The sequence below is a fragment of the Cyprinodon variegatus genome, unplaced genomic scaffold (genome assembly GCF_000732505.1).
Source record: "Cyprinodon variegatus isolate N-32 unplaced genomic scaffold, C_variegatus-1.0 Scaffold404, whole genome shotgun sequence".
Classification (NCBI taxonomy): Eukaryota; Metazoa; Chordata; class Actinopteri; order Cyprinodontiformes; family Cyprinodontidae; genus Cyprinodon; species Cyprinodon variegatus.
Window position 1 is genome coordinate 348,312 of NW_015150857.1, and position 63,140 is coordinate 411,451.

Consider the following 63,140-nt stretch of genomic DNA (forward strand, 5'->3'; position numbering starts at 1 on the left):
TAGACTAATGAAAAGGGGTCCCTATGTCCTCCAGTAGTCTAAACCTATAGAAACACAGCTATAGAGATAGCTTAGATTACCTGAGCCACTCTAACTAGAAGCTTTATCAAAAAGGAATGTTTTAAGCCTAGCCTTAAACGTTGACAGGGTGCCTGCCTCACGGACTAAACTGTAAGTTGGTTCCACAGGAGAGGAGCCTGATTACTAAAATATCCGTCTCTTATTCTCCCTTCAGGAGTTCTAGGAACCACTAGTAAACCCGCAGATTGAAAAGGAAGTGCTCTCCTAGGGACGTCTGTCCTTAACAGAAACATATAAGCAGGTTTTATATGTGAGGAGGATTTAATATTATATTCTGCAATTCAAAGGTTGAAAGTCTCCTTCTTCAACTTGACAACTTCACTCACCGCTGGTGTCCACCAGTGTGTTCGAGGGTTGCCATCGTGACATGCGCCTACAAAATTGTGGCCACAGCTCCGACTAGCAGCCTCAACAATAGAGGCACAGAACATGGTCCATTCAGACTCAATGTCCCACACCTCTCCCTCGGAACGTGTTCAAAGCTCTCCCGAAGGTGATAATTAAAGCTCTGTCTCACAGGGGACTCTGCCAGAGGTTCCAAACAGACCATCACAATACGTTTGGGCCTACCAGGTCTGATTGGTGTCCTCCCCCACCATTGGAGCCAGCTCACCACCAGGTAGTGGTTGGTTGAGAAGTCCGCACCTCTCTTTGCCTGAGTGTCTAAGACATGCGGCCGCAGGTCAGATGAAACAACAACAAAGTTGATCATTGAACTATAGCCAAGGGTGTCCTAGTGCCAAAGACCACATATGGACACCCCTATGCTTGAACATGGTGTTTGTTATGGAAAGTCCATGATGAGCACATTAGTCCAACAACGGAATACCACTGAAGTTCGGTTCAGTTGGGCCATTTCTCCCAACCACCCCCGACCCCCACCAGGTCTCACTTTCATTGCCATGTGAGCATTGAAGTCCCCAAGAAGAAAAAGGGAGTCCCCAGGAGGGGCATTCTACAGTACCCCCTGTAAGGACTCCAAAAAGGGTGGGTAATCTGAACTGCTGTTTGGAGCATAAGCACAAATAACAGTCAGAACCCTTCCCCCCACACGGATCCGGAGGGAGGCCACTCTCTCATTCACCAGGAGAAACACCAACATACAGGCACCAAGATCTGGGGCAACAAGTACTGTATACCCACCCCTGCTTGGCACCTCTCACCAGAGCAACTGTTTAATCATGATGTACTTCTTTAAAATGTATTTGATTTTGGCCATGAATAAGGCACTGTTGCGATGGGGTAACAAGTGGGTAAGGGTTTGTTTAACTATGAAATCTATTTCCTGGTCTACACTGTGAACTGTTATGTTTATGGAGGACTGATACATTTAGCCAGATTCCTAGAAAAAGAACTACCTCATCTAAAGTGGGATGGATGCTGTCTCTCTGATTCAGACCAATTTATTATCAATTATTTATCTGTGAGGAAAATCAAAGTCCAGTGTTATTTGAGACTTCTCTAGATAACATTAAATATCTAAACATGGTCAACCAATCAAACTCTTTCCATTGCCAGCTCAAATTCCATAAAAGAACTGCATTTAAGACATGCTTCCACTAAATCAGTGCAGTCAAACTACTGTCCTGTTGGGTGACCGTCCTTCAACTTTAAGAGCCTCCTTCAACACACCTGACTTGAAAACAAGCTCATTAGCAGAGATCTACAGAGCTTGAATGCAAGTATAGTTTATCCTTTTGGGTGAGGAGTAAAAGGAAAAGGAAAACATCTAACTTTGCAGGATACTGGCCCTTAAAGATTTGTGTTTTAGACTAGTGATGAAGGCACTGTTTGACAATGTATTTTGTGCATAAAATTAGTTAAAGCTGCAGTGTGTAATAATTACAGGGATATACAGTCAGAAATGTAATATATTATACATAACTATGTTATTTTATCATTATCTACGAGCTCAGCCTCTTAACCTTAATATTTGCGTTGCCTTAGAATTCGTTATTTATAATTACATAGGAGCGGGTCTCGCAGCCATGGAGGCAGACATCTTTGCGCTACGGCAGCGCAGAGCCAACAAACTAGCGATTGCGAGATCGCCCATTACGCTCGAAAGTAACTACGGCAAGTTGTTTAAGTCTACATGAAATCTATACCCTACACAGACTAATGAAATACTATCTGTAAAATTATCTATGTAAACAAACCTCATCACTTGAGAAGGTAGGTGATGCGGACGTCGTGGAAGACATTTTGTCCCGTAACGCTCGCCGTACTGTTGGGGGGGAGAAGCAGTGGGGGGGAGATGTTCATGTTGCTGCAGTCTGCAGTCTGACCGCTAGATGTCGCTAAAAGTTACACACTGTAGCTTTAAAACTTCTTGCCATGTAGACACTGAAATGTAGAACATGAACAACTGACTTAAAGAACTGCTAAAATTTTTTTATGGTGTTGTAGTTGAAATTTCTAACGCTGAGGTCAGAAACTTTGACTCCTAAGTACAAATGAAATGTGGGTTTACCTGGACATGTTTAGTCTGAGTAACTTAAAAATGAAAAATATTTTCTTATTAAATTTGTGCACAATGAAGGTTTTAGAGCTGACTTTCCAACATTTAAAAACAATAAAAAAGTAAAACGCTTACTAAACGATAATTCCATCCATCACGCTTTATCCCAGCCGGAGTCTCGAGGAGTGCTGGTGCCTATCTCCAGCTGTTTACGGATGAGAGGCGGGTTACACCAGTGCAACACAGAGATAAACACACAAACTCACACCTAAAGAGAATTTAGAGAAGCCAATTAACCAACAGTCATGTTTACCCGAAAAGAACCCGTGCATTCACAGGGAGAACATGTAAACTCCATGCAGAAAGACCCCAAAACAGGAATCGAATCCGGAACCTTTTTACTGCAAGGCAGCAGTGTTACCCACTGCCCCAATGAGCAGCCAGAGCCATATTTACCAAAGGAAAATAAAGAAAATTCAAGCTCTTTAGATGATCTCTTCTATATCTTCATAAATTATTTAATGTATAAGTCGCACACAATATCCTTTTTTAGGACAACTGCTAACATTGCTTGTATTTAAAATTTTTCAATTTTAGCACAATTAGTACTTTTGTATAATTGGTCTCAAATATATATTTTCTATCTTTTCCTATCACAGAATATTCACCTGCTCCCCTTTAATACAACAACATAAAGACTAGGAATAACACACCTTTACCTTGTTTCTAACATATCCATTACACAATACCCTGCAGAAATAATTGGTAAGAATTTCATCAAGTTTCAATACAAACTCCCTGACTAGTCAGTGTTCTCACTGATCAGGAAAATTAATAATGAAATTTCTTTATATTTGCAAATTGTTGCTGTCAGTTTTGAAGCTTTGCGTGAGACACTGGGAATGTTTCAATAAGGAATCGGGGAGCTGTTCCCAGTGATTGGCCCCTGAAGGTATCACCTTGACTGAAAAAGTGCAGTTATCCGTGCCAACTTGAACCAAATGTGAATGTTGCCTTTTCATCAAAGTCACTTGAGGTGAGACTTTACAATAAAGACATTGATAATGAGGAAGTTTTGCTGTTAGTCACTCAGGGAAGTTGAAACTCTTGAAACACAGAAATCATTGTTGCGTCAGACTGCAATAAGAGTTTAGTGATTTTATTTTGCATAAGATTATGTTTTTTTTTTTTCAGGTTACCTTTAGGGTACACTCGGATTCTATGAGACGCACAATGAGGATTCCAGATTTTTTATTTTATTTAATTTTTTTTACCATGATTCGCTTACGGTAACTAAAGTTTGCATTTTTTTCAGGCTCCAGAACTCAATACATTGTGAAACAATTTTCTCCAATAATACATTTGGAAATTGTCACTCAACCAGATGAGGTAATATTTGACTCTTCTTAAATGCAGAAGAACTCAGGCCCTGTCAGAATAAATACTAATGTTTCTTTTAACAGTACTTACAAATTCTTCTGACATATGTAAAAGGTTTTAAACATTAAATATTCCTCTTTCTTCCTGGTTTGATTAGCTGTTCCTTGGTTTCCATGATACTTTTTACTCTCCAATTTTCTCTAACAAACCTCTGATGCCTTGTAAGCTCTCACTCAGACTAGGCAGAGAAAACATCAATATAGCTAGGATACTCAGTAAAGGACTAATATTACAGTTTGGTGTTTCCCTTTTTGGACATGGGATACATACATAAGATGAGCCCTTTCTATAGTCATGGAAAAAAATTTTACACCACCATTTAACAAAATTTAACAAAAAACAAAAATATTTAAACTGGTGGAATTGTTTAACTTAGGTATTAATTTAAGAACTGATTTTGATTATCTAGAAAACCATGGAAAATGTCTTATGTTGTGTTCAGATCGGGCTCATTTTCAGCATCAAAGCACCTGATTTACATGCAAAGTCTATGGAGAACAGGTTCGAGGGTTCCAGCAGCGTGTCCGAGCATCGGGAGCGGCGCCTCAGAGCGTTCTGCCGTCCACACATTCTGATGTCCCAAATTGTCCGAGCATCCAAGCGTTCGACAGTAAATTAAACTTTTGCTGCTGGACACCGGAGTGTCAACCAATAAGAAAAGCTGAACTAGGACTTCTTTGGGGGAGATAGACACTATAGTACATGCAAGTTGTTGTTGCTTCTTCAGAGCTGCTGCATATGAAGAATAAATAAATGTCATGGGGTTAAACTCCAAAGGTTTAAAAAAAAGCTGGAAGAATAGATTTTTATGTACAAGGAACAGGGAGCCATCTCTGATTATTAAAGTATTACTGCAGTAAAACTTTTTTTTATGAACTATGGGGAAACAGTTTTTAAAATGCCCAAATTAACCAAAAGAGATCCGATCAGATCAGGTGGACTTTCTCGCTTAAAAATAATTTCAAAACAATTTTCTCAATTCATCAAAGTAAATAAAGCCAAGCTGCTCTCTAGCTTGAAGCTACAGAACAGAGCAGATTACATCCAGAGCTTTGAGGGTCAAAGCAACTTAAACACAGTTTGATCCAGCGTCTGACCCAGTGTCAAAATTTCAGCATTTAAGCGTTTTTGATGCCGAAAACGTGTCTGGTCTGAATGCAGCACTAGAGTAAATTCTTATAAGTTATTTTTTTCTGCATTCTATTTGTCCAAACAAATGTACCTGTAATTGTACATTTTAATTGAAAACTGTCTGGTCTTGGCACTGATTACTCAATACACACAACTGCTTAGCTCCGCCCAGTTCTCATTACCTACTTGTCTGATCCACCTGCATTAGTCTCTATTTAACCAGCCACCAGACCAGTAATTATGCCAGATTATTTTGAGCAGTTGGTGAGACTTATTCTACATTCCTGTATTCTGATTACCTGAGCCTGACCTGTTCTGCCTATCGACCTCTGAGCCTGCCTGTTCCCGTCTGATCTGTTTGCCTTAACTGTCTTATGACTCCTGCCGGATCTCTGCCTGTTTGTGTACCGTATCTGGAACTGTGACCAACCCATCCTGGATTCTCCCCCTCTACCTCACTGGGTCTCTGACCTCCTGGCTCTGACGCCGACATCGGCTTTGGCTTCGTCTTCTGGATTATCCTGCCTACATTCTTCTGCTCAGTTCTGATCATCTGCCTCTCCTCCAAACACCAATACATCAGCGTCTGGGACTCTCTGTGCAGCGACCTCTGCGCCGTGGTAGTAGCCGGCTGGCTGGAACCATCCTCCCCCTATGGATTTGGACTGAACTATAAGACAAGGTTAGTGACTCACATGTTTGTTATCACCTGCTTCCAGAAAGATGTGGTCAGTAACCTGCAGATACCACTGCTGAGGTTTCTGCCTTAGACGCCGACGCCACTTACTCCGTTTCATTTTTCAATAAACGTTTTAAAAAATCTGTTTATCCACCTCAAATACTGGATCCTTCTGTTCTGAGCCTGACAGAAAACAAGGTTGTTGTTTTTTTTTCGTTTTAAAAACAAAGTTTTTCTTATTGCATTATAGCATCCTTCTGTTCATTGTCTTCAGCTTATCTGAGATCAAAACGCATCTAGGTAACAAGAACAGGTGGAAACCAAACATGTCAACCTGGAGAGACTGACACACAAAGAAAAGTGGCAATTAGAGCGATTTATTTATAGACTTAAAAGTTATTTGGCACTCAGACCCCAGCAGAAGATGTAAAAGCTGTGAATGGCATGAGCTTGGATGATTATTGTGAGATTAGAATTAGAGACGTCCACTCCTGGGGTCCAGACTCTGGTGATGGAATGGAGACCAAAGGAGAAGGAACCCAGGAGGAGTTAGAGAGAATAATGGAAGAGATTGGGTGGAGGGTGCTCGAAGCTTAGTTGAAGACGAGGAAAGACCATGGATGGGGAGCTTAATGCAGAACCTTACGGGATGGTTGGCGGAAGAAGGTCTTGATAGCGATTATCTGGAGCAGAGACACTTGATAAGGTGATTGATGATGCTGTGGTGAATCTTCTAGTTTAAATTTGCATAAACTTCATCTCTTAGGAGAGCCTCTCCAACTCATTATGAGGGATTCAAATATTAGGATATCATTAAAACGGATTTTAGTCATTCTTTTCAGAGAGTAAAACAATTTTTTTATGCTAAATAGATTCAATAAACACAATACACAGTGTAAAGTATGTCTTTAGTAAAATGTATTTACAGCTAAGGAAAAACACAAACTAGTTAATCAGAAGATGACAAACTGAAATAAACTGATGGTTCTCTACTACATAGATAGCCTCAATATTCATGGATTAATCACATGCAATGGAGCCAGTAAGCATGTAGCACTGCAGAGGTGTTAAGGAAAGCCATGTTACACCTTCTAAAACACTTTTTTACTGAGATCTTGTGTGTAGTTGTGATTGTCTGCTGGAAAACTCTAAAAGCCCTTTTCCAAACGCTTTTTTTTTTGCCACAATATTACAGCAAAAACACTGTTAATACAGGCCATGGGTCTTCCTTATTTCAGCTACTAATGTTCAGGTTTAAAAAAAAAAAATTTGTTATGATCAATATCTCATGACTACCTATGAAGGTCAGCATGTAGGCAGGCTGATTATTCAATTTTTATTTTTTTCCTTTTTGAGCTTTTTTCCCTGCACCATAACAGACCACGGAGGTTTTGTTCTGTTGGCATCTTCAAGCTATGGCCTTCATCATCCACTGGAAAGGAAGAGCAACTCCGCCATGTTTGAGGCAAAATGTTTTTAGCTAGTTTGTGATGGACTGCTCTCTCCAAATCCGTGTTGACTAACTCACCCTTGTATTCTATTTACACATGCTGGTAGGTTCAAATGAGGCATCTTGACTTCATAATTACTTTTACAGTTCAAGCATTTTTCCGCGAGGGTATGAAAACCCTGTGAAATTCTATCTAAAACCAAAAGTTGTGCTTTCCTAAAAAAAAATTCAAAAAATATGTTAAAAATTGAAGCGTTTTAAAAAGAAACAGGGAAGGAACACAATGATTTTGGTGCAGCATCTAAGTCTCTTTTTTGTCCTCAAAGGGTAACACTTCATTCCATACTCTTCGTCAACATATGTCATACATTTGGTATGGATTTAGCTCTGTGCCAAGTCTCTTTTTTCCTTTAACGTTTGTGTGAAGAACCCACTACATGAAGGGCTCTCACTCTTTTATTTACATTTGACCTGAAACCTTGCGACAGAAACATGTGTTGCCCTGGATGTCAAATTGGAACCAGATTGTATGTCCTCCCAAAAGCGTTTGAACAGTTACAAGACCCCCTCTTTTTTATCAGAGACACAAACTGTGTGTGTGGTGGTATAATTGGCTGCTCAGACAGTCTACAGATGTTATTTTCTTTCAACTAGCAGAGTAATTTCAGATGCTGTTTTCCTGTCACCTTCTGAGGTTGAGAATGCAAGTTTGGAGTGTAGCGACATTTCATTTCACACACCTTTAACAACTTTTGATATTATAGCAGCTGCAAATGTAAAAATTTTAAAGCCATTTTGGTTTATGTATTTGTCAGAAATCAAAGTTTTCAGATATTTCTTCGTCATCTCCTCACTTATCCATCTGAAAAAAACTGCTTGTTCAAAAGTGGTAGAAACATGTCAGGACTGGTTCTAGACAGCATCGTCTAAAGGCTGATTTATACACAGAAACCAGGTCGTCTGCGCGTGTTGCAGGGACTGCAAATGTGTCCCCGCCCCTGCCGCAGACACTCTGCTGCACCTTTCCAAAATTCAAGGTACTGTAACTGCAGAGAGTACTGCAGACAGGAGGCCTCTGATTGGTCAAATCTACATCCGCTCTACTCTTTTCGTATTTCCTGTTTGGTACCTTGCCGGCTTGCTTTGTTGGTATGACCGCCATTGCTGAAAACGACTCGTGAAGATGGACCAGCTAGAAGAGCGAGGTGAGCAAGAACGCTGGGACCCTTTTTCCACCTGGATCCCCGCTCTTTTTCGCCCTCATGTCTCTCTGTTTTCGCACAAACTTGCCCCCACTTCTTCACCACCCCGGCCGTATCTAGACTCACAGCTACTTCGTTGTCCCTCTTGCATTGTGGCGTGGAATAACATAGTGCAGACCATGCTTCAATTTTGGCATAAATCAAAAATATCTGCAACAAGCAAATGCACAATACACTATTCAGATTTGTATTTTCTTTCTGGCTAAAAAACATCTTATATCTTCCACACAGTTTCTTATGTCCTACTTTGTGAAGCTTGAAAAATTTCAGTCTAGGCAACTGGACATAAAGTTGTCTCCTCTCACCCAAGAGGCTTCTTCCATATTAGGGTAGCTGTGGCCTAGTGGTTAGAGCAGTGTGCTTGTGCTCTGAGACAGTTGCAAGTACCTGGTTCGATCCCCAAACCCCCGCACTCTGGGTCCCTGAGCAAAGCCCTTAACCCCTGATGGCTCACTGTGGGCTCACTGCTACCCAAGGGGATGGGTTAAGATGCAGGAGTAAATTTCTCCATTGTGAGATCAATAAAGTTCAATTATTATTAATCTTCACAGATATGTCCTACTTTGTGTTAGTCAAATTATATCCCATTGTAATGTTCCAAATGTAAAACATCAAGGTGTATAAATACTTTTGCACTGGACTGAAGGAGCTCTTACAAACAAAATCTCCCTTCAACATGAACATCCTTGAGCAACATTGTTTGCAAGCTTGAGAAAGGTAAGTACCAATTATACTACATTAAACCATACACATACATTCACTTTTATATGCTCAGAATATTTGATACTCAGAAAAAAAAGTCAGGGTTTCTATTTATTCCTTCTAACTGTATGGATGTTGCGTTTATGGTCATCCATAATGTTAGTTTTTGTCCACATGTAGCATTATTCTCTGTTCTCATCTGATCAAAGCTGTTTCTTATATTGGGCTGCAAACTGCCCCCTTAAAAAGGAACTGCACCATATAAAGAAACAAAATTGGGTGTCTAATTCAATTCATGTTCAATTTAAATGTTTATGTAATTCCTTGACAAACATAAGAAAAGGTAAAAACACATATCCATAGTGTCATTATGGTGGAAAATAATGCCTTTGTTTTTTTTTTGTTTTTATTCTGTTCACTTTTCATATTGTTAATTTTTTCTTTGTGTGATGGTTTCAATTCTCATTTTCTCAACTTTTCTCCCAGCTGTACAGGATTCCAAAGCTTTTATATCACTAATTTACCCCCTGCCAAGATGCTTTAAGTTCCTAGCAAAAACAAAAAAGAAGTTGACCTTTTAAAAGGAATTTATCATACTCTCTTCTAAGGATTTGACATTCATTGCAAGACAAGTGTCCGGAGTTAGTTTAGCCATGTGACTGTTTCTTGGTTTTGGGTTTTCTCATACCCTTCTTGTCTCAGACCCTTGATAGGTTATTGTTTAAATTGCCCGATAGGTCTTTAAAGTTTGGGACATATTGTTTTTAAAACTGTACCCTGCTAATAAACTCTCCCCAACACCTCTGTGTTTCTTTGCATTAATAAGGATCTTTGATATCTAAATGTTCTACAACACACAACTACAGTCCTTAAAGGAATAGTACACCCAAAACATGATTAGCCTTCATTTTCTACTCACCCCCATGCTGAACAACACTCTGGAGTACTTTTTTGATATCTCAAATGCATCTGGAGATCTGGGAGGCTTCTTGCTGTCTGCTGACATTCAAATAATGGAGGTCTATGGCGCAAAAAACGTTTCAATATTCCTCCATACTGCTCGTCCAATGTATTCCAAGTGTCCTGAGTGGGTAGCATCCAGAATTTACTCGAAACGAAGTCATTTAGAATGTTTTTAGAGCATAAACAGTAGTGTATAGGATTTCCTGAAAGCGCGTTCACGACGCTACGGAAACCGCGGCAGACCAAACCAGATGAAAGTGCGCATTCAGCTCGGCAAAGAACTCATGCTCTTCCTCAACACTGAAGTCCTCAGACATTTTTCTTTCGTTGTTTCTTTCTTTGCACAGGTAAACAGCACATTTCTTCTTCTACGCTTGCATTATTGGCAGAGCAGACGCTGAATGCGCACTTTCATCTGGTTTGGTCTGCCGGCTTCCGTAGCGTCGTGAACGCGCAGGTGCGCGCTTTCAGGAAATCCTATACACTACTGTTTATGCTCTAAAAACATTCTAAATGACTTCGTTTCGAGTAAATTCTGGATGCTACCCACTCAGGACACTTGGAATACATTGGACGAGCAGTATGGAGGAATATTGACACGTTTTTTGTGGACTTTTATGGACCTTTCTGTCTCGGGCACCATAGACCTCCATTATTTGAATGTCAGCAGACAGCAAGAAGCCTCCCAGATCTCCAGATGCATTTGAGATATCAAAAAAGTACTCCAGAGTGTTGTTCAGCATGGGGGTGAGTAGTAAATGAAGGCTAATCATGTTTTGGGTGTACTATTCCTTTAAAGGAGTTGCTTTCTTATTTCAAAAATTAAATGGTAAATGGCCTGTACTTATATAGTGCTTTTTCAAGTCAGGAGACTTGACCAAAGCGCTTTATACTTCAGTCATTCACCCATTCACTTACACACTGATGGTGGTAAGCTCCATTGTAGCCACCGCTGCCCTGGGGCTCACTGACAGAAGCGAGGCTGCCATACACTAGCACCACCTGGCCCTCTGACTACCATCAGTAGGAAATACAGGCGAGGTGTCTTGCCCAGGGACACAACAACACTGAAAAGCAGAGCCTCTGAATGCAGGGCAAACTCCTGCATCCGACGCCACCACCGCTTCTGATTGTTGTTGTGTGTTCTGTTTACTGATGAGAGACTTCCTTGCTCTGTGTTTATTTAGGGGTAGCAATTTAAATGGTAAGAATAAAAGAAAGCTCCATGTTATGTTTTGTTTATTGAAAAGAATTCAGTTTTTTTTTTTTTTTTGTCTGAGTAATGTGTGAGTCATAACGACAAAAGAAGTCTTTCTAGAACCTGCAGATTTTGAGGGAGTGATAAATGTAGCATCATAATGGTACAAACCTGAGCTGACAGGTTTAGATGTCCAGCATCAAGAGAGAACCTCAATTTGGATTGTTTTTATGAGAACAACACAAGGACGGGTGCAATGACCGAAGTGGGAGCCAAAACGTGTACTAACATCCCTCTTGGGAGACTAAACATGTACTTTAGTGCCCCTTGTTACCCATAATGTGTGTGAAAGTTCCACCTTGGTAGCAAAAATGTGTACTAAAGTGCCCTCTTGGGAGCCAAAACACATGCTTAAGGTCCTCTTGGGAGCCAAAACACATGTTAAAGTGTCCCCTTGGTAGCCAAAATGCTTCCTAAATTGCCCTCTTGGGAGCCACAACCTGTGCTAAAGTCCCTACTTCTCTTGAAAGCCAATAAATGTGTAAAGGTTCTCCCTTGGGGGCCGAAATGCGTTCTAAAGTGTCCTCTTGGGTGACAAAACAAGTGCTAAAGTTCCCCCTACAGTAGCAAGGACACACTTGTGCCCTTTTTTTGTTTCAGCCCTTGCCTTTAAAAAAGTCAATGTATGCCACTGGCTTGTATTGAGATGCAGCTCTCATCTATGACATTAGCACATTACATATTCATCTACAATAGTTCAATGCAATACATATACATTTGAGTTTACCTGTCGTCATACTTGCGTGAGCTGAGCACTGGAGGTATTCATCTTGTTTGTTATCATGTTCCTTGTGGCGTTGCCCTCCTCTTAATTTGCCTTTCTGTTATCATTAAAAACACTCAAGACAGGTCCTGACAAGAACCTCTGCCTCTTTGTGGATGGTAATTTCTTCTTTGAAACTTATATCTTCAAATAAAATAAGGAAAATAGTTTTATTCTTTAGATAAGCAGAAGAATGCAATCCCAGTAGTTTTTTTGGGTCACTTTGAACAATTGAGTTTGACAAACCAAACAATCTTGAACCTGAACTCATCTATTTATTGTTATTCTGCTTCTTTTTCTTACGTTTTATGGTACTGTGCATTCAATACTTGACGTATTAAAGCAACAAACTTCATTGTTCAAGCCTCTATGCTCAATATCCACAATGAACCAAATACATTACTCTACTGAGTGGTTCACAGAAGTTGCCGAGGCCAACACAAGGGAGTTTTGATGTTTTTTTTTTTGTTTTTTTTTACCATTAATATAAGCTCAATACAATGTTTTGCTTTATATTTTGCCCACCTTTATAACAAGCATAAATTTCTATTTGTTTTTAAAATCTGTTAGCTTCTGGGGAGTGGCGGCCTAGTGGTTAGGGCATAGAGCTTGGAATCCTAAGGTTCTGAGGTCAAGCCCCACTCCCCACAGACTGCCACTCTGGGTCTCTGAGCAAAGACCTCTAACTCCCACATTGCTCCCTGGGTGCCCCACGATGGCCGCCCACTGCTCCCCAAGGGGATGGGTTAAATGCAGAGGTAAATTTCTCTAATGTGAGATCAATAAAGTTCAATTATTATTCAAATAACTTTTCATTTGACCTTTAAGTAACAATGTAATACCTTAAAGCTTAGGTTGAGAGATGGTAAATGTTTAAAGCAGGTTATAAATACTTGCAGGTCACTGTGTCTGATGCACCGGGTTCCTGTCAAATAGCAAATCTATCAAACAGCCATATTTTGAAAAACTAAAAAATAACCACAATTTTCATTAGATACACGGTAGAGTGGCGTCCACTGCAGTTAAGATACTGATCTCCCAGAATGACTAAACCCCATCTTGCAAATGTTCACTAAATTTCAGATTTGGAAAACTCATTTTGGGTGAGGCAGGAGCATCTCTCGCAACAGGAATAGACCCAGCAACCACATCCAACTCTTCCTTAGTGTTCTGTTTGTGGTTTATTAAAGTCAGAAAGTACATTAAAGCAAATGTGAGCTACGTCAGGATGGCAGAAGGACATTTTCAGAAGACATCAGAGGCCTCCAGAAGCCTTTGCATTGCCCTATAAGCTACATTCCTGCACTTAGAAACAGCCTCTTGATGTTTTTATGATATTTTTTTTTCTCCACAATGTGTGAAGCCATCCGTAATCAAAACAGCAGCGTTAAAACCTCAAGTGAGCAACAGGAATCATTTGAATTTTCAGAGATCGTCTAAAAGGACCAAGGATGAGGCTCACTCCATCTGTCCTTGACAGAGAGGTTTTCTGAAGGTTTTAGATAAACGTGTTGTTGACTGTCTTGCCCCTTGGCCAAAACTAGAAGCCCCCCCCGCAACACACACACACCCTGCATGGGGCCCCTCAAACCAACCTTCCCCTTCGCTTTTTTTTTTCAAATACTCTCCTTATCCTCCCTGTTGATCCTCTTTCTCTCTCTTTTTCTTCACTTTCCACACACACACACACACACACACACACACCCATTCCATCCTTTTTGCCTTAGCTCACTGCCCATATCTTTTTCCTTTCTCTCTTTGGCCCCTTCTTCTCGTTTCTGCCCCTCCCCCCTTACCCCCCCTCCACTCCACCATCCCCCATCTTTCTAAAACAGAGTGTGTGTTCTGCCACACACACACTCACACACACACACCCACATAGAAACTGGTGCTTTACCTCCCCTAGGAGTTGTTCTTAACTCGCTGACTGAGGCGCGCTCTGTGTGTATATATTTGTGCGTGCATGTGTGTCTGCGTGCACATGCGTGTTAATGTAGAGCGTGCATGGTGGTGCTGGTGGTGGTGGGGCTCGGGTGGAGGGGTTGGGTTAGCATGTTTTTGTGTGTCTGCACTGCTGACTCCACACATGATCCCCATTAGAGGCTGGCTGGAGTAGACACAAACTCACACTGCACACACTCTTTTATCTTCACACACACACAAACACAAATTCCGGCTCACACACCCCCATACAGGTATATATGTACCTAACACTGTGGGGTTTCTATGAAGCCTGATTCCACTGCATCTATGAGGGTTATTTGTTCTAGAGGCAAGAGATACATTTTTGAAAAATGTAAAATTTAAAGATATATTGAATGCAAAAACAAAAAACAAAACAGGAAGTAGTTCATTTGACATTGTTCTTGCTGCTCAGACTTGCTTTCCTTGAGGCGCGGCAACACTTTGGATTCGGGAGGTAAGGAGCGCTGGAGGTGACGTCATCATCAAGTGAAATATCATTCCTAGGCAACCAAAAGTGTCCTAGGAAACCAGATGTATCGTGAGCATGAATGAGAGTTTTGGTGGCTGGGTTTGCTAAATCTGATGCGATGAATACTAAGAGCATCATTCATGAGGCAGCTGAAAAGGCCAACGCTTGAATGGAAAATCACAATCAGTCAAAGTTTTCTAAAATAAGAGGCTTAAACAGCATGTTTTAGGTTTGTGTTGCATATAGTTGCATGAAGTGATTACAACAAAAATAATTCTGTTCTCAAAAAAAAAGACAAACAAATATTAGCTGTTCTTTGAGTACTCCATATTGCCACAAAGATATAGTTTAATCATAAAATCAGAGTCTGATCCTTTGTGCTGGGTTTCTCTTACTATCTGTCTTTCCACTAACTCTGACCCTGGTGCACCATGATGCTGCCACTACCATGTTTCACCATAGAGATCAGGGCTTTTTTTATTTTGTTAATTAAGGCTGAAACAATTAATCAGATTAATCCTGTTCAGTCAATTATTGAAATAATATTCAACTAATTTAGCAATCAATTAATCATTACATGAAGTACAATGACTTTAAAACATGCCTTTAACTGAAAGAGCAACCCAGTAAGAGCAGTGTTTATATTAAAATTTCAAAAAAAGATATAAATATTTTTCATTTAAGATAACAAAAAAAACAAAACATTTTCTAATCTGTCAACATGGTCTATCCAGAACTCTTCAAATGGAAAAGTTTTGGTTTCAACCGGTTTAATTTAGTAAATAATCCTTCTGATTGGCAGATTAATCTATTTGCAAAATAATTGTTAATTGAAGCCTTAGCTAAAATGCTTTAATTTCGGTTAAATACCTTAATTTGATCTCTTTAGCCATAGGGGTCAATGGACTTAGTATGTCTGAATGAAAATGGGTAGGAATAGAAAGGCATGTCAAAATTACTGAAGTAAATTCATTGATTCATTCACCCTCCAAGTTCAGCACTATCATGGTATTCTAAATAACACACACAAGAAATATAAGACAGCTTGTGGTTTACATGAGACAAATGGGTGTTGATACTTTTCCAGCCACGAAAAAATAATAACAGTAAAAAAATAAAAAAGTTACAAGTTGGCTTATGCCAACATTATATGTATGTATGTATGTCATACAGAGCAAATCAGAATGCCAGAGTTTATTTAGTTAAAATAGACATATTTACCATTTTTTCTAAAAGAATTGATGTCAGGTGAAATTAAACTGACATAATGTTCCATCCAAAACTAGACAATGAAATATAACCCATTCAATTGTCAACTTGACAGATTAGGTAGTACTATTTCAGAGAAGCGAAAGGGTGACTCAGCTTTAAAAAGATCTCTGGGTCAAATCTCTGCTGTCAAACAATTCCACTATGAGCAGTAATGTTTGCTCTTGGCTTATTGCCGTCTTATAATGTAAAAACCTGCTGCTGTTATCTTGAATCTATATGGAGAAATTCACCATGAAATGTAAAATGTCTAAAGCAACAAACTCATGATCAGTGAGAGAAAACTGCAGGGGAAAACAGCACAAAGTAGGGAGTGTCTTCCTAAGTAACTTCAGTTTGGTGCTGGAGGTGCAGCAAATCAAGTGTTAACATGTTTGTCTAATTATAGGAAAAGGAAGATAAAATGCAACCCTGACAAAGAGTAGCCAAGCCACTTAATCAAATGTTAATCTCACCAGAATTTATTTGGCATGTCTGATAATCTGGGTTTTTAAAGTAAAGATACAAAAACAATTATTTAGTCTGGCTGTTAAGAGTTTAGGTTTATAAATGTAAAAATTGACCATAATATGTTATTTGTTCAAAATATTTTTAAACTGTAATCAACCCTGAGAGTTATATCATTATTATTATATAGTGGTGGCCTAGTGGTTAGGGCATAGATCTTGGAATTAGTTTTGCACCGCATACAATAGCAGTATCGGGCGGCTCCCCGATCCAGCACTAAAATGGTGGTATTGGCATTGTACCAACAAATAGGGCATCGATATCATTTTGAGAGCCAAAAATGTATTCATCTTTTGTCACCCATTCCAGGTAGGCAATAAAAAGTTCTACTGGATTCATTTTGTATTTGTCTTTTCCTGCTTCACAAAGGTAGGCAGAAGATTGACAAAGCCATGATGGCAATCATTTTACATCCAAGTAGTATGCAGTTCTTCATATATACACACACATTAATTTCAAACAGATGGTATCTGCATGGTATCAGTATCGGCCAATACGGAGCAGCCAGGTATCGGTATCGGGGCCAAATAATGGCATTGGCGCAACACTACCTAGAATCCAGAGGTTCTTAGTTCAAGCTCCACTCCCACAGACTGCCCCCTCTGGGTCCCTGAGCAAAAACCCTTAACCCCACACTGCTCCGCACAATGGCAGACCACAGAGTTCATTTGTTCATTTCATTGCACTGTACTGGTGATGGTGTAATGACAATAAAACATCAGGAATTGTTTAAAATTTACTAACAAGGTTTAACTTTTCTTAAATTGGAAATTAAATCAACAACTTCTGACAGATTGTTTGTAATATTAAGATGTAAAGAATCAATGTCAGAAAAAGTTTTGAAATTATTTTTAAAAAATTGTATTTGACAATGTTACCATGTTATTTTATTTTATATATTTTTATTTTGTTTTCAGCAGGAAAGTACAAATAAACACGGCCAACCTCAGGCAACTGAATACAGAATTAAGTATGTATTACACAGATATAATGCTACTACTACCACTAATTATAGTAATAATGCACAGTTACTTGCACAGGTGGAATTCATAAAAACATATGTCCAAATAAAGATTTTAAATGTTCACAGGGTTCTTGTTTCTTTAACCAGTGTTTCAGTTTGTTTATAAAAGTTTCATATTTAGAATTTGAACATTTATATGTGCTGTGTGTGACAACTCAGCATGTAACCAAGTGCTAGACAGTGTGAAAATTCATGTTAATGCTCTCAGCCTTCTTTCTCTTCACTCTATGCTTCATCGACGCAGCGAGAAGTTTCTGCACATCATTTAAGACTTGCTTAATTATAATAAGAAACTGGAATGTAAAACGCTTCCAGTTTTTTACTGGAAGTACTTAATGCCTTTATTGAAATCCCATCTAAGTAAGTATTATTCTTTCCTCTGTTTACAAGTGGTATGACTGAAACTACTAAGATTTATATAGTGAAAGATAAAAAAATTATTCTTCCAGTGAGGAGCTTCACTTCACAGGGCTGAGTTATGCAGAAGCCTACTGAATGAATCTGTCTATGGACAACACGCTGCATATTTTCTACAACAGTGGTACCAGCTGAAAAGGTCTCCATGCCAACAAATTTGATTTAAAAGCTTCAAAACCCAGTTCCTGAACGGCTGGATGATTTCTACACCTTAGAGATATGAGCAGAAACAGCAGGATAGAATTTTTAAAGCTTTTTTTCACTGATATGTTTAATTCTGTTCAGGAGTTATGGTCTTTTTACCAATATCTCTGAAATGAAGATAAATTAATATTTTCTAATAATCATATTGGGTTATTTTTAGTTCTAATGACGCCTCTCTCCATATTATATCTCAGGATCTTGGGTGTTGCTGTTGTTATATGATGTTCTTCAGTGATTACCTCGTCAGTAAACAGGGAAAATCTGTTGTAATTATGCAGAATTTAGCCAGGCATCATCAGCTACACAGGGCCCTTTAATTGTTATGAGTTTTTTCAGAATTTCTAATAATTCATAGCTGCCAGTGAAGCGATACTGTTCTGTCTCTCTTAACTGAGCTTGTGTCTTCACAACTATGAAGCCTTCTTAGAAAGTGCCTTCCCCCTTGTGTTATACAGTTCACATTCATTTGCAACAGGTTACATTTGTAGAGGCAGCTGCAGTCTGTAATGGGTGACAGTTGTTGTCAAGTCCATACAGCTATATCGATCACAGTAGCATGGTGTAGTTATTTATGCAAGTTTGCCTTAGGCCTCTCTCCCTGAAATATTTTGCAATACTCTTCATTTAGATGTGGAAAAACTTTAAAGTTAACAACTGTGCAAAAAGATGTTTTAGTTTTGAAAAACATGCCATCCCTGCCCAAAAAAGTAAAACTTTGTTTCTCATACTGACACCTTCTTCTATCATTATATTGTTGACTGTAAATGCATCCAGTAAGATGTTTTTTGGGTAGCTATGATTCTCAAACTGTGGTAAAAGGACCACTGGTGGTACTTGGGCTGTCTGTTTTGGTGCCAAGAAGTTACTTTGAGACCAATAATTCATAAGATAAACGTGGCCGAAAAAAGTAAGAAGCAGGGCCAAGAGTATGGAGCTAAAGTTTGTTCAAAAAGGACTTGAAATTGACAAAAATATAATCGCTGTTGTCAAAGAAACGAGACAGATGGACCCAGTTTTCAAGGTGAGACGGACAGTGGGAAAGTTCAAAACATTTATTTACCCAAAAACACAAAATGGAACAGAAGCAAGAGAGAGAAACATAGGTAAGTGACCACGATCAGCTGACAGGAGATGATTAACTGTGTGAGTCACTTACCTGGTTAATCAGTTGAGTCCATCCTCACCGAGGAAGGCAGGATCCAGCCGATGGACTTCTAAACGAGCCGCAGTGCAGAGTTGCCCAGTGTGTCTCAGATGCAGCAACCTCAGCGAGCAGGCAGGCAGGAATCCGATCCAGGTCAGGGAAAACAGATCAGACAGAACAGTTCTGGAATCCAGGAGTCTTCAGCCTGGTCAGGAGACCCGATCCACTCAGGAACAGACAGATCCATGGTTCCAGAAATCCACAGATCATGAAGGCAGGTTCAGAGTTCCATGAGTCCAGCAGCCAGCTCAGACAGACAAGGACAGATGCAGACAGGCAGGCTCTGTGGTTGAGGGACACAGAGACAAGACATGGTACCAGGATAATTACAGAAACTTTAAACTGGTCTCCACCTAGGAGCCAGGATTACGGGACTTTAAACTAGCTTCCCCTCCGCTGAGCAAAACTGGAACGAGCGCTCAGTGGAAAAGAGCCAGGACATGATTAGGACAAGACAACACAAACACCAAAACCGTCTCAACCCACTGTCCTCCAGAGACGGGGACATGAACCTTGGAATAACAAAAACTAATGAAACAAACATCAAACACTGATCTTGCCCTGCTAGCTGAGCTGAGCTGTATATGAAGCAGCAGAAACAGGTGAATAAGATGACTGATAATTAGAGACCGGGTAAAGTTAGGCAGGTGAATTAAATAAAAAATTAAGGTCAGCTATCAGGGAAAATCATGACAGCTATATTTCAAATTGAAAAAAGTGGGATGGAAGATAACTTTAGAGATGGGAAAAGGAACCATGGAAACCAGGAATGACTTTAAAACATCAAACATTTTCTATGTTTATGTGTTTATAGGGCAAACATGGACTGATGATGGTGTGCAGATTCATAAAATATTATAATTTTCCAGTTACATGTTTTTGTTTTTATAAACTTATTACATAAAAATAGATTATATCTGAAGTTTGAGAGACAGCCCTATAGCCGACAGCTCCTGAATGTTGACCTCTTTGATCTGAAGCCCCATTCCATAAAAAACAGACAGCGATAATTTAAGTTAGAAAGAATCACCTCTGAATTTGAAAAACTGAATCAAATATTTTTTTCATTGTTTCAAATATTTTTTTGTCATTTTGTCAGTTTCAAGTTATTTCTCTAAAAAAAAAAAAAAAGAATATAAAAACCTTATTTTCACCAATTTAGTGTGCTGGCAGGTACTTATTGTGTGTTTCATTTACATTACACGTCTACACTTGGATGTCAAAGCCTCCTCATAGCAGTAAGATCAGCAAACTTAAATGTTTAGGACAGATTTATTGTCAAACTCTAGCAACATGTTCCCAGAAGAGATTTAGATTTTACAATATGAGACAGAAATTCTCAAAAGAATTTGCCTCACAGCTGCGTCAGCAAGCGAATCAAGCATAAAGCTATATCAGGCTTCTGGGTATGCCATACTAGGTGCACATTTAAAGTATGGCAACAGAAAAGCTTGATTAAATCAGAAAAATTGTGAAAAAACTTTCTCAAACTATCAAAAAAATTGTTGCCATCTCGCTTGAGGTGGTTTTTAGCTTTTGCAAAAAATTGTTCTGGTAAAATGGGAGATGGAAACTTTTTAAATCAGGTCCGATGTAGCATATTTCTTTCTCACATGGTTGGTGGAGTTTTCTCCAGCGGGGCTATAAATTCAAAATAGACATATAACAAAAAACAATCAAACTTATACTAAGTTATCACAAGAGTATATTTATATGGATGCCAACAACAAAAAACATTATAAAAACACTTCACCTCAGGGTGTCGCTCTGGTGCTCCCTGACCTCTCCTATACCTCTGTATTGCAGAGGAGCTACTGCGCATGTACGACTTTTAATGAGAGTCAATGAGCAAACATTTTTGTGCCCTACATATGTCACCAATCCATCAAAAAAACGAAACAGCTTTACTCATCATTAAGGATAAAATATTTATCTTGCACATCTAAAAACAAATATCAATATTTTTCCAAATATTTGAATTTCATGATTTCATTTTAATTACTTATTTTTTATGTCATTATCAAGGTCATTGAGCTGGTGGGCGGGGGCCAACGCCCTTTATTGACCAGCTGCCAATAAGACTAAAAGAAACTTTCACAACGAGGAGTAAAACAGAGAGCAACATGTTAGACTCATTGCCTGTTATTACAAATGTTCTATCACAAAACAAACTATAAAATATTAAAATTGGTTTCGTATATAAACTGTCCCCAGAACATTGTACACTGCAAAAAATATGTAGAAATGAGTAAAAAATTCTTAAATTAAGTGTATTTACCCTTAATGTGAGTAGGTAAATAGGATGATTTGCCAATGGAATTAGTATTTTTACTCTTAAAAGATAATTAGATAATATGCACAAAAAATAAGGCAATGCAATTGTTTTTTTGTTTTTTTTTTCTTGTTTTAAGTGTAAATTTTCTTATTCCATTGGCCAAACTTACCTCCTCAATTCAGGAAAAAAATGCACTTATTTTAAGAAAAAGTGACTTACTTAGATTTCACTGTTTAGCACCACTTTATGAAGCTCATTATTTGGTTTTTAGTGACAGAAAACCGTGTGTTTAGTTGATGAAGATACTTAGTGGGACTGTGTAGATTAAGATACTTAGTGTACTGTCTGTAAGTGTAAAGTCTGACACTAAACTGAAACACTACCTCTGATGGATGCTCTTGAGGGATTTTCATTTCTTCTGTTCACTAAAAAACGGGAAACTAAATATTAATCAACATTAGCACATATCTAAAAGAATTGTAAGGTGGAAAAATTCAATAATTTATATTAAAGGCGAATTATTTGTAAAAAGTATTTCTTAAGCAAAGTTTTAATGGAAACTGTAAAAAGTTGGAGAAGAATAGCGGTTAGCAGCTCCGAAACTCCAAAAAGCCATTTTTGGTAGAAAACGAGTGTGTATTTATCCTTTTACGAGATTACTGAAGATTACAGATATTTACTCTTTACTTTATTTTACTGTTCATTTTGTAAGATTTAGGATTTAAAAATAATTCTTAAACAATTCTTAAAAAAAATGTCTATCAAAAATTTTACATTCATCAAAAATCAGATCGGCAGATATGTAATTTGAAATATAATTTTTGTTTACTTTTATTATCCATCTGTACAAATTAAAAACAGAACTTTATGAAAATAGATTAAGAGCTATTATAAACTTCTGTGTTGCCTTTATGTTAAAAATAACATTTCTGTTTCATATTATTCAAGTTATTTGGAGTTAGTGTGGTGAACATAAAGATCTGTAAGAGACTCCAGAACAAATTATTAATTTGAATTATTATTATGATTATGTTTACCTTTTTAAGATAAGTAATCTTCAATCGTCAGAAGGACAAACTGAATATCTCCTTTTACTGCACGCATCTTGTGTTGTGGTTTTGTTTTTTTCCTCTTAACAACATCTGCCCTTCATTATAAGATGCCAGTGAACCTGATGTTGAAACTTTGGCTCTCCCTTTTTGAAAGAGGATCTCTAACATTGTTAAGGTGGGTGGAGTGTGTCAGAGTTACTCAGAATATTCAGCAGAACATTGCATTGTAACAAGATAATTTAATTTTCTCTGTAAATTAACCGTTGCGGCTGTTTTGGCTACAGTGCTCAGCAGTTGGGGCAGATCTCAGATGAACAAATTTACAGCACTGGCAGGTGAGCAGGGTACATTGCCCAGTGATTCTTTAACACTGAAAAAAATAATGCAACCGCTTTTGGCATTTAGTTTATCATATTTAGTTACTTTAAAACTATTATTTTATGTTCTGCCCTGCTAACATGAAACAATTGTATTAAAGTAACTAAATGTAAAAAGTAAATTAAAAAATCGGATGCATTATTTTTTTAGTGAAGGTGCTATACTGTTGTAGGTTGGGACTGAACTCTTTAACACATCTTTAACACATTGCATCACATTACCATCATCTTTATTTATTTATTTATTTATTTATTTATTTATTTATTTATTTATTTATTTATTTATTTATTTATTTATTTCAAACAAGCTTTGGTGTGAAAGTTCCCATTATTTTCAGTTAAGCAAAGCCCTTAAAAATGTTTTGTTTTCTTTTTTTCTACAAAAACTATTATTTTGTTGATTTGGGTGAATGTATGGACTCTTTCGACACTGAAAAACTGAAATCTTCAAGCACACATCCCAGTTACATACAGAGCGGTGTGACCCCAGATTATGATACTTCCACCACAAAATTGAACTTTAGATGTTAATTCACTAAGACATGCAAATTCTGCAGATAAACAATCAAATATGGGCCACCGTTACGAAGAAAACATAGCACTGCCCTATTAAAGATGTAGTTCTCAAGAAAAATACACACATGACTGTCTAATGTAGCCGTAAAATAATCAAATAACCAAACAAAATAACTTATTTTTACTCAAACAAAAGATATGAAAAGGTGTTCTTTAAATGAGGAAAAAATTAGGACACCCTTACCTCTGGTCGCTCTTTATCCCCCTTTGAATAAAACAACATGATTGAGATGAGTTCAATGAGTTTAAGCCTAAATAAAGTTTGCCCCAACCATTGCTGTCACCGGGAGAAATGTTGGAGGGGTTCAGCTGAAGCTTAAATGTTTTACATAGTCTCACATTTTCCCTCTAAACTCTAGAGCTGCAGTAAAGCAGCCCAAAACTATAATACTTCCATCTCCTTACTCTGTAGCTGGTATAAGGATGAAAGCTGTGCTCTTTGAAACAGTTTTCAAATAATTTACTTTTAGATAAATTTGTCCAAAGACAATTATTCCTTTCTCTATTCGATCATCTGACCTTCATCTTTCTCTGAAGAGAACAAAGGTTTCCTCCTTGCACGCTTCTCATGGAAATAAAAATGGTGCATTTCCTCTCTTGCTATCCAAGCATAGGTTTTCACATCAAGAGCAGCAAGAGCTATCCATGTGGAGAAAATGTATCTTACAGAGATATTTTGAGGAAAGGTAAGACAAAGATGTAGCTTTTTCAACTTTGAAAATATTAAAGCTACAGTGTGTAATAATTACAGGGATATACAGTCAGAAATGTAATATATTATACATAACTATGTTATTTATCATCATCTATGAGCTCAGCCTCTTAACCTTAATATTTGCGTTGCCTTAGAATTCGTTATTTATAATTACATAGGAGCGGGTCTCGCAGCCATGGAGGCAGACATCTTTGCGCTACGGCAGCGCAGAGCCAACAAACTAGCGATTGCGAGATCGCCAAAATGTCACAACGATGTAGAAAAAATAACGGGTATATTTATTATCTTGAGTCTACATGAAATCTATACCCTACACAGACTAATGAAATACTATCTGTAAAATTATCTATGTAAACAAACCTCATCACTTGAGAAGGTAGGTGATGCGGACGTCGTGGAAGACATTTTGTCCCGTAAAGCTCGCCGTACTGTTGGGGGGGAGAAGCGGTGGGGGGAGATGTTCATGTTGCTGCAGTCTGACCACTAGATGTCGCTAAAAGTTACACACTGTAGCTTTAACTTATGAAGGAGTCAAAGTGATCTTTTTATACCTAAATAATATAATATATATTCAATATAATAGTATAATACTTTTATAGGTAAATCCTCAAAGTAAAGAAGAGCACTACCTCTAGCTTCCACTACCATTCTACATCTACCTGTTAAAAAAAGGAAATATTAAGATTTTCCAGCAGATTATACCAAATCCAAGGCTTCTTGGATGGATAAACAAGGTTAGTAATTATCTTTTAGACATCTATTGTATAGCATAGTTATGGTTTACCCTTTAAAGAAAGCTATTTGCAAGGAACCAACCCACTTTGATGAGCTCCAATGATTGTTATAAAAAAAAGAGTGGTCAAATATCCAGCCAGTATTATGACAGAAGCTTGCCGAGGAATAAAGAGCATTTTTCTTTTCCACAACTAAGTATTTCCAATTTTCCCTCCAATAGTGGGGGTGTATGTATAAATTTGACCCTTGTCGGAATGTGTGTACCACTTTGACCAGCACTGCAAAACTCTGAATAAAATATCAAATATTTTTGTCACTTTTGAGATGCAAAGCATGTTGATTTAAGCACACTGTATTGTATTACCCATGTCTGCAACAGAACAGCAAAAAACAAAGACAGCATGAGAGATAATCAGTCTTAAGTCCTCATCTAAACTACACCCCAGTCTGTCCAATGCCTGCCGGCTCTGGGGATTGAGCTGGAGTTTTAATCCACTTAAAAGCAGAGGACCTCTGCTGCTGTTTCCAAGGGGCTTGACCCATGCTAAATGTGCGCGTATGCACAGAAACAAAGCACGGGCACAAATCAAGCCTGGCCTCATAAACATCATTGCTTCACAATGCACCCGGCGTAAAACTGAACACAAGCTTGAGAATGCTTTGTAATTGATAAATAAGATGCAAATCAGAGGGCTGCGTACTAGGGTTGAAAATTACGGAAGCATCTAAATTGGTACTGATGTTGGTCCACATCTCCAAGTAGGCCAGACTGGTGGATTGGGTGAAGCATCCTTAACTTGATTTATTACACAGAGGTCAGCAGTCATTTTCTATCAGTTTCTGGTGTGTGATTTTTTTTATATATACCGGTATATACATATATATACATTTCCTCAATTCCAAAGAAATTATGCTTATGTTTTTCACCCCAATGCTTAATTGCAAGGAGATATCAACAAAGACGCAACATTGGAGAGAGAAAATTTGAACCATCTATGAAAAAAAAATCAAGTTTTTCTTTTCTAAACAAAATATAAATAATTTCCCCTCAACTTTAAAAGCTTTATGCTGTGCTCTGGACATATTGTCATACTTTTGCTTCTTCTTGCTTCGCCGTTTGTCGTTATCTAATTTGAAATGTACTAATTCCTTATTCTTGCGGAGGGAGGGCGAACCACTGACTTGAACAGCTGCTTCATGACCCAAAAAACTGTCAGTCTTTCCCTGGAATAAATTGTGGGACGTACCATGTTTGGGTACAGGGGGGGAGCAGAGGACGTGCGCTTCCCCGAGAGCGCGGTTTGCCAAAAAGCGCTGCCGTTTGAGTGACCTGTCGAATTAAAATCGCGTTATACAGAGGAATTAAGGTAAAGTGGCCTGTTTAAGGTGGGGAAATGTTGAAAACGGAACAATAACAGGGAGTAATCCGCCCCTGCGTTTCAGCGCTGTGTTTCTTGAGGACCCATAGTAGAATCAATTCAGCGAGAGGGGAGCTTGAAACCGTCCACTCATGCTTTCCTCCGAGTCTGAGAGAAACAGTTGAAGGGAAGGCACAGAGCAGTCTGCCGCTCTGCAAGCGAACAGGCCGGCTTCCCTCACCAACGGAAAACAGCAGCTCAATCTATTTAGAAATATATTATCAACGACAGACACACTGAATCTACACCTAAAGATGCCTTTTACTCACATTGCTCTATATATACATTTTTGTAAAGTGAAATAACATTTGTGAAGGTAAAGTCACTAACTTCTCAGTATCTGTCCAGCAAAATATTTCTCCAGATCCTCCCGGATTCTCTCCTATAAGCTGCTCTTAGATCAAAACAGTTTTATGGCTTATCATTAAGATATGGATTGACAATCATTAAAGGAGATGGTTGAATTTCATATGTGTTTTGTGTTATCCTGTAAATAGACATAATCACAAAAACATTAAATTTATTTATCATTATGCCCTGGTTTGGTCGTGTTTTTCAGAGTTAATAATGCCATGCACTTTAATAAGGTTACATAGCTCTTTCAAAGGAACAGTCCCCAAGCATGACATATTCTCTACCATACCCAACAGTGAGATTCTGTCTCCCAGATCATCTATTAGCTTTGACTTTTTGTTTTTAATAGGTCCTGGACCCATATAGCCATAGAAAGTGGATTTTGTTTCTAGCAAACCACTTCTGTGTTGCTCTAGCTGTGTCTTCTTCAGAACCTAATCGTGCTGGAAGACCTAGCAACAACCTGTTTTGAGTTTTCCAGATCAAAATCTATTGATTTCTATCAAGATTTTGGTGGTATTTCTCTAATTAGTTTACAATAATGATTAAAAGAAGGTCCAGAGCATTAGAAGCAGATCCAAAACACTTTCATGGGGGTGGCTAGGCAAAGACCAATTGTATACTGAGGGGTGGTCGATAACTAACAGGAGCCAAATCCAGTTTAGAACCTATATAACCTACATAATCACACTGTACCAACTGGAAAATGTGCAAGCAAGAAAATCTTTATTACAAAAAAAATAAATACATCTTTGAAATGTTCATAAATGCCTTGCTGATGAATCTACACACATATGTATCTATCTATGTTGTCTAAATCAGTTAGAATTATGCATAATATACATATTGAATAGCTTGAATAGTGGTTCCATATCTCTTATTTTGTAGAAGACTTCTAAATCACTGCAGATTCACAATTTCCTTGTCTTCCCCATAAAGCACAAAGCCTATTCTGAAAAAAAAACAAGAGTTCTGTTGTTGTTTTATTTTATTTTATTGTATTTTGGCATATTGATATGAATAATTCATTAATTACTGTAATTTTGTTGTCAATTTATGGTATATAATGACAACGATCAGATGAAAATAGATTTATTTGGGACATTCAACTTTAGGCTATAACTGCTGCCCGCTCTGTTTTAGAGGTTAACTGCTTGTTCCAGAGGTTATGCAGTGTGTTTCAAATCACCTGATATGGTGACATTAGGGTGGCCAGTGATTGACTAGGGGTGCCCCATTGTCAACCCTGCCCCCTGTGTAGCTCCGCCCCTGCAGAGCATCGCAGACTACTTACACTAACTTTATTTATCCCTTGGGATTACTCCTAGTTCCAGTAGCTTATAAAGAGTAAAAAGAGTTACAGCAAATGCCATTAAAGATAAAAAATATGACACATAATATAAAAGTGTATAAAGTACCAAAAAAAAAAGCATAAAAAAAAAAAAGAAGATGCTTTTTTGGTACTACATACATTCTTTCTATATTGTCTGTCGTATTGTCTGTCCTCCACTGTTCTTAATGTGCATTTGCACAGTGGGGCGCTTTACTGTTCTACCTCTCCAGGTCTTCTTCAGCAGAGGTACAAAATTCCAATCCTTGAGAACTGGTTTACTTTATATATTTAGATATTTTATTCCCCCTAACACTCAAATGGGACTTGAATGTGACGTCATCCTGAGCCTTTTGACATAACTGGAGTTCGAGACTGGGTCTGGGTTGGTCTTCTTACACTTTCTTCTCTTTAGGTTACACCAAAGGTATTCTGCAGAAGGTCTGTGAATTGAGACAGGAAAATGCTGGCTTTATGTCTTGTAAACAACTTTGCACTGATCCCTTTGGATCATTTTCTTGCCGAAACTCCCAACAAGAACCTGATTTAAGTTTTTCTAGCAGAGCCCTTAAGATTCTGTTATTATAAATATCAATGAAATGCAATTACTTTGCAATTCTCTGTGCTTTAACAAACTTCTCATGACATATGGAAGACAAACTGGTCCACAGCACCACACATCCTCTACTGTGCTTTGAGAAGGATGCAATTATCCAAATTCTTATGTTGTTTTAAACCAAAACCACTGGATTTTTTTTGCCAGAAAACAAAAAAAAAATAAAACAAATAAAAAAATAAAATAAAATTGGCATGCCTTTTAAACAACCATTTGGTATTATAAATAACTTCTAAAGAGAATAAGTGACCACCAGATGGCATTCATTACTGTAATACAGTAACTCACCTTTGTACCATCCTATTCCTGCTCCTACATGAAAAATATGGATTTGTCTGAGAAACAAAATGTCATGGATTACTAGATAGAAATTTAATACAAAAAAAAATAACAAAGTATGAATAAACGATTAATTCTTCCACTCGGTGTAATATAGAGAGCTAGGAATGCATATGACCTTAAGGATTTATTAAACAAAACTGCATTTGCTGGATGGATGTTCTTGCAATAAATATTTAAATTTACCATTTTTTACAGATATTCAGTGTAAAATTATGTTGATGGGACAAATTAATAACTTATTTGAGGGATTTTATCAGTTCTACTTTGGGAAAAAAAGAGATCAAATATATCAATCAATAAGTTATTCTTTTTTCTCAATTTGATACATTGGAAAAAGACTTAAAATGAACTTCAACTGGCTGCTAAAATTCTGTATGTTTACCATTGAGTTTCATACAGTGATGCTCTCCACAAGTGTGCTCGTCTTCCTGCTTGTATCGCACCCATATAGTCAGCTTGTAGTCTCATATCTTTCTACCCATCAGCTCCACCACATCAGCAAAAGGTGCCTTGCTTAAGGGTATGTGTTTACAGAGAAGAGGGTGAAGATGTTCACGCTTGCAGTGTAAAATGAGACTATGAGGGGGAAAAAAGAAGTGAGATTATTGTCAAAATTCCTCCAGGGCTGCAACACAGCCCTGAGGTTAGAAAAAAAAAACTGTTAAGCATTATTAGAAAAAAAAATATTTAAGCTTTATATTATTTAACACCTGCTGGGTGCTTTTATATCTTGGGGAGTTACCGAAGATTAGCTATAGAATGTCTCATACAGTAGATATGGAAGTGATTATTGGGTTTGAACTCATGCACAAGAGAACATGAACAACTGAGCTACCCCAAGAGCAGAAATCTGCAGCATTTTTATCTGTTCACCAGCATTATGCAGCAGCACCTGCTGCAGGGGTTTTTGGTCCTGAGCAGCTGCAAACTGAGAGGTTTATATCGTAGTTGTTGTGGTTTATTGAAAGTGTTCCCTACTAGTATTTTTCTGTCTCTATTCCATTTGCAGTTCACTCACCTACTTGTATGTGGCGTGCCTGTAATCCGTATTCGGATGTGCTTGTGTATGCGCCTTGGAGAGAGGGGTGTGTTTCCACGCCACTTGCAGCCCCCCCCACACACCAATGTCACCTTCATGAGTGGCTCCATTGCGAGAGCATCCTTCAGAATGAAACAGATTAGCTTTGGAGGCAGGGATGTTGATGAGGTCATCACTTCCCAAGGTCATGCTTACACACGTGTATCTAAGGGCCCGACGGCGTTAACAGCCCCCACCCCTACACACAAACACCTTTCAGGTCCCAGAGAGCAGCAGATTCAACCCCCTGCCTGCGTGCAGATCTGAATAAGGCCAAATAAGCCACATCCAACAGGATAAGCCTTATTGTAGCACTTAGTGAGGGAACAGGGTTTATGACACATCGTTGATACTCACTACTCTGCATTATATGACGGCATTTCAAACTTTCTTTTTAGTTTTTGATCTTTTCATGCTAGATGCTACTACCTGATGGTTAGAGCCAGGTTTTGGATTTAGTTTCCTCTGAATTGGCCTACATCAAGACGCAGTTAGCATCCCTATTCAGCTTACAAAACTAACTTTAGCTGTGATTACAGCTGCATGACCTTTGGGGTATGTTTCTTCTTCCTTTGATTATTGAGAGAAATATATGTTTTTGTCTCTGCAAAATAGCTGAAGCTCAGTCAGTTGTGATGAAGAGTTAAAAGCAATGCGCAGGTCTTGCCACAGATTCTGGGTTGAATTCAGTATCAGAAATTTGACTAGACCATTTTAGCAGCAGAATAATGTTAAACTACAACCACTTCCTTAATTAATAATAACTGAACTTTATTGATCTCACATTGGAGAAATGTACCTCTGCATTTAACCCATCCCCTTGGGGAACAGTGGGCTGCCATCGTGGGGCGCCTTGGGGAGCATTTTGGAGGTTAAGGGTCTTTGCTCAGAGATCCAGAGTGTCAGGCTGTGGAAGTGGGGCTCAAACTCAGAACCTCAGGATTCCAAGCTCTATGCCCAAACCACTACATAGGCTTCCACTACCCCAAAACACAATGTAGCAGTGGTGCAATAATAAGCAAACAATTTGTACAATTTTATTACTTGATTTGGAAAAAGCTTTCTCAGGTTTAATTAAATTATCCTTAAGGGTTTTCATTCATGTCTACTAACTAAGGATTAATTATATCTAGAATGGGGCTGGTAATCAAAGGTAATCCTTATTTCAATAATTTGGTTGGAACTAAGTGTAGCATACAAGTTGAAGGTTCAGATTTAGCTAACAGGTCTTACCTAAAACTCTCTTTACAATAGCTTTTTTCATTTGGCCCTAACTCAAACACCTTTTGATAAGCAGACTGGCAACTCAGTAGTTAAGCCCCAATGCATCTATGTACACTTCCCTAAATAAATGCTAGGTTATAAATTCCCGCACTGTTTCAAATGCATATTAATAAACTCTAGACAATGTAAATATGCCAGATTATAGCTGCTGGCTAATTTCAATCTGCTGTCCTCCAATCAGGTTAATATCACAGACAAATAAGGTATCTAAAACACACACTAAACATGGACAGATACAGACACCATTAAGTACAAAGTACATACATCATGGTTAGTAGACAAACAATAAGTCAATAACTATATGAAAGAAACAAAAAATGCTAATTATTTGTATTGGACTCACTAATATTGCTCTGATTTGATTAATGTTGCACTGATCCCATTGGTATTGCACAGAAAGTGATAATGATCAAATATGCACATGGCCTGTTTCTGTGTTTATCACTATAATGCACCTATTTCACACATGATCACATGTTTAAGAGTCTTGCAACCAAATTTCTAAATGTATTTTAAAGACTTGAAAACTTGTGCTTTTCCTCACTGAAATAGGTACGGTATTCTACAGGGTTGAGCCCTGGAAGGACATGACATCTTGTGGAAATGATGAGGGAAAATGAGTTCAAGTTACACGTAAGGATGACCTACAGGAGGATTTCTGTTTAATAAAGTCATTAAATGGTGGAGGGCCCAACATTTCTCCAACCTAGCAAACAATAAAAGTACTTTATTCAAGATGGAATTAGTGGATACTCTGAGGTGACCAGCATCCAGCTCAACTCAGACACCAAGGCAAGTACGAGCGCAAAACGCAGTTCTGTGTTTTGTATCATTAGAAAACAGTCATGACTCTGCTAAAAAACACAAAACAAAGACAAAACCCCAAAGACCCACACAGCATGATGCTGCCATCACCATGCATCCCCACAGGGAGGATAGCTGCTGCATTCAATCCTTTTGAATCAGTGGATTCCAAAACAAGTCATTAAGGCCCCCCACACTGCATTATTCAGATCTGTCTCTGTTTGAGCTTACCTGTTTCAAATGATGTCCTTCTAGACATCATGTTATAGCTATAGTAGCTGGTTAATCACTCCTCCATCTAAGTCAAGTGGCAGCGAGGGGACACCCCAAACATGCAGCACAGAATTATTTCAGCAGGGTTAGAAACCACAGTTCTAAACCAGTGGTTTTCAACCTAGACTTTGAAATATAAAAACATTTTAAAAGCAAGTCATGATGACACTTTTTAAAAGCTAATATATGGAATCTTTGAGGAAAAGCAGTCCCACAGCATGATGCTGCCACAGCACTACATTACTATGGTGGTGGTGTGTTTAGGGTGATGCTCAGTCACATTTTTTCCTGATTTTCTTCCTGCCACTCTTTTAAAGGTGTCAAAAAAAAAAAAAAATAGGTGTGGGCTTTAAGCAATTTGCTGTAAAACATGAAATTTCTTTCATTTATTTTTGTAGCTGCTTAGTTTTCTTTAATCCCTAAAGTGCAGATTATCTGCATCTTCCAATTTACTCTGACCAGCTTTTCCCATGGCATGACGCTTCCACCACCATGTTTCAAAAGAGGGGGATGCCAAAGTGCTTCATTAGGGTCTCATATAAGAGCATTTGCTGTGTCTCCTCAATGGAGTGACGGCTAACTTGGCTTCTTGTTGCTTTTTTAGCCTAATCAATAAGGATTCACCCCTACTCCCAAATAACAACAGAGTTAAGCAGCTTTTACAGTCATTATGAATATTGGTAGACTTTTGTCAGTTGCTGCATCTTTTTGTGTGTGAGCATCAGTTTCTCTCCTGAGGTTGTGCAACTGTTCAGTGAGCATGCAAAAGATGTACAACAGCTACATCTGTATGTGGACTAAATTTCCTCCACTGATTCTCCGCAGAAAGCAAATCTCCCTGCTGTACAGTGCTACATCTCCCGTCTTTATTCCCCTCTTCTCATGAGACAATGAACACATTGAGTCAAATCTGTTTCCGCAGCCTGCGAATAAGACAGCCAGCTTTGTTTTGCACCAGTGCGCACACACACACACACATACACAGAGATAAAGAAAAATGTGTTTGTGCATGAGCACACCCGTATTTGTGTAACCAAGTGCACTATGTACTAGATGCCTGCGTCATGCGTTTGCCATGTGAGTCACTCGCTCTTATGTAGGTCTGCAAGTGGTAAGAGCCCTCTACTTTCATGATCGTCTCCACACGCGCCCTCCGGGCCCCTGGACGTGCAGCCAGAGCAAATCTGCCTCGGCCTCATCTATAGTCATTGCCCAACAGGTTGCTCTGTCAACAGTGAATGAAGACGCACAAGGATGACAGAGTGATCACATTCCAGCTTATTGTCCCAGATGACGAATGGAACATCAGAAATCTGATGAGTCTACAGCACAGGATCTTCTTTTTTTAAACTCCTGACGGAATAGTTGCAGGTGAGACATGGAGGAGATGGAGAGCAGCAGCGCAGAAAGGAGGACGTAAACACATAAATGACGTCTGTGCTTGATGACTAACTCTGTTCACAGTCCAGTGGCTTTTGTCTTTGCTTCAAGACTGCTAGATTAAAAGCTTCTTGGAAGGTCTGAATAGCTGAAAGTATCATCAAAACATGAATAAACGCATTAAAGCATATTATGCACACATCAGAATGTTATATTTTTTGGTCTGCCATTGTTTGACAGGATAAAAACACAGTGAGAGCTCCTTGGTCAGGATTTTCAGTCGTATTCCACCATCTAGTGGTGACACAGAGGCTCCTCCATAATCTAATAAAGCTGCATCTCATGTTAAAGAAAAACAAATACTGACAATAATAAGAATACAATTAACTTATAGAATTAGATTTATTGTCATGGACAAATATAAAAAAACATGATTGTACTGGCATATAAACAAAAGAACTAGGGGCTTAAATTAACAGCAGGAAGTTTTAAAAAGTGCTTCTTCTGGATAAGAATCAGAGCGACGGAAATGAGACCATGATAAATCTTTTATGCTTATCTTGCACAATTTAACTGAAAAACAAAGAAGTAGAATCACTGGCAAAAGTGTCAGGAGCAGGGTAGCTGCCCTGGCAATAGATAAAGAAAACTTGGACTGTTATATTAGCATGCAGTAATGTGGACTAATGTCTCGATGATGAAATGACAAATAAAAAAAATTATTAACAGTGTTTTTGTCTTTTTATTTATTACAGATATGAAAAAAATAACTTAGCTCAGGGAAATTAGATTCTAAAACATAAAGCTGAATCTAGCGTTTTTAAATATTATTAGCGTAGAGCATGCATGTTGTGATTAGGCTAAATTTGCAACACATGCAGCAGCTCTTGAACACAGTACAGACACAGAAAAAAATGGTTTCTGAGATCCCATTATTAACACTGATGGCGATTTCCAACAACCTCACATAAAAAAAATGTGCTGTAAAATTGGGGTTTGTCTCGATTTAGAAGTAGTTTCTTTCATCGACATCATGTGTTAGGCCAACTGTGCGACATGGTAGTGGCAGCATCATGCTATTAGACTACTTCTCTCCAAATGGAACTGGAGATCCTTTTTTTTTCCTTTTTTTTTCACCAAAGATGAATAAAGTTATAAGCAATTCAAATTACTAGTAAGGTTTTACCCAAAGCCTTCAAGTTATCTGGTGGAAACCTGAAGATATTTCAGCATCATCAGTGAGACTAACATTATATCTATATAAACTACAGCTAAGCAAGAAGAGAAGCAAACGCAAAAAAACCTGCCAGAAAGTTTGTGGGACCTTTGAATGAGGGACGTGAAAAAGAGAATCCCTTCACTTTCTTGGAGAACCTTTGTAAGGTAGATCATTCAAATACTCTCTGGTGGGTCATGATGTCTCCTACTGAGGCGGAATCAAAAGTTGCTTCATTAGGATTAGAAGAAAGGTGTGCACACTCATGTGACAAAATTTAAAATTTGCATCAAAGATAAAAAAATATATATGTTTATTTATCATGGTCTCATCTTTTTTTAAGTCTAAAAACATGGATGTTTAACAAGACTTAACTTTTGAGCATCATTGTCGGAAAAGAAGCAAACAGTGCAGGTCAAAGAGATGAGAAATGGGAAGTAATAAAGCTATTTAAATGGATGTGTATTATGCTTTGTGTGTACTTAATCAACAGAATGCTACAAAGAATGGAGGAATAAGTAGAGAGAGTTGTGCACCAAGGCTAAGGTCTTTTTCTGCTTTTTGTTTTTTTAAGAAAAAATGTCTGAAAAGTTTTTTTTTCATTCATTCAAGTAGTTTGTTGTGCGTGATTGTGCTTGAAAAAAAAAAAAAAAAACTACCCTTCATCCTGCATCCGGCAAGGAAATTAAACTGTGCTTTACTCTAAGGTGCAAGATTGGTGAAATCCATGTAGGAGGCGAGTTTTATTTGCTGATTTTGGAATGTCTTTGGTTTGAGGAACCTTCTTCACTTGGTTTCTGCTTTTTAAAGCGGCACCTCTTGGTTCTTTGTCCTATAGGGCTTCGTCCTCACTCTCTTGTTCAGGCAGGGAGCCGGGACATGGCTCCATGGTGACGGTGATACCCATGCCGCTAAGACCGACGGGCATGTCGGCGATGTGCATCCACACGTTTTTGTCCGGATCGTAGCTCTCGATGCTGGACAGGAAGCCGTGTTGGTTAAACCCTCCTAAATGATGCACAGAAAAAAGGTTACAAAGCAGCTTCATAGTTGTACTGTTCTATAGTTAAATCTGATTATTCTCCCTTTAACTAATTAATCATCATAGTTCTGGATAGGCTAATATATTTTGTCATGTATCTTGCATTTACTATTACACAAACTAGTTTAACATGGGAGTGGTGGCCTGGTGGTTGCACTTGGAAACCAGAGGCTCTGAGTTCAAGCCCCAATCTCACAGACTGACGCTTAATCCCACACTGCTCCCTGGGAGCCGCACAATGGCAGCCCACAGCTCTCCAAGGGGATGGGTTAAATGCAGAGCTCATTTCGTTGCTCTGTACTTGTGACAGTGCAATGAAAATTTACAAACAGCTCTTCAGGCACATTAGAGATGAAGCAGAAAACATCTCTCAGTAGAAAAACAAAGAATAGACTTCTTTAACAACTGTTTGCAAAATAATCAGGGTGTCCCTATAAGTTTATAACCAAATATTCTTTTTATTCTACAGCTTCAAATGATCCATAAACAGAGGGATATTGTATAAAAATATAGTCAGGAAAAATAAATAATTATCTCACGGTTCCTTTCAAAAGTGCCCGTTGTAATATTTGTATTGCTTCTTTTTTATTTTGTCAAAAATCACAAATCTTAAAGTTTGTTTTAATTGTAATTTTAGGTGAAAGAAAATCTCCCAATATTGGGCTCAATGATGAATTCCTACAAGAGATTCTTACTGGTCTGGACTTTGACTGGGCCGTTCTTACACATGATTAAATATTTCACCACAATATTTGCCTGTATGTTTAGGGTCCAGCTGGACACACAATGTTTACAAGATAGCTGACATTAAAGTGCATTTGCTTTCATATGATGTTATTTAAATGAGAAAGAATTTAAATTATTTAAGGGCTAAAACAATCCAAGAGCTGGACATTTCAGATGCATCCCTGCACACACAAATCAAACAACTGATTTTCCTCTTTGGGATATGTATAGAGGTTTTTAAGGGCTAAAGTCAGAAACTTCTGATTATTTTCTTTTGTCATCTAATTTTAATTTTCAGACTTGAAATTTTGCATTTATTGCAAGGTTAAAAAAAGGTAAAAAAAAAAAAAAAAAAAACGTACGATTTTCACCTTTTAAGAAGGCATACCACCTAAAGCAAATGAAGTTCTCACTCTTCATTTTCATTTAGAAATATAAAAAACTGAATATTCAGATCTGTTAAAATGGCAGATTAAGTAAAATCTAAAATAATGTTTCATTTCATCTTTGTAAATAGATTTTAGCTTAAAAAATACTTATCTTTATGCAATGCGTTATGTTTATGTGTTTGCATGCCTTTAATCAGCTTCATTGAGATGATATTTAGGCTACAAATAACAAGTGGAATAAAGTTAAATTATTTTAGTTGACTGTCCTACTCTCCATATTAATGCATAAAATTGCAAACAATTAAACATTGTTATATACAATTATCGAGCAGGCAGAGAAGATATTTAACTTCAGGGGGCATTTAGAAACTCATACAACCTTTTTTTTATGCAGCTCATCAGCAGAATGTCATGTCTTCATCTGTCTTTTGTTGCTGATATTTACATTATTAAACCATCATTAAAAATAGGACTGTTTTGGTTGTGTGATATGATTTCTTTCATGCTTAATACCAGTTCTGCCGTTGAAAATGTCAAATGTTCCTAAATAAGCTAATTTGACAGAGAGTCAGACAATTTATCCACCGTGTTTTTTTTTTTAAACTGACAAGCCAAACTCCTTGACTGGTACTGACCTGTTCACATATCAATCAAAATACACTGAGAAGCTTAAAGGGTGCATTTATTTTCCACCAAGGATTGTTCCTTTTCCTAAAACATCTGTCATGTGACCAACATCTGCGCCAAGACTGACCGAAGACGTAGATGCTCCCCTGGTGGACCGTGACTCCCAACGCGCTGCGGCACTGCTTCATGGAGGCCTTGGGCTCCCAGATGTTCCTGCTAATATTGTAACGTTCCACTGTGCACAGCTGGTTCTGTCCATCATAGCCTCCTATAGCATAAAGATGAGAGTTGATGCTCACCAATCCTGCAAAACACAAAACAGAAACAGCAAAATAAACCGAGGTTGAAATAAAAGTTCTTATTTATTCAAACATAACATTTCTAAACTGTGTTAATGACATTTATTTGATTATTTTTGTCTGTGTAGATCATAAAAAAAAAAAAAAAAAAACATTTTATGGGGACAAATATGTTGTGTTGGCACAGATTAAAAACTCAACCCAACTTTTCAGAGAAACACAAATCTCCAACTCACCCAGTCCGCTGCGTATGGTGTTCATAGGAGCTAGAGGGTGCCAGGTGTTCGTGTCAGGCTGGTATCGCTCAGCCGTATTCCAGCGGTTCTGACCATCATACCCCCCCACCACATACAGAGCCCCACCACAAGCCGCCACGCCCGCTCCCAGGCGAGCCACAGACATCGGACAAACAAAAGACCAGCGATTAGATTCAGGATCCCACCTGTAGAAAAACAAACGGCAGTTACTCAGGCTGGTGATCATCTCTTATCTACTTTTAATGACTTTTCCAATAAATCTCTGCAGCAGCCCTGCACCTGATGCAGAGGGAGGTGCAGTGACCTCCATGTTCTGCCAGAGCCAGTCAACTTTGAGTGGATTAGGTTAAGCCAGCAACCGTGCTTGGCAAATATTAACAAGCTTTATTTGAAGCTTGAAGATGTTGAAACAGCAGAGGAAGCAGCCTAGAGGCAGACACGTTGACCTGAAGACTCGTTTAAAAGTTACTCAGGATGCCTTTAAGATCTAGCATGAAAAATATGAATTTAAACTAGCATGATAAATGCCAAAACAGACATTCCCACGAACAATTTTCATTTTAAAAGGCAGAGAATGCAAGAGAGAGAAGAAAGGATTCAAGAGGAGGAAGACTGGATCAGGTGTATAATTTGAACTTTTCATGCTACTAGTATTATTACAATTCATATTAGATACTCATATTCATAATAATCATACTGTTATATATTATATAGAATATTCATACTAGTAATATAGATACTATTCACTGTATTTTTCTTATCCCGGTTATTTTTATTACATGCACTGAGTTTTGTTATTCTTTACCCCCTGGGATATTCTTTAAAAAAAAAAACTCTTCTTGAATGAATTAAACACGACATCACCCATGCTGCTTATATGGCGATTGTAAACGGTAAACAACTGTGCATCATGTAAGAGTTAAAGTCAAAGAACTTGGGAAGCACCAAGAAACATGCTACATATCTGAGCCATCTGTCAGCTACTATCTCTGTGATTAGGAAGAAAAGCTTGAAATGCCTCATGTTGACCCGCCTTTAGAGGTATTAGGTGTCATGTTTGTCTACAAGCTGTTTTGATCTGCAGCATATCTTTTAACAGGAGGACTTATAACGGAGCAGAGTCAGGTCCTGGCTTTCCCTCATTCGCTACCAGTGGATTTACGACTTCATTTTAAAATCTGTTCATTTCAAAGGTCTTAAACCACCTGAAGCTGCAATACTAGATAGAGCTTATCCACTGTTACACCTCCCAAGCAGTCACTCAGGTCTGCTGACCAGTTGCTTCCAGTTTAAAAGCAGAAGCTTAGAGAAGAGAGACCAAGTTATGAAATGTCCTATCTGCTAATTCGAAAGGCCCCTCCCCTCTCCACATTTAAAACTCATTTAAATACTTTTATTCTCGGGCCATCAACATCACTGAGACTGGATTCTATTCAATTTGGTGTTTTTAATCATTTTGTTTTTCATTTTTTTGTTTTATGGCAAGTTTTTTTTTAAGCTTACTATTGTATGCCAAGATTAACAATTTACCGCCTTATTACCTCACCTAAGGAGGTTATGTTTTAAGTCGTTACTTGAAAAGTTAAGAGTGGATTTTGATTATATTTTTACCAGAGGTGTGCCTCATGCAAAGGAACAATCCATTTGGTGATGATCGGGATTATAATCTGGATTCAGGAGTTGTTTCAAGGATTCTTTTACAATGTGAGACCGGGATAACTAATGGAACAAGCCTATCCCCCTATACCAGAGGAAGGCAGTGACAATTGATAGTTTTAGCATCAGACAAAAAAAAAAGTATTATACTGAACATAAAAACTAAAAAAACTCAAGTAAAGGAGGGTGAAGTCTCAGAGCGCAGAGATCATGAAGAAGGTGAGAGTAGAACAGACACCAGAGGCTGCAGACGTGCTGTGCTTCACTTCGGAACGGTGTTTAAGGAAATATTTACCAGCAGTTCGCCCCATGCCAATGAACAATTCATTAAAATGTGGTAATGATCCAGATCCAGAGTTTTTACTGCTTCGCGGAATGCTGCTGTCTCTGAGTGCTCTGGTTGTTATTATTATTTTTCTTATGTTCAGCACTTTATTTATGAAGCCCTTTAATACGAGCCACAGCTAAAAAAAAAGTTTATGATGATGATGTCTCCAAAATGATGTAAAAGCGGCCGTTAAACGTCATACAAGCCGTTTTAAGAGGCATTTGAAACAGTGCGGGCTGATTTATTTATTTTAGTACAGTCTTTGTATAACTTTTTTTAATGTTTTCTTAGACATGTTCAATTGGTTTGTGTCTTTTCTAAGCTGTTATGTGAACAAATTGTTATTTCTATGCATTTTATAAATTAAATGGATTCAATTTAAAAAGTAGTAGAAGAACAATAACTGCTGACCAGGTATTTAAGAAAGAGAAATTCATAATAATTTGATTCATTACACAGTTTTTTTTATAGTTATGGCTTGGAGACAGTGGTAAGACAAATGTCAGGATTTTATAAAGAATATTAAATAAGATCAATAAAACAGATTTTAAACAAAAATTTTAGGCTTCTGAAAATTATGTTAACTTCCATGCATTTAGTAAGTGCTCAGGCATCATTTGGACGGGTTACTGAAGTAATGGCTTGGAGGCCGTGCGACTGCTGTTCTTCTGAGTTGTTAATTGAGTTGTGCTGCTTTAAAAGGGGCCTTCAGGTTTTACTGTGTGGTTCAGGTCCAGTCGGTTTGCTAGTTAATCAAGAACGATAACACAACAATCATAAAACCAGTTTTGGTACCTTTAGCAGCAACTGCTGACTTATTTTTCTTCCTCTAAAGGGGGATGCTTTGTTTCTTTATACAGAAGGAAGCTTGAAAAGTTCTGACATTTCCACATAGTTTGCTACTAAACACACTGACAGATGCCAGCAGATGAACTCATATCACTGACAGGAAACCTTGCATTGATCTTCAGGTAATGTGAACTTACTGTAATGCCGCTCTTCTCTTTTTATTTTCAAATTAAATCCAAACGTAATTTTTGCCGAGGCAACTAGGTAGAATTCACCTGAGGATAGTGGCTCATGATGCCGACTCCAGCCTCAGGCCACTCTTTGTCAAACTCCCTGTAAATTCTTAAATAATTTTGCTCAAAAAAGCAATTATTTTACAAATATTTCTACCAAAAAAACCCATTCAACACTCAGCTTCTTTAGCAATGATCTTAAGATCTTTACCTCCTTGTAAAGGTGAGCCATTTCATCTGCAAAGTCTATGTCTAAAATATGGACTAGATTCTTCTTATATAACTTCCTCACTTATGTACCTTTGTGTTTTAAATGTTGCTCCTTTATCCGAAGTTATACATCTGCATTACACTCATCTTGAGAAGGTGTCCTTGAGATGGGAATTACATTTAAAGCTTATCTCATCATCTGACTTTAACACAAAAACAGAAGTTTGTTATATTTCTTGGCCTGTATATTTCCAAATAACGTTATTAAGATGTTTCACATTTAATTCCTACAGCACATTTTGTTACAATTGCTTAAACCAATCATTGTACTAATGGTAGAGGTAATGACTGCACGCCTTTGAGATTCATTTCAATCATTAAAAGCATATAAAGAGAAAGATGGTCATGCTGTCTGCGTCGATGGAGCTACTTCTGGCAGCACCAGGACGTTGAGCATTCCCATCAAGAATGACATTCCACAGAGGTTTGTCCCAACATGTTTGCTCTCATTTGACAACCGGCAGCAAAAATATTAACAGCTCTACAGAATTCACTGAGAAATGTCCAAATGCCTCTTATCTAATCCATCCCAGTGAATGATGCCTCTATGGACTTATTTTTGGAGGAGCTGATTAGATGAATGCATGAATGTTTCACCTCTCCACCGTGTTGTGATGCACCGAGCCCTGCGAACCCCCCACTGCGTAGATGCAGCCATCCACCACGGCCACTCCGACCCGGTTCCTTGGGATGTTGAGGGGAGCTCGGGGGCTCCACTGGTTGGTCATCGGGTTATAGCAGCACAGAGAGCTGGAATCTAAGTTAGTCTGAAGGGACAGGTTCCTGCCTCCTACCTGCATATAAAAAACAAAAAAAACATCCTATCAAGTTCAGCTCATTACAAATAGTCTCCCAACCCTAAAGGTTGCATCTATAGATGTTTACAGATAATATAAAAAAAAGATGTGACCTACAGTGTAGATGAGTCCAAACAGCGTACAGGCTCCCAGACCGCTGCATGGAGTCCCCATGTCTGCCAGTTTCATCCAAACATTCCTTCGGGGATCATAAGCCTGCATGGTGGTCAGGGAATGCTGCCGGTAGCTGAACAGGGAAAAGTCAGAAAGAGCAGGTAAGTTACTGTATCAGGAAAATGTCCCAAGAGGACCAAATTCTGTTAAACTGGGAGAATATTTAGTGTGGGTGAGTAAATATGACCTGAAAAGGAGCACATTTTAGGGGTGATCGATATGGACTTAAAATCTTAGGATACTTTGTGGTACTATTGTGATAATAAAAGTGAGGATTAAAACAAAAAGCTTAAAGTTTTTCTAAGGCAACTGTACAGTTATGACTGCATGCAAAAGCAATCCTAACCCCACAATCAGAAATAGTGCTTTAAAAAGTATGATTTTCATCTCTAAATTGCACACAGTAAAATTAACAATATATAACATGCATTTGATGACACTCTTTGAATTTTTCAATGCTCTATTAGAAAAAAAACTAAAAAAAAGGAAAACTAACTTTTATTTTTTTTAGTTTGGAGTTTAAAAAAATGATTAATCATTGATCATCCTTTAGGAGCATGAATCCAAATTCTTTTCAAGACAAGAAAACGCCCCGCGGCACATTTTATTCCAATACACATGACTTGGCCAGCGGAGTCCTGGCATCTGACTTCATTTTTAGAATTTATAATTATACGGCAAGATGAAAAATTGACCGCATAAAATTTTCTACAACATTAAGGCATAAAAGGTGGATACAATCTTTTTACCCAAAAACAGAGTTCTAAGAGAACAGAACCCTTTTACAGCAGACTGGTCTCCATCTGTTCACTGCTAAAATCATCTGTTCATGAAGTAAAGCTATTCTGCTACAATCCATTTTACCGTTATTTTAGGGAAATCGGTTAATTGCTACGCTTGATGTATTTTAATCCTATCTGAATACTTCTTTCTCCAATATTTAGGAGCCTTCTCATTTGCTTTCCCTCTTAAGCTTATATTGTGTCTGATGCCGTACTGCAGACAATGACAAAACAACCAATTCAGATAAATGAATTAGTTATTATACAGGGAATGAGTATGTAGAGTCAAAGGAAGAAAATGTACCAGTTGATAGCAGATAATTCATTGAATTTAAAAATGATTCAGCAAAAACTAAAGCTCTGGAAAAAAAATTTAATCCGATAACTAAAAAGGAAGAAGTGAGATTGTGCTTCTCAAAACAAACCACTAGGTGGCAGAATCTTACTAATGGGATCTATCAAGGTAAACCAAAACTGATTAGGGGTCTGCAGGAGGAACAGGGAACAGATGAGGATATGTAAAGTAAGCACCCTCCGGCCACATAGATGAGCTGGGTTCCACGGTTCGGGGCGGGGGGAACCTTCATCAGCGTCATTTCCTGGAAGATTTTTGACAGGAAGTCCTTGCAGGAATTGGCCTGGAGTTAAAGAAAAGAACAACGGTTTGTTTGAAAGTGAAAGAGAAAAAAAACAAACATGTTGGATTTTCAAAGCAGGGTGTTTACTTTGCTGAGGATAGGGCAAGACTGCAGCTGATTCTTTAGAAACTTGGGAGGCAGTGCGTAAATATGAACAGCATTGAGCAGAGCATGAAGGTAGTGGGCTCTGCCCTCAGTGTCCCAGCTCACCCAGTCTGTGCAGGCTTTATACACCTGTTGAGGACATTTTTTTTTGAATGCTAATTTATTTAATTTATTCATTTCTAATTACTATACATACCTCAGACTCACAGAGCACCTTGAGGCTGTCCTGACTGATGAGCTCCAGCAGCTGGCAGTGAGACAAACTAAAGAACTCGTCCACTTTGGTGACCTATATTTAGAAACACAGAGCCAGATCTTTTAGAACGACATCACCAGAGTGTGCTTCAGCTTCATGTTTTTAGCAGGATCTGATGCTGCTTCTGCAAATATAAAAACTTCATTTTCACTTAAATAAAAGGGAAAAATCTTGATGGTTTGCCCTTGATACAAATCAGTGGGGGTTTCTGCAGCTGCGCTTTTTTCCCTCTAAGTAATCAGATTGTGCAAGGACAGCGTGCTGATCGACACGCTCAGGATTGCACATTTAAAAAAAGAGAGCATGTTTACCAGCTAATCAGTAAACAAATAAATTAGCTGATAAATTAGCATTGACAACCAATCTTTTGCTTGCACTGGTTTGTGCAGAGCTGTCCACACCGCTAGACTTTAAGATTCAGTAACAAACATTTAGAAACAGGGCAGAGGACCTGAGGTGAATGAAGAGCAGGCTGCTAGCAAGAGAAGAGAAAGAAAAAACATCTAGGAAATTGGTGAAGGATCTGACAGTTACTTCAGCTGAACGACCAGTAAGAAAGCTTCCAATGACCTTATAAAAGGCAAGCTTTTTTTAATTTATAACTAAGACTCTAAGAGCCCCGGTACTTATTACTGATGCACTGCCAGATTTTCTTCACCACAGTTCAGTCTTATTTTTGAGACTAAAGTTCAAAATCCTTCATCTACCATTTTGGTTATTTATAAATCTTTGTTTTCATGACAAAATATGAGAATTTTTTTAACTTTTATTAGGATGTCTTGTCAACAGTAAAAAAAGAACTTTCTAGTCACTCTGGGTAATGTGACTGCTTTTGTACTTAGCTTCAAAATCAATAGGCAGATTTTCACAAAAGAGAGCAGCTGAAAATAAGTTATTACAATTAAGACACACAAACACACATACAGTACAGACCAAAAGTTAGGACACACCTTCTCATTCAAAGAGATTCTTTTATTTTCATGACTATGACAATTGTAGATTCACACTGAAGGCATCCAAACTATGAATTAACACATGTAGAATTATATACTTAACAAAAAGTGCGAAACAACTGCAAATATGTCTTATATTATAGGTTCTTCAAAGTAGCCACCTTTTGTTTTTACTTTGAAATGGTCTACCAACAGTTTTGAAGGAGTTCCACGAGATGCTTAGCATTTGTTGGCCCTTTTTCCTTCACTCTGCAGTACAGCTCACCCAAACTATCTCGATTGGGTTCAGGTCCGGTGATTGTGGAGGCCAGGTCACCTGGTGCAGCACCCTATGACTCTCCTTCTTGGTCAAATACCCCTTACACAGCCTGGAGGTGTGTTTGGGGTCATTGTTCTGTTGAAAAATAAATGATGGTCCAACTAAACGCAAACCGGATGGAATAGCATGCTGCTGCAAGATGCTGTGGTAGCCATGCCTGTTCACTATGACTTCAATTTTGAATAAATCCCCAACAGTGTCACCAGCAAAGCACCCACACACCATCACACCTCCTCTTTCATGCTTCACGGTGGGAACCAGGCATGTAGAGTCAATCCGTTCACCTTTTCTGTGTCAAACAAAGACACAATGGTTGGAACCAAAGATCTCAAATTTGAACTCAACAGACCAAAACAGAGTTTTCCACTGGTCTAATGTTCATTGCTTCTGTTCTTTAGCCCAAGCAAGTCTCTTCGGCTTGTTGCCTGTCCTTAGCAGTGGTTTCCTAGCAGCTATTCTACCATAAAGGCCTCATTCACATAATCTAATCTTAACAGTTGTTCTAGAGATGTGTCTGCTGCTAGAACTCTGTGTGGCATTGACCTGGTCTCTAATCTGAGCTGCTGTTAACCTGCGATTTCTGGTGACTCACATGAACTTATCCTCTGCAGCAGAGGTGACTCTTGGTCTTCCTTTCCTGGGGGCGGTCCTCATGTGAGCCAGTTTCTTTGTAGCACTTGATGGTTTTTGCGACTGCACTTGGGGACACGTTGAAAGTGTTGCCATTTTTTCGGACTGACTGTTCTTCATTTCTTAAAGTATGATGGCCACTCGTTTTTCTTCACTTAGCTGCTTTTTTCTTGCCATAATACCAATTCTAACAGTCTATTCTGTAGGAATATCAGCTGTATATCCACCTGACTTCTGCACAACACAACTGATGGTCCCAACCCCATGTATAAGGCAAGAAATCCCACCTATTAAACCAGACAGGGGACACCTGTGAACTGAAAACCATTTCAGGTGACTGCCTCTTGAAGCTCATCAAGAGAATGCCAAAAGTGTGCAAAGAAGTAATCAAAGCAAAAGGTGGCTACTTTGAAGGACCTAGAATATAAGAGATATTGTCAGTTGTGTAACACTTATTTGTTAAGTATGTAATTCCACATGTGTTAATTCATAGTTTTGATGCCTTCCCATTTTGACCGTGGGGTCAAAATGGGAAACACCCCAAAAGGCGGGAGAGAATGACCGAGCCAAGATCCTGTAGGACTTGCAGATACAGATGAACAGAAAAGTGATGGCAAACCAACTGGACATTGTGGTGGTGGTCAAAGAGCAAAGAAAAGCCGTTGCGGTTGACATAGCAATACCAAGTGACTGCAACATCAGAAAAAAGGAACATGAGAAACCAGAGAAAACCTGGAACATCAAGGCATCAGTGGTAATAGGAGTCATTGGGGCACTTGCGGCAGTGACCCCCAAACAAAAGAAGTGGCTACAGCAGATCCCTGGAAATACATCAGACATCTCAGTCCAGAAAAGACCAGTTCTAGGAACAGCAAAAATACTGTGCAGAATCCTCAAGCTCCCAGGCCTCTGGTAGAGGACCTGAGCTTGGAGGGAAAAAGTGGGAGACCACCCACAGTGGGTGAGGAAGGAGTTTTATTATTTATGTGATTCCGGTCAGAATTACCTTTAGAATCACAATCGCCCTTTGTTTCTCCTTATTGTTACAATGTTACAAAAGGTACCGGTATATGTTTTATCTGACTTATGCTTTAATAAAAAACAAGCTCAAGGACTTAAGAGCATGGACAGCTCACCTCACTGAAGTGCGAGTTGATGTACTTTCGGCACGTCTTGTGCAGCTCGGTGCAGCCAATCTCCTCTGCAAAGCGAGAGATGCCGATGACGTTGGCCGGCTCCAGGTGTTTGGTAAGAAAATCACAACATGCCTTGGCCACATCCTCCATCTGATACCTTCAACAGGAGAAGGGAGGGAGATACAACTTCAGGAGAGGTCGGGTCTCCAAATGAAAGCTTTCACCCGTTTGCACTACCATTTGAGAGTGTTTACCTTATTGCGGCTAGAAGCAGATGCAGTACACATTTTTCTCCCACAGTGATGCGGGACGTGTAGGCAAAGTCGATGAGTCGCCCAACCACCTCTGGACACACGTCGCGCAGAGTGACCTCCGAGGCACTGCACTCCTTAAAGCCTCTGGTAAACATGGCTCTGAAGAAGCCGCTGCAGGAGGCCAGCACCACTTTGTGAACCTGAAAAACCACATCTATCTGTCAATCACAAATAACAGAAACTTGTAACAGATTATCTTAAAAGAAGTGAACATTGATAACTTTTAATTATTTAATACATCTAGAGTAACCACAATCCCAATGAAAAATCATAAGTATATATGCTTCCACAATATCCCCTTGAAACTAGTTTTTTGGTCATGCAGCATTTTTTATTGGAAACACACCTGCACAGCATTTCATGTGAAAATATATGAATTTAGCTAATTATTGTGAATTATTGTGACAATTTCTCAAGTTACTCAATTTCAGCACTCAAATTAGCCTTGATGGACAATCAGCTTGAAAAAAGTGAATAAGAAATCTTTTTCTAGGCATAGAAAGTAAAACAAAACAAACTTTGTTAGGGGATGATTTTCATTTAGCTATGATGAGCAGGAAATGTTTGAAAGGCGATCAGAGCCTGGAGGATGAAACAGATCATCTAGGCCAATCTGGAATAATGTGAGCTGAACTCTGCTAATAAATGGATGCTAAATATATTTAAAAAATGTACTTTTAATAAGTAATAATTAGATGTGACCCACATAAATACATTATATGAAGTAGAATTTTAAAAAGGCTATTGAATTAATTCATAGTTGTACAAGTGTTAATTGATTTTCTTAAAATATTTTGTTAGAATACAGCCACAAATGTTTTTGTACAGTATTTTATATACTTGTTAGGTTATAGAATAAAAATAAAAACAAAGCATAATTCTAAAGTGGAAGAAAATGGGTTAAAACACTTTGAGTTTTTAAAAATAAAAGCTGAAGTCTCAAACCCATTTCTACTCACACCCTTTTTTCCCCAGATAGTACTGAACAACGGCTAGTTCAACTGACCATCTGTATGATTTCTCTAAGTCCAACTGTTCTGTAATTGAAACAGACTCTGAGATTTAATGTCTGAAAAGAGCTCTGTTGAAGAAGTAACCTGAACCGTCAAGGAGAGCATCAATCAGAGAAGCAGCCAAGTGATCCTTGGTGACTCTGGAGGAGCTGCACAGATTCTCAGCACAAGATGGAGAACCTGTCTACAGTGCGACTTCAATTTATGCAGTATCTGGCTTCAGGGTGACAAAAGCCATCATTAAGTTATAAAAAAGTCTAGTTTTCAGCAATGCGTCATCCTGAGAACAATGCATGCATGCTGAAGGTCCTATGGTCAGGTAGGACTAAATTACACTTCTGCCCTTAATGCAAAAAGCCAAATGAGGCAGAAAATAAATACTAAACATCCCCCTGAACACACCGCTGCCCTGGTTGAATATGGTGGTGGCAGCATCATGCTGTGGGTGATGCTATTCTTTTTAGTTTCCAAATATGCTAACCTGATAGAGACATACACCAACACAGAAGTGACTAATGAGCACCGAATAAAACACAGCAAAAAATATTAAAAGTTTTAATTAGTAAACCACTACCTCTCCCTTTAACTTTTTACGTCTTTTTTTAAGCCTATCATATAAACCCCAATAGAACCTGCTGTGAAAAAAAATGTGAAAAGGTTCAAAGCTCTGTGCGACTGGCATTCCCATTACCTTGAAGTCCATAGTCCTGTCCTTATACGTGACATGCAGCAGCAGGTCACACAGCATCTCTTGTTGTCTAAACTCATCGATGACCAAAAACGACCTAGAAGGGTGGTTCTCGACAGTGTAGTCAAGGTAGCCGGACCCGTGCATGGAGGGAACAACGATGGCGGAGAAATCGGAGTCACGTTTGGGACGTTTCTTCCTGATAGAGCAATGCATGCTGGAGAAGGTGAAGAAGGTTCTCCAGATTATGTTTCAGTGATGTCTGCCGAGGGTAGTGTCATATAGTCGTTATCAGTTCAAGTACTTTCAGTCTTTCTTCTTATATCACTGAGGCCAGACGTGCGACATTAGCACGGCTCCTTATGCGCTCCATTTTGGAAAGGAAAAATATAAAAAAATCTATTCAGTCAGTTTGCATTTCCTGAGAAGTAAAGGATGTAAACAGACTGACGGTCCTTCCTGTCAGCAGTCGAAGGCATAACCAATAAGCAGTCCGAGGGGCTCAGAGGAAACTGGAGCTCATGTGTTCAGGCAAACCATGTAGAACCCCACAATGTGTCCTTATCCACACCTTTCCTCTCCGTCATGACTGACACCATGTGTGTCACAGTTCAGGCAGATGAATGAATCAAACTATTTTTATCCAATTCTTCTCGGTCAAGACTTTACAGGTTTCAGGGAAACATCAGTAATTCACTAGATTAGGAAGAGCTTTGAAGACCGCAATCAGAAGAGGCTTGGCAGAGAGTCCTTTAAACTGCTCTGTTACAATGCTCAGTCTGTAAAAAGAAGAGAAATAAGAACAGTCAATGAAACTGAAATACTGGTATGAGTAGATAGCTAGAAAATTTTAATCTCTTGCAGAGGTCCTTTTTGTATGGTTAAGTCTTCAAGTTTCACTTCCTTTCAGTTAAAATTGCTGCTGTGTGCTCTGGCCTTTGCCCCATAAAAAGGTCCTTACGTCTTCAATTTCTGCACTTTTAGGAAACACGTTTCTGTCCTATAGATAATTTACAGTAAAACTGACCGTATCTATTTTTAAAACATTGACTCTGCTTGAACTTAATTAGCTTTTATAATAACTCAAATATTACCTTAAAACATGACATTAGTATTTCATAAATAAAGTAAAGACATTTTCATAAAAAATCTGCTTCATATGCAATAAAAAAGATTTTCTGTTTCGACCAAAACCATGATCTAAAATGACCTACTGTATGACGCTAAAATCTCACTTTTACTTTCCACTTTGGTTCATAGGTTTAGACCAAACCTGGAGCATGTTTTTGCTGCTCTATTTAGCAAGAGGTAACACTTTTTATTTATTTATTTTTTGCTGATTATTAGGCTTACAGAGAATAAAAATAAAGCTTGTGGTTTTCAGAAAATCAGAATAGGACCAAGGTCCAGTAAAAGTGACATTTTCACACAGAAGAGTACTGGGCACTCTCATTACCTAGTGGAAACTAGTTTAGCATGCGTTACTGCATGAATGTAGCATGACATGGAGGCTGTATGTCTGCAGACATGTAATGGAAGCCCGGGATGTTTAGCAGTTGCCTTTAGCTCATCTGCATTGAAGTTTCTGGTGTCTCTGACTTTTCTTCTCACAACAAGTTGATCTGCTGGAAAATCCAATCAAAATCCTCATAAACTCATCAATCATCATCTGAAAGGAGCTCCTAAATATCCTGAAAATGTTTGCACTGACTTCAGACTTAAGAAAACACAAAATAAATGTATCAACAAAGAAATGCATTTGGTTTTTTTTACCAAGCAAGAGCCTTATATTTTTTCTGCTCAAGTATGATAACAAAAATCAGTGGCTAACTCTGCAAATTGTGTCTTCTCTGCAACAGGCTTTTTTCTTCCACCAAATTTTCCATTACATCTCCCTAAACAGCCAACTTTGACTGTCTGAGGCTTAAATCATCAAATTAAAGCATTTCTGCAAAAGAAAATGCTTCTTTTTATTCTTTCATTAGCTGTAAATGTAAAAAATACTTGAAGCAAACACCACCGCATTAGTAACTCATTGTTATGCATGCAGAAGTGAGAATACATAATTGTTATTGGGAGCATTTTACAGCAGTAATTACGAGCATGACAGATTATTTCAGCAGCATTAAAAATAATTGTTTCTTTGCTATTTCAACGAAAGCAGTTCGTTCATGGTGTGCAGTTTATTTTCATTTCTTATTGATGCTTATCATACCTCTAGAATTTAAAACTGGCCCACAGCTACAGATGACATGTCTTGTTTTGACTGGCTTGCATTATGTCATTTACAAGAGCAAATATTTTAGAGTCATTTACTAACATCATAAAAACACTGACTGAAAAACAAGGCGGTCATTTCAGATAACCATGGCAATGTTATCTAAGCTAATCCAATCTTAATCAGGACGATAATGTGCCGTTTCTTCTCATGATAAAACTGATAATGTATCCAGTACATAAAGGCTTTAACTTCTGCATCAGTAACATGCAAACAGAGGCGGAGTCACAGGTCTGAAGTCCTGAACCTTCTCCACACAGCAGCCAATTGATTGCAAGCAAAGAAAGACCTGAATGCATATAGCATCGTTTGACGTTTATTACCAGAATATTAAAAAAAGGTTTGGCAGGAAAACTGTCTGTAGGTAAAGGAAGCCAAACTAGTCCCTACGGGAAGAGCAAACATGTGTCCTCATTGAGCTCATCTCTAAGCCGACTCAACCAGTTCAACTTGTATATTGAATAAGTCAGTATAAATATAGAAGCACAGGAGTAGGACATTTATCTTATTCTGATAGTTAAAAGTAATATTAGTTGCTAAACTAATATTATTAAATTTCTATTTATTGAAAAAAAATGAAATATAGATACATACAACAGTTATAACAATAAATAATAACACTGTGAGGGACCAGTTGAACCAGAAATATTCTGTATTTGAATGCAGCCATTCACTGCTAGGTCACACTATATTACATCACTGACTCTACATACAGAACCTCTAATGATCTTCACTACGTCCCATTTATAGGGTAAAACACCCCTATAAATGCCAACAGTTGTTACGACTCGCGCTCTTATCATTGATTTCTCCTCACTGCCCCGAGGTTCTTCACAGATCTGGGCAAAAACTTAATCCATTGCTGCCCCTTGATCAAGGAATAACATTGGAAGTTCTCTGAAGCTTCAGGATCATGTTCCACTGAGTGCCTTTAAATCTATTCTAACAGGGGCTTGATTGGAGAGTGTGAGTATTATTCTACAAGTTGTTTTATCTGTTCAAATATGATTTTATATGCAATGTTTCTGGTGCCTCTGGCTCAGGTCTCTCATGAAAAAGAGATTTTATGTAAATGAACTTCCTGGTAAAATAAAGGCTGAATAAAAATACAAGTAAATAGATGAAGTAATAAATGGCATAAAGCCAATAAACAGATAAACAAAGTCAGCATTTATGAATGCATATGAATTCATGCATTACTCAAACTGCACGATATATATAACAATAACTTGGGTGCTGAAGAATTGCCGGATACATGATATGAATCCCCTGTTCCACCACATCCTGAAGGTGTTCTAGTGCAGGGATCCCCAAACGTTTCAGTCTCTGACCCCACCCCAAAAAAAAACAACAACAGATTTGAGACTCCCTATAAGAACACATGTTCAGTTAATAAATTCACTTGAAATTTATTTACACATACAATGTAATCACATTTGTTTTAAAAGAAATTTAAAAAAAGACTTTTAATAGGTTAATCTTTAATTTAAATTCCTTTGTCATTTGATTGGACATTAAGTAGTTTAAACTAACTACCGGTATGTCATTTTAGAGTTTAATGGTATATTTAAAGGTCCTACAAATTCTTCATTGAGACAATAAAAGAAATAGATAAATAGATCATCCGGAGTGGTTCAGAATACAATTATTAATTTTCTTAAAAACAAAACCATAAACAGTTGACAGATCCAAAATACTAAAAAAGTTGCTGCATGATCCTGAAGTCAGCATAAAAGGATTCTGCACAAATAGGAATAGCAGGTTGAGGTCACATGAGATGGAGCTCATTTGTTGCCAGATGCTAATAGCTACTACCAGTAACTAATAGATACTGTGATAAATGGCTTCCATTTTTTTCAGATTTACTGTAAGACCCCACCAAAAAACAAATAAAACAAAAAGCAAATGAGGATGAACATGGGTCAAGCTTCTGAGTGCTGGTGCCAACAAATGGGCGAAGGGGCTGAGAAGGTAGGCAGAGGTTGCCCCTTTTCGTCTGAACTGGGATATATTTTTGGTTTGGTTAGCATTAGCATTAGCATTACCAGATCTGGCAACTGGCTGGCAAATAGTAACAAGAGTAGGTGAGCACAAGTTCCCCGCTATCTTATTTGAATCATGTGTTAGATAAATGAATACATAAATGCTACATTATTATTTTCAGTATTATGACATTATGGACATGGAATAATAATGTCTCCCACTTCCGGATAAAGCGGGAGACATTATTATTCCATGCTACATTTATTTATTTCATGGGGCATTCACATTTATATATCTAATAATATACTTTATGCCTCCATATAGCTCAGTGATCACATCACAATGATTGGTGTCTTATGACCTTTGCTTTGGGGAACCCCTGTTCTAGTGGACCAGGGCCACTGGAGTACAGTAAATACTTTTTCCTGTTCAATAAAACCACAGATGATTTGTGACATCTTTATAGGATTGGCAAAGCACGATAAATGTATGGGCATGGTCAGTAAAATTTTTAGATAGGATCGGCTATGGGATTTAAAAGATGCTAAGGAGGACCAAAACCAAAATATCACTATTAAGAAGCTTTTAAAATTTAGACCCATCAGACAGGGCAGCATCAACCTACTGCTATGAGATTGACTCAGGAGCTATTTGTGTTACCAAGCAGGCAAACAGTGATACCTAATAAAGAAACTATTTAGTGGTTGTTATAATTCTTGAAAAATAGAAAGTGTAAATAAATATAATGCAATTATTGAGTGACTTAGTTATAGTCAGACAAACAAAAGAAGCACAAATAAATCAGACAGGGGTATAAATCAATGGTTCAAGAGCTAGAAAAATAAAAAAGATTCTGTTTTTTATGAATGATTTAAAAGTGATTCCCAGATTTTTCAACCTATAAATGCATCAACCCAGAGAGCAGACTCTGATACACATCAGATAAAAGTCAGGAAGATTGGCTGTCTTATGGAATAATTTCTTTCATTTCTAATTAAAACTGATCTCTTAATCAAAGCCCCTATTGTAGATTTTTGTGTTTTTTTTTTACAGTCAGTTACAAAAATAACGAAATAAAAATCAAACCTGAAAAAAAGAAAATAGCAAAGTTGCTTCATTTGCAGTTGTAGTTGAAAATGAAAAAAAAAAAATCCTTGGAAAAAGCATCCTACTATTGAGAAATCCATGCATACCTTTGAATTTTTTGCACAACAACAGATTTCATCCCCACGTCGTGAATGTTTCACTGAAAGAAGCCAAAGGTGGTTCAGATAGAAGGAGAGCAGTTGTGCAATCAATTCTGCATAACCTTTGACTTTCACCTGTATGTGGGTCATATGAACAGAGATAGAGGAAGGGGCACTATATGATGCATGCATATAGTGAAGCTGTGTAAATAGCTTTTCATAACATTTTCCAGAGCCTGGATGCCTTCTTTTCTCCTTTAGTTGCAAAATATGCAGCAGTGACAACATTTTGACACCAAACTGTCATCATTGTGACCAACTCCCTGATTTCAGCACCACATGCATGCAACAGTTCACAGTAAGCTGTTTAAATTAATCAATCAATCAATTTCTTTTATTTTCAACTACAATTTGAATGCTGTTAGAGAAAAAAAATATTGTAATGACTGCAGGAGTGCTTTAAAGCTTAAAGGTTGGACAAAGTAGATTAAAATCAGATTTTCGCAAACAAATGAAACAGTTACTGTAACGCTTTGATTTTAATCCTAACTTATTTTGCCTCCCAAACGTGAAAACAGCAGAATTCAAAGTATGAAGTTGGCTGCACAAGCTCAGAGAAGGGGGAGTTAACTATTGACAGAATGGGTGTTCTGGCAGGTTGTGCTCAGCACACAGCAGAACAACAATCAGCTGACGCTGACCTGCGCAGTCAGCTTTAGGCTGAAGCGGCTGCACAATGTAAAACATGAAAAGGAGCAGAGATCTGTATAAGGCAGCTTCTAAAGCTATATTCCTCAAAGTATGCATTTAGATACTGCTGAGCTGCAGTGACTAGACATTTTTCAAGCATTTTACACAAGCCAGATTATCTTGCATATCTTCTTTTCAAAAAAGGCAGTGTGTAGCTAATGTTATTGAAGCCTTGGGGCTTTTCCGTCCTGCTCTTATCTGAGATTCAATTTATCATTTAGATTTCCTTTTCCACCAACCCACTCCATGGGGTTCCATAGCTCAGAGTGACATAATTTCATTACTTTTTGTACTTAGATGATTAGCTACTTATAACTGATAAACTAGCTCACTGTGTGACAACACCAGCTGCAAAGATTTAGTGAGTTTAAAATGTTTTTTTTTTATTTTTTTTTTCATGAAACATTATAAATCATCTGGATGACTGAGCTAAAAGCTAGTTTTTTAAAGCAACATATCTCATATATGTTTTTATTATAAAACATATATAAAATCATAAAACATTTGATTGTTTGGACTTGGTAGGAAAAACAAAATCACAGATAAGATTTCTGGGCAGATCGCCTGGCCCTAGAAAGCATGCAAAGACAAATCATCTCACCTACCATCACAAAAGCAAATGCTTTTGCTTATTGCTATTAGGCTTGTTAAGACTTCTCAGTCTCAGGTTAGATTTCATTTATCGTTTCCTCCCTAACTTTTGGCCTAAAAGCACCTTGTGTCAACTGTCAAGTAAGGCGGGGGATCTGTGATGATGCGGGCCTGCTTATGTTTCAAGAGGCTTTGTAGGAGAGCATGACATAAAAGATTTGGGGGAAACGTTATACAGTAAACTAAAAAGAGATTATCATTAGGTCTCACAGCTGAAAAAGCTTTAAAACTCTTTAACTGCCTCTAAAGGTCAGTCAGCATTTCATTCGCTAGTCTAGCTCTTGACTCCAGAACTTAATGATCTAAATACAGAGGTCTTCAACAGTGGGTCCGTGACCACTAAGGTGTCTGTGGCAGTACTGCATGGGGGTCACAAAAGGTTTAGTTCATTAGACTATTTCTTTTTTTTTTTTTATATTCCCCTCTGCAATTTTTTCCTAACTGAAATGTCTTTAAATACACATTAACATGAATTCAACACACTGTAGTAAACAGATAAATTGAGGCAGAAGATGTCTTTCAGTCATCAATGCAGATCTGTGTTTCTTAGTAAAAATAAGTCAAATACCTGACAAAAGAGTGGAAATGAGAAGATATATATATATATATAAAAATGTGTCATTGTTGTTCCAATAAGTTTAATAGCTACGAACAGAAACATAGACTATATTTTTTAGTTCTTGAAAAATTCTGAGAAAGAATATTAAGATTTGAAGCATAAAATATCTAATCTTAAACTGTTTTTTTTTTTTTTTTATCTTTTTGGAAATATGAATTAACACTATAACATTGTTTAAAATTCTAAAAACATGACTTATATTTTCAGATAATCTTAAACATAAATTAACCAGAGAAAAGAGGTCAAACAGCTATAGGACAGCTGTAACCTAAACCTTTTTTTATTGATTTTCCCTTCTGCATTTTTTTTCCCACTAATTGAAATGTCTTTAAATCCACTTTAAAATGAATTCAACACACTGTAGTAAACAGATAAATGAAGGCAAAAGATGTTTCATTCACAACACCTGTCCTTTACTTTAATAATCAAAGGGGAGAATTACTTTCGCTACATTACTCTATCTGTAATAGAGTGATTATAGGACCAGTAGATATCACATATAATTTTAACAATACATTTAATGAGGGGGGTCCCTGCTCCGTCTAGCCATCAGTTTGGGGGCCCTAAAAACACATTTGTTTAGGATTGCCTTTGACTGTTCTAGTCAAACAGTTCAACTGAAACATAATTAGTTTAACTGTTTTATTTTCTTTAGTCCAACTGTTTTTAATGTTCTTCTTTGTTTCTGCATTTTTTATTATAATTGTTTCCTACTTGCTTTGATTCTGTTTTATCTTCCTTTATTTTAATCATGTAAAGCACTTTGCATCGTCTTTGAACTGAATTGTGCTATACAAATAAATTTGCCCTGCCTTGCCTTGCCTTGCCTTGGCCTGGAAAACGATGAAGAACCCTGCTCTAATAAATTAAACTTAAACCACGTAAAATTGTTTAATATACTCTTTAACTTAATAAAGGGATTTGCAAAGTATCAGACATCCCAAGTCTCCCGGAAGTTCCGGGAGTCTCCCTGATATAGATAGTTCTTCACGGATGCCCGCGAGTCTGATAAATTATCCCGGATTTTAGAATATGCGAGGTGGTGTTTTTTAAATGCGACAGGCAATAATTCATGCATCTTGTGTGGATTAGAACTACTTTGATTGCACAGTAACAAACAAGAGAGCGCGGGGTGTGGGGAGGAGGTTGCTGGTGAAACCTGTGAAGCGCATCTGTCCAAAGCAATGTTCAACCAGCATTCCAGGCAACTGGTTGTCAGAGAGCTGATTGGTTCAGTCCGATAAGTTTCTCTGGGTTACTCTCTGGCAGTCACCTAGTTACCACTCAAAGCTGTGCATCCTTGGAAACGGCAGAGGTTGAATCCGCGAGTAAAAAACCGAAAATATAGGGCTTATTTTACACCAGAATATACTAAAGCATATCCACGTCTAGTGAAGGTGAGGAACAGTGGCGGATTTAGACCAAATGTACCAGGGGGCCAGTATGTTTTCATGGGGGAAACAGGAAATCATGAAATAAATAATCAGGGCAAAGGATTTATTATTATAAATATATTATGAGAGCTGCATGAAGTAAAATTTATTTTCAATTAGGTTCAATAAAAATTCTATCACTTATTAGGTCAATATACATTTATAATTTAGGAATTGTAAATATTTTTGACTTAATTTAAGTTAAAACTACTGTGTTCTATAAAATTTGAATTAAAACTCAAGACTGTTAAGTTCTTCTGTAAAAATTAGTGCATTTTTTTTTTATTTGTTGTGGGGGAAAAAAATAACATTTAGCAGATGGAAACTGGGATCCTATCTCAATCCCACTGAAGCTATCACCTTATTGTTTTTGAATAATTAGTAAAACAGAATTTGTAAAGAAAAAGAATGAAATAGATTCTAAGGACCTTTTAATAAACCATGTCTGTTCCAGCACATATCATCATTAGAATTTCTTTTAAGTATTATGTTTTCAGTTCACTTGAGCATCTCCCTGAAATGAGTTTTTGGAACTTGGGATGTCTGAAGTATGAGCAGCAAGGACAGCAGTAATTAAACCAATAGTCAGTGATTAAAAATGTATTTTAACAGGGGATTATATTGCTAAATAGCTCATAATAACATGCTACAGCAACACAAGATGCATTTATTTCAAGGGGTTTCACAAATCGTGACATAAGATGCCAATGTAGATAAACTTTAAACTGATCAGTCAACAGATAAAAGGTTACATAAGTCTGGATAACGGAGCACTTATTTTGGTAAAGGCTGCTTTGCATTTTTAGGTTAAAGGATTAGGCTACATTCATTAAAAAAAATTTTTTTCTATTATGTCATAGTAAAGATTTGTTTCTGTCAACAGACAGGACTGAGTAAAAGTTTCAATTCCTCTTTGGGACTTTGCCCGTTCAGGAAACAAGTTTACAATATATAAATAACTAAAACTAAAGTTAAAAACATTTCAAATATCTTTCAGGATTATTTAGGTTAATTGCAGTGACTGGTTCTTTGAATCGCCAGTGCTTTTCTAATAACTAAGCTGTGATTGCTCGTTTTCCGGAGGGCGCGTCAAACGCAGCGAGGAAAAACTCACCAGCTGTCAAAGTGAGCGCTTCACAACAAAACACGGCGGCTTGGAGCCAAACGGAAGCGGGCTTCGAGTGGCTGCCCAGCGGCTTTCTCTTCCCCTCGCTGTCGGTGTCCGTTGGAGGAAACTGTCCGCTCCGTGCTTCGTCAAAAAGCAGAAATGTGCGGAGTTCAAAGTGCGTCGTTCTGTATGCGGAGACGTCCTGCGGGATGCGTTAAAGGGCGGAGGGGAATTTCTGCGCCTACGTGACTCTGCAACTTTCTGTATTAAAAGCAGCAGCAGATAGCGCGCACCGCCCGGCCGGCCAGCATTCCTTAAAATGAAACTGAACCGCACACTGAACACTTGCAGAGGAAAAACAACAATAACAACAAAATAAAACCTCATGTCAATAATGCATGCAGTCAGTCTTCATGTTTTGTGAGGAAGGAAATGTAAATTTAAAATCTGACTGAAAGCTTTGGATATGTAGGAGTAGATTTTGATTTCAGAAGCAGGAGGACACAAGTATTTATTTAAATATAACTCTTATATATAAGTTCAGTGTTTTCTTGTATCCTCCACTTTCTCTTGCATCACTCTCCTGACAAAATACAAGGATGCCTGACATGAACAATTGGAGAACATGGGGTCAGGGGCGGAGCTAGATGGTGGGCCAGGGGTGGCCATGGCCACCCTTCTAAAAAATTTTTGGCTACACTTCTGCCTTGGGTACAACTTCACAGGAACGCGAGTACAGACTCTTGTTCTCACCTGTTCTTGAGAAGAACACAGGAAAGTATGCACTTTGGGAGAACGGGAGCATGCAGCATAAATCTGGGTCAATTGGAACAGAAACACGCTCCTGACGTAACCACATGCCCGGCTCGTGTAGAGCTGCATTTCACCTCCTGTTATCAATAGTCTCTAGATAATGATAAATTACGACTTTTTTCATTTAGTGGGGGAATAATAATTAACATACGGCAATCTCACCTTAAATTGTTTTTTTTTTTTTTGTACGTGACTAAACGGATACACGCCCTTTGAGGTAGTTAAAAGTCTATTTTTCGTACAAAAGCAAAGGGATAATAGCAAATCTGATGTCTTGCGTGTTGACTATGGGTATGCTCATCTGACAGAAGAATGTTGTGATAAACCTCATTTGTTTGGTGTATAACTAACAATTGTCCTTTCAATGAGTTATACCACTGCAGCTTCTCTAAAGATGCTTTGGTCCACTTGGATTCCTTGGATTAATACTTTCACCTTGTTTGCTAGTTGGACAGCCATGTTTTTAATTGTTTGTATTTGTGTCATCCCCTTTCTATGTTCAGACAGATTGATCAGGTGTTTAGAGCTAGAGATATCGTTTTACATCACTTAATCTCCTAAAAACTTTCCTTCTGGTATGTGTGTTAGTATCTGTAATTTAACCCTATGGTTAAATATGGTTACATCTTCCCCCTGACCAGCACCCCTGGGCTGCTCAGTGGAACAGTGGGTAGCACTGCTGCCTTGCAGCAAGAAGGTTCTGGGATCAAATCCCAGCACAGGGTCTCTGTGTTGCCCTGCAGCACGACCTGCCTGGGGGTGTGCCCTGCCTCTTGCTCGTAGACAGCTTGAGATCCTGCTTGGGATAAGTGTAATAGAAGGATGGAGAGACCATCTTCCCACTACTACACACTCATGTCCCATTTTGTGTTGTTCTATCTCATAAAATCCAAAATGAAACAGATTGAGTTTTTTTTATGTTAATAAATTCAAAGGGGTGCTGGTCTTAATATGCCATAAATACTTTGATTGTTGGAGATCAAACTGCAGTTTGACTCACATGTCTCTTTAAACCCAAGCGATGGGAACAGTTCTGTAAACAATATAAGGGAACCCTTGTGCAGCAATTTCTTTTCCTCGGGATGAATTCAGTCTCTATGCCAACCAATCCTTTATGGTCTTCAAGTGTATCCATCTTCTCATAAACAGCCTCCCTGTAACTGCTAAAAAAGGCACCCCCACACTATCATGCAGCTGTCACCATGTTTCAAAGTGTCATTTATGTCCTGTGTTAGTTCATGAGGTTTTCAACTCGGATATGTTTATGTTTTTAGAAATTCAATAAAGTTTTTACTTTTATTTCACTTTGAAACCAAGCAAAGAGAAATGTAGAAAAAAGCAGAAACTTGATTTAAAAAAAGGAGGATATGGTCCTCATTGGTCTTAATATTTAAACAGTAATACCTTTACTACTTTAATGTTTTCATGCTTGAGCAGCATAATGGCAGACATGTGTCATTTGATCTTAGGCCCCCTTTTTATATGCTTTGGGTCAAGTTTTAAAATATTGGAAGGTGGGGCCCATCTTGAAGTGGAGAGAATTGAGCACAGATGACTTTAGCAGACAGAAAAAAAAGATGCGTCACAAACAACAAAGATTAAAGAGACACAGTCAGGGAACTAAGATAAGTTTCTCTCAACAGCATGACATTTCTTTGTCCATGGTAATAATTTTCTGCAGCAACCTACAGCAAATACTGTAGTAGGCAACAGTGCACAGAAATTAGGGCAGCAGGCTGTTACAGTATGCATCTTTTAAAAAGTCTTGATAATAAAGCTTGAACAGATAAAACCGTTTAAAATCCCATAGAGGCTGCTAAGGTTTTTCATTCTGTTCTGTCAACCAAACATTTTTCTTCACAGCTGATTTATGGACAAGACATTTCAGTTTTATTTTTTGGACCTTCTGGAGCAGTTTTTAATCCTGCTTTGATCAGTTTGTGTAAACCATGTTTTTCACAAGTCGATATTAGATTGCGATTATTTCAGTGCTTCTTATTTTTATAAACCTTACGACTTGTCGCTCCTCTCCTCTGAAAAATGACAACCTGTGGTGAAATATTTACATTGGACATGATTTGAGTCCCACCCCCAGACCAGTCATCAAGACGGTTGATGGTAACTATGGAAGCTCTACAGAGCTCAGGTGGAAAAATCAACACTGCATTCTATAAATCTGGTCTTTATAACAGAAAATCAATGAGAGTCATAAAAAGTTCTGTTTCTCTTATGCAAGCCATGCAGAACAAACATCCGGTCAGATTTGGTCAGATATGAATGGACTGAATGGAAGATGGAGCAGGAGATCGACATGTGGATTGGTGCGGCATCTGCTGTGAAGTGGGTCCTGTACCGGTCCAAGTGAGAGCTGAGCTAAAAGGCAAAGCTCTCAATTTACCGGTCGATCTACGTTCCTACCTTCATCTATGGTGATGAGCTTTGGGTCATCAGCATACGAGTTCCCAAATACAAGCAGCCAAAACAAATGTTCTCTGTAGTTTGTCTGGGCTCTCCCTTAGAGATAGGGTGAGGAGCTCAGTCATCAAGGGAGGTCTAAGAGTAGAGCTGCTGCTCCTCCAAGTCGAGAAGAGCCAGTTGAGGTGGCTCGGGCATCTGGTTAGGATGCCTCCTGGATGCCCCACTGGTCAGGTTTTCTGTGCACGTCCCACCAGGAGGAGACCCAGAGGGAGACTCAGGATTTTCTGGAGGGACTATGTTTGTCGGCTGGCCTGGGAACGCCTTGGGATTCCCCAGGAGGAGCTGGCCCAAGTGGCTGGGGAGAGGGACATCTGGGCCTCCCTACTGAAGCTGCTCCCCCACGCA

The 63,140-nt window shown here is 38.2% G+C and overlaps 1 protein-coding gene across 1 annotated transcript; it reads right to left on the bottom strand.

Annotated features, from left to right (window-relative positions):
- Window positions 1-34,275: 34,275 nt before the first annotated feature.
- Window positions 34,276-59,725, bottom strand: LOC107093029 (kelch-like ECH-associated protein 1). The gene is made up of 12 exons (XM_015387830.1): window positions 59,511-59,725; window positions 49,499-50,274; window positions 47,735-47,934; window positions 47,481-47,637; window positions 44,383-44,475; window positions 44,169-44,315; window positions 43,975-44,081; window positions 42,605-42,734; window positions 42,288-42,484; window positions 38,394-38,599; window positions 37,986-38,162; window positions 34,276-36,082 (listed from the first exon to the last, which is right to left on the bottom strand). Exons 2-12 carry the CDS (start codon window positions 49,709-49,711, stop codon window positions 35,907-35,909), a joined length of 1,803 nt encoding a protein of 600 aa, XP_015243316.1. The 5' UTR covers window positions 49,712-50,274; window positions 59,511-59,725; the 3' UTR covers window positions 34,276-35,906.
- Between the last annotated feature and the right edge of the window lie 3,415 nt (window positions 59,726-63,140).

Bases quoted from the DNA above. Each gene is read 5' to 3' on its own strand.
- LOC107093029 (XM_015387830.1), bottom strand. From the start codon at position 49,711: ATGCATTGCTCTATCAGGAAGAAACGTCCCAAACGTGACTCCGATTTC. The intron at 44,316-44,382 runs GTATGTATAGTA...TGTCCTCAACAG, and splicing joins AGGTGCTCTGTGAGTCTGAG to GTGTATAAAGCCTGCACAGA. The intron at 42,735-43,974 runs GTGCTTACTTTA...TTCCCTGTTCAG, and splicing joins CTCATCTATGTGGCCGGAGG to CTACCGGCAGCATTCCCTGA.